The sequence below is a fragment of the Ruditapes philippinarum genome, unplaced genomic scaffold (assembly GCF_026571515.1).
Source record: "Ruditapes philippinarum isolate M1 unplaced genomic scaffold, ASM2657151v2 ctg219_1_1_1_1, whole genome shotgun sequence".
In the NCBI taxonomy this organism is placed as follows: Eukaryota; Metazoa; Mollusca; class Bivalvia; order Venerida; family Veneridae; genus Ruditapes; species Ruditapes philippinarum.
Window position 1 is genome coordinate 712,554 of NW_026859162.1, and position 72,089 is coordinate 784,642.

Consider the following 72,089-nt stretch of genomic DNA (forward strand, 5'->3'; position numbering starts at 1 on the left):
AATGACTTCAACACAAAATAAGGTTGATGGCACAATTGATTTTCTTTTCTGAAAATCCACGGGTGTTCTGGAATTGTAAATATTTAAGAACCTTTTTTCTTTAGCAATACCACATTCTCAAAAGAGAATCAGAAGATCACAGAAATAACACATTTCCCCGTTCCAAAGCATGGCAAAAATGGTTCGTAAAAACTGCCACGACATTTAGAATTCAGTACAACTAATTTGCACTAGATTGTGTGATTGTGTGAACAATCCAGTAAATTTGTATTAAATTCTCACACTTGGCCATAACAACATGTTTTATGTTTAATTATCACTGACTGCAAGAGATCACATACAGGTTTCGTTTACATTACATATTAACAAGCATTACTGTTAATTAAACTCCTAGAAAAAAATAGGGTCACCAGACACAATAACGTATTCTATCTTTGCAAAATTCGTTTATTACGAATCAAATTAAAAATGTATCACAGATATATTAAAGTTTATAACTATAGAAATGATTTACCACCATAACATCATTTCAAGTAATCATTCTAAATAATATAATATGGCTGCTTATCGTTCCAATAATTGAATTTTTATTTGTAAGTTCTGAAATTGTTGGTACTGAAAGCAATAGCTGGTTATAGCAGTTTCTGACGTAGATAGAATATTTTGGTTATAGCTGACACAAAGAGTTTCGGTCTGGCACAGATGGTCTAGGTTTTTCTTGGTTATAGCTGACACGAAGAGTTTCGGTCTGGCAAAGATGGTCTAGGTTTTTCTTGGTTATAGCTGACACAAAGAGTTTCGGTCTGGCACAGATGGTCTAGGTTTTCTTGGTTATAGCTGGCACAAAGAGTTTCGGTCTGGCACAGATGGTCTAGGTTTTTCTTGGTTATAGCTGACACCAAGAGTTTCGGTCTAGTACATTCTGTAATTACTAGTACCAGTAACAATTATTAGTATAAGCAATTTAAATAAATATATTATAAATATCCACGTCATAAAAATACTGCTTTTTCTAATTCATGCTATATACAATTCACAAAATCTCTTAAATTTTCTTACATTCTGAAACTAGAACAAAATAAATTATAAATCAGATCTGAAACAAATAAATAAATAAATAATTATATTAAGTAAATTACCTAAGTAAAACCCACGCAATCCTAGTCCCCACCACCTGTCCACCTCACCCATGCATTCGAAACCGAACCTTGTACCCGAAATTAGATTTTGTGCATATGCAGTCCGCTCTTTTTCAGGACATTCGAAAATCAAAGTACTTGATACAAAGCGATTTTCAAATTATGAAAATATAATCAATAGTTTTAGATCACAATCGAGCAACCATTGTCAGCGGGGTGAAGGGGATAGGGGCGGGGAAGGAGCGGATAAACTAATTTGATAATCTAGCATCACGGTAATTATGTAATACTACGCTACTGTACTGATCAGGGAGTAGTCGGCTGTATAGGAAAAACGCACTTGAACAAATTATAACGAGTGTTGTAGTATTTTCCCTTTAAAAACTCCCACACATTTGTTATTAAGTAAATAATGTTACTGAATTTAAGAAATTGATATCATTATATGTTAAATCGAAAGTTTTTTCTCTAATTTATGTAAACAACATCGAACTATATTCTGACGCGTATGCATAAATATTATACATGTAGTATATACAATTGGACCCGGCGCCATATTCATCGCCATCCAAAAACCTAAATTGAAAAACGTGAAATAACGACTTCTATGTTCTAATATGATTATATGCGTCGGGATCGAATAGAAAACTGGTTCAAGTCCTATATTTGCATTTTTGAAAAATAATTTTTTATGTGCTTTCATTCTTATGTTATGTGCCTACTTTATTATATTGTGTGTATTTCTTATTTTATTATTTGCCTAATTAATTGCCTTCTTTATTAAATGACGTGCCTAATTAATTACATTATGTGTCTACTTTAACATATTGTGTGCCATATTATTATATTACATGCATTTGCTGTTACAAAACGTGCATTTCTTATTTTATCATATGTTTTTTTATTATATTATGTGCCTTCTTTATTGCATTATGTGCCTTATTTATCATATTATAATATTATATAATGTGCCTTATTTATTATATTATGTGCCTAATTCATTATATTATGCGCTCGATATATTATGATATATGCCTACTTTATTATATAACAACCCATCATAACAGCGGAAAGTTTATATGAACATTTTTTTCTATTTGTACAAAGCCAAAGACCTTTATATTTTATATCTTATAACGTATTCACAATGCTACACCATTTCTTCCTTAAGGAAATATAAAATTTAATTTTTAGTTAGTAAAAGCCATATAGCTATATTATATATAAAATTAAAAAAATCACTTTAAATAACGTATATTATTATTAATTTAGCAAAAGCACGTTTTTATAAATTGCCAAGGTTGTTCCTTTCTTCATTTTAATAATATACACTTTATATCATTGTAAATTGTCGTAGAAAGACTTTAAATTTATACTGTAATTTATTTCATTTCTTGTATTGTAGTATAACAATTCACGGTTTAACGTTCATATGCTTTGTAATTAAACACACAGTCCTTTCGGCCTTCGTGATTATATTCCTACGCAATTGAACTTGAACTATTTTAATGAGATGTGTGTTTGTTATTTTTTAAATAACATCTACAGACTTAAAAAGATTATGTGTTCTTCTGCAAAATTTTATTTACGAACAAAATTGGAAGAACAGGCGAAAATGTTAACTTTTTTAGGAGAAAAAGTGTGATTTTGTAAAATTGTATGTCGATGGCTAATATGATTTTAAAGGCACATTTTCATGTTTTTTACTCTGTATATTGTACGAAGTTAGAATTTATTTATCAAAAGAAGCAATCAATACTACTAAAAACCTGTCTCCTTGAAAGTTTTCCCCCAAACATTATACATTGTATACATAAATACATTACAGTGGAAGTGGTGGATGGTTCCCCAACCCAACTCTCCACATTGACGGGGAAAATAAATGAGCAACTATGTTGCTGAATAACATGTCAAAGACTTATATTATGAAACTTCGAAAGTTTTATAGACTAATAAAGTGTTAGCATTGACGTTGTTACATTGCATCAGTAATCTAAACGCTATCTGGCCATGAAACTCAGCATGTATTTTTGATTATTAGGCGCTTCTAATCAATTAATACCAAAAACACTAGTTAGGTCTCCCCTTTGCTTACATTCACCTGGTCAGACCTACATGGAAGCCATTAATTATTTTGTATAACAAGTTTGTTGTTGTTTCATGTATCCACTGATTCACACCTGTTGTTTTAACGCTGGTTCCGCTACAAGTTAATATAGGTGTTTAATATACAATGGTGGTGGTCTTCTGATTACAATCACATTAACCGTCAGTTTATCGGTATTGCTGTAAGAAATATCACCAAAACAAATACAATGGGTGATTTGTAACGGAATCAGACAAATGGAGTTTTAATGTTAGGCTCAACAAGAATATACGAAAAGTGATACACTTAATCTAAATAAATAAATAAATAAATAAAAAAACGAGCTAAGAACACAGATCGTAGGTCTCTCGAGTTCATTATCCTTGGGTTAGAGCTCTAAGCCTTATATTGCCATAAAAAGACCTTAATACGCCAAGATATATACACTTAATATACTTAAAGAACGAGCTTTATATACTTAAAGAAAAAATCACCGTTTAAACAACGACCATGCCGAGCATCTTTCTCGAGGCCATTTTACTTGGGTTAAAGATTTTGGCCTTATGTTGCTGTAAACAAGAAACTCTAAACAAATGCAATGACGAATCTGTTACGGAATCAGACAATATTTTAACGATAAGAGAATATTTTAAAGAAAAATCATCACTTTTTTAAACTTAAAGAACACACCGCCGGCCCAAAAAGCGACCATAACCCGCTTGCATTACGTTATTAATTTATAGCTTTGAGCCTTTATTGCTGCAATTTAGAACCTCTAAACTTATTTAATCTACTGGATCACTATTTCATCTTTTTTTAAGAACGTAGCGTTTAATTTATTATGAGTCAATTAATTCTGATAAAAATGTGCTTTATTAACGCGCACGTTTATGTCACACATCATTTAATCACGCTTTGATTAAGTTGTATGACAAGTGTTTCGTACCATTTCGAAATAGTATAGACCACAGTTTCAGAAGATTTTGGTCTCTATGAAAATGGTTGCAAAAGTTTTAGTCGATCTATGGATATGCAGAAAGAACAAATCGTCGATCAAAAAACGACCATGCCATGCGGGTCTCTTGCAGTCATTTTCCTTTGGTTAAAGCTTTCCGCCTTATATTGCTATAAAGAAAAACCTCCAAACTAATACACTGGCTAATTCGCCATGGTATCAGATAAATAGTGTTTTTTTAATGTTGGCTATAAAAATTGTGTTTTATTGCAAAACATCATACATTTTATATGCAGAAAAAACAATGCGCCATTCCAAAAAGCGACCATGTCCAGCGGGTTTATTCGATTATAGCTTTGTGTCTGATTAGAACCTATTAACTAATGAAAGGGCAATTGCACAACCGAATCAGACAAATGGCGTTTTAATGGTTGGCATCAGAATATGGTGGTCTTTCTTTTTTACAACATTTCTTACTCTTTATCTTCAGAACATCCAAATCACTGCGGATGATCACGTGACCAAAATCGTACAATTGGCTCATAAAATGGCGGCTTAAACGCTCGGTAAAAGCAGTGAAATTGAGGTAAGCATACAGTTAACGTTAAATTTAAATTTAAAACTAGGCCGCACGGAACCCCTGTACAAAAGCCACGTACTGTTCTGTTATTGGTTTCTTTGTAATTCTCTCTGTTTAGGCCTGAAAGTCGAAAAAGTTGTTTTGGGTGATGAGTACAATAGCCTAACAGGTACTAAAATATGTTGTTGTCAGTAAAAGAAACACATTTTCAGCACAATTAGCAATGACATCTTGAACAATTTCCATCCTTTGTAATGTTGCGTAATGAAGTTGTATACTTTTTAAAAAACGAGTACAATGGTTGAACGATTTTATCGCCTGTCCTATTTTATCATTTTTTACATTGAACAGTATTTACAATACAAAAATAAAATACAAACATGTACATTATATATCATTTATTTCACCAGCAAAATATATGTTTTAATTACATACATAAAATGTCATACCATTTTGACAATTATTTTAAAATAAAGGCAGTTTTTTGTATTACAGGAATATATACATGTATTGTATATTTTAGATTTTAATATTGTGCTTATATTATCATTAAATACTTCATCACCATAATAAGTAATTAAATATCTTTACAGGAATCGGAAATTCTGATGTGTTTATTTGCCGGCATTATGGCAAATCGTATAGAAGACGATCAGCTTCATGTCGTCACGAGCAGGTACACAAGGGGAAGGTACCCCATACATGCTGTGGGACATGGTTCCTAAGTTTCGGCAAATTGCAAAGACATTGGTTTGTAAATTGCATATCATACATGAAGTACATAGCTGTCTGATATTTCTACATACGGCTTGAGTGTCTAAGATGGAAAGAACACAAAGAAATGGTTACATGTAAATAAAGAAAAGCTATTAAGAAAAAGAAATTAGATAACCCTGGAGCAATATATTGCCCCATTATTTGCTATAAGCAGCGACATACAATGTACCCTTTGTGTTGAGAAATGAACGCATTATATATGTTCCTAAATAGGTACAATTAAAGTACAAAATTTCTTATGAGGACAAATATTATGAAACGAGGTTATAATAGCTCCAACCCCGTTAAACACGACATTGAAGCTATATTTACTATATTAATAAACTGATAGAATTTCTAAATTTTAATTTGTTTCAGTTGTTTCAGAGCAAAAAACCATGGCGGAGCAAAATTGCACCAGTGCGAAGAATGTGACAGTTCGTTTGCGACAAAATCTGAACTTGAGCAACACAAGATATTCCATGCTAACCTACTCTAAACTGCAGTATCTGCCCAAAACTTTTCGAACTATGGCAATGCTGATTGATCACCTTTCTTCCCATTTCGACAAAAGGAAACACAATTGTACATGTGGAAGAGCCTTCATATATAGTCAGGGTTTGAGTAATTACTGATCAGTGTGTATAATATCAAAGATCAAAGCAAACTCATGATCAATGAAACTTTGTTTGTTTTAGCAATTGTCGCAAAAGTGCCTCTTAAAACTTTGTTTTGGCCATATCATGATATTTTTGTCACGTGCAGAAACGTCAATAAAGTTTATTGAGTGAATAACTTGTGTTGCTTAAGTTCAGACTTTGTCGCAAACTGAGTGCCTGAAACAGTGTTGAAATGCCATGGTTCCTTGCTCTGAAACAACTGAACACATTAGAATTTTTAGGAATACTATCAGATTATTGACGTAAATATGGCCTCCATGTTATGTTTAATGGTGTTGGAGCTATTATAACCGAGATTCATAATATTTGATCTCATAAGATTTTTTTTACTCTAACTGAATCCTTTTAGGAACATGTAATGCGTTCATTTCTCAACACACAAGGTACATTGAATAATAGGGCAATTACCATATTTTGTTTTCTTAATACTTTTCTTTTTGTCACCATTTCTTTGTGTTCTTTCCATCTTTGCAACACAAGCCGTTTGCAGCTATGTACTTCATGTATGACATGTAATTTAACAGACCCATGTTTTTGCAATTTGCCGAAACTACAAAATGTATATACATGAAATAATGTCCCACAGTCATTATGGGGTGCCTTCCCTTGTGTACCTGCTCGTAACGTGAAGCTGATCGTCATCTATACGATTTGCCATAATGACGGCAACACATAAGAAATTTCCGATTCCTGTAAAGATATTGAATAACTTAATATGGTGTGATGAAGTTTTTAACGATAATATATGCACAATTTTAAAATCTAAAATATACGTTACATGTATATATTCCATAGATATACGTGCACATGTTTTTCATTGAAACGAACAACTTTTCTGCGTCTGAAACACTCACAAAAAACAACAAAAAATCCTAACTTTATTTCGAAAATAATTGACAAGTTTATGTAATTATGTAATTAACATATTTTTTGCTGATGAAATAAATTATATATAATGTACATGTTTGTATTTTTTTGTATTGTAAATACTTTTACGCTGATGTACACGCGTGTTATCGAAGCAGAATACTATTAAGATGAGAATGTTTAGCAAGCAAACTGAATTCATTTCATTTAATACTTTATCCTACTTTTCACTTTCAAATATCATATTTGTATTATTTCAAAGACAGAAAGCGAGGAACAAGCATAATTCAATAAATCGTTCGGCCATTGTACTCATTAAATTTGGTTCGACCATTGTACTCGTTTTTTTTTAAAAAGGTGTCTAATTTCGTTATGCAACTTTACAAAGGATGGAAATTGTTCTTGACGGGCAAACTTTCAATTTTGCACAAGATGACATTGCTAATTTTGCTTAAAATGCGTTTCTTTTACTGAAAACAACATATTTTAGTATCTGTTGGGCCATTGCACTCATCACCCAAAACAATTATTTTGACTTTCAGGCCTAAACAGAGAAAGGTACAAAGTAACCAATAACATAACAGTACGTGGTTTTTATACAGGGGTTCCGTGCGGCCTAGTTTTTAATATAAATTTAAAGTTAAATGTATGCTTAAACCTCAATTTCACTGCTTTTACCGAGCGTTTAAGCCGCCATTTTTTATATATTTTTATATACATTATATATATATATAAAATGTATATAAAAATATATAAAAAATATTATATATGTTTAATTATTGCATGAAACAATCCAATTCTACTGTAAAAGTGTTGTACATCTTTATTATGTCCTATCGAAAAATATATAAAAAATTTAGTTGAAATCAATACATGTACTCCCATTGTGACATACGTTATATTTAACGTTCAGTGCCATAAACTATCAACACAAAGATAGTTTATTATTTTTTCTATGTATCTAATTAATACGATTCCGGACCCCTGCCGTCATACTGTTTTGGAAACCTTCGCGACGGAAACCGACGGAATATAACGAAATCAACTATTACCATTATATATTTCAATAAAATTATTTTGTGATGTTCAATCTCAACTAAACTATTGAACTTTAAAAAGGGCCAAGTTTAACCCTTTACCAAGAAAAAAGGAATAGGTTTGGAAATCTATTTTTATGTGTAAAATATGAGTAAACAGGTTTTTCTAATGATATAAAATATTAAACTGATTAATGAAAAATAACTTATGTAATTATCTTTACAAAATTACAATGATTTGCATCTTATTAGCTGCCATGCCTTTTGCCAACCATTTACAATTTACCTGTATGTCTTATCAGCAATCTGTTACTATTAATAGAATTCATAACGATACCATACAACATGTAGTCACGTGATTCTTACAAATGAACAGGGAGCATTTGTTTATAATTAGATAAAATTATGAAATATAATAGGTCTCATAAAATATAAACAACCAAATAATTTAAAAGTGCCATTTCAAGTATCATTCATGATTTATATATCATAAAATAGCAACGCTTGACACATAGGAAAAAGTAAAAGTATCCCTAATATTCACTGACTGATCCTCAGGGATACGTTATTGATTCATTTTATGAAAATTATTATGTTGCTTTTAAAGATGTCAATATGTGTATATTTCATTTCATTGAGCAAAGTTATCATATGTTTGAATTTTTGAGATTACTGAAAAATAATTGTGGTCTTTAATAACAAATCCGCATTAAACAAAGAAAAATAATGTATATAATTCTATAAAGAGTTGGTATAACACAAGAAAGAATGCACAAAACTTAATAAAATTGGCACATAATAAAAAATACTTTAATACGTTTAGTTATATGGGCATATCCTGTAATAAAGTAGGACATTATAGATGCATCGATGTGATTGTAAATGTGTTTCTGATAATAGAAAAACACCGAGTTAGGACTGACAACAAATAGGTATTCATATAGAAATGCAAAACTAGTAGTGTAAAGTTTTTTTACAAAACGGTACAGAACGAAACTCGAAAAACGTACTTATTGCCCTCTTCATTCGCATAACAAAAATCGATAAGTCATTCCAGTCCGAGATAATTAATATTGTATTAGATAACTGATAGAGTTGACCTCTGCTTACAGTATCTTTCTGACCACTACTTACAGTATCTTTCTAATTATTTGTTATACCTCATATACTTATTTAGAATAACGATGTGTAAGTCTCTGTGCATTGTACTATGTTTCAATGCATACCAAAAACATTATACAAAATGACAAGGTCAGGCCGTTTTGTACCAACAACAGTATACTATTACATGTGAACACATGCGAAAGGCTCTTTATGTTAATAGCATAAATCAGAATGGATTATATAACTTACCCGTGACATCAATATGAAAATACCTAAAATTGTGCTTACCAGCATATCTGTGTATAATGTTCTTGGTCATTAGAAAAATAGAAAAAATTAGAAAATATATAAGTTTATGAGAAGATAAGACTTCAGGATATGACGCAAAGTATTCAATAGCTTTGGTTTAGTTTGAATTTGTCACGAAAGGGCAGAGTTTGTTTTTTTGTTGTTGTATTGCGTTATATTTTCTCTGCGCCCCCTACACAAAGATTTCTACACAAATAAGGTTGATGGCACAATTGATTTTCTTTTCTGAAAATCCACTGGTGTTCTCGAATTGTAAGTATTTAAGAACCTTGAATTTAAATCGGAATTTTCTTAAGCAATACCACAATCTCAAAAGAGAAGCAGATGATCACAGAAATATCGCATTTTTCCAAAGCATGGCAAAAATGGTTCGTAAAAACTGCCAAGAATTCATTACAACTTATTTGCACTAGATTGTCTGATTGTGTGAACAACTCAGTACATTTGTATTAAATTCTCACCATAACAACATGTTTTATGTTTAATTATCACTGACTGCAAGAAATCACATGCAGGTTTCGTTTACATTACATATTAACAAGCATTACCGTTAATTAAATTCCTAGAAAAAAATAGGGTCACCAGACACAATAACGTATTCTATCTTTGCAAAATTCGTTTATTACGCATCAAAATAAAACTGTATCACAGATATGTTAAAGTTTAAACAAATAGAAATGATTTACTACCATAACATCATTTCAAGTAATCTTTCTAAATAATATAACATGGCTGATTATCGTTCCAATAATTGACATTTTATATGTAGTTTCTGAAATTGTTGGTACTGAAAGCAATAGCTGGTAATAGCAGTTTCTGATGTAGATAGAATATTTTGGTTATAGCTGACACCAAGAGTTTCGGTCTTGCACAGATGGTGTAGGTTTTTCTTGGTTATAGCTGACACCAAGAGTTTCGGTCTGGCACAGATGGTCAAGGTTTTTCTTGGTTATAGCTGACACCAAGAGTTTCGGTCTGGCACAGATGGTGAAGGTTTTTCTTGGTTATAGCTGACACCAAGAGGTTCGGTCTAGTATATTCGGTAATTACTAGTACCAGTAACAATTATTAGTATAAGCAATTTAAATAAATGTTTATAAACATCCACGTCATGAAAATACTGCTATTACTATTTCATGCTATATACAATTTACAAAATCTCTTACATTTTCTTAAATTCTGAAACTAGAACAAAATAAATTATAAATCAGATCTGAAACAAACAAATAAATAAATAAATAATAATATCAAGTAAAATACCTAAGTAAAACGATGTTCAACAAAAACGGGTAAATGAGACATACCAAAATATAAAAAAAAACATAAGATATTAAAAGTAAATTAAGCTGAAATATTCAAAATAAACAAAACTAAAACAAACAAATAAAATAACTAAAATCAATAACAAAAAGATAATTGTCTTAAAGCAACGTTATCAAAAGAAATTAACGCTATACAGTGAGAAACAACATTAACCGTTTCAATTGTTTCCAAGTTCATAATAAATTATATATTCAAGTTAAACTTATACATAGTATACTGACTGACAATAATAAATACATTAATACATATTAAATACATGTAAATATTGTAACTTACAATATGGCAAAAGATATGTATCTATATCTGAATAATACAACTTATTTCAAATAGCTTCTTTTTCAATCATAATAATTACATAAAGATAAGTGTATGCTTAAAGACATATTCATTTTTAAAATCGATCGAATTTATGAAAAAGAAAAATAGAAAGTATATAAAAAGAACGATTAAATATTAAAAAAAAATTGAAAGAAGATCTTTTTTGTCATTGAATAATGGCATTAATTTTTTTTTTACAAATATCAGTTCTCAAACTGTTAACAATGAACTCAACATTTTTTAAAATTTCTATTATACGCAAAATAAGTACATATAATTTATCAGAAGTACAGATAAATGTCAGATTCAAATGTCACATTTTTGCTATTGTTGAGTTGGAAATTAATTTTCAAAATGGAGAATGAAACCATCTGGCAACGGCAGCCAATGTCAAAAGCATTATAAAACAAAGGTGTTTCAAATTTCTTTACAGAAACAATAACTGACTTAATATCAACTGTTATTGTACCCTTAACCTACTGTTTTTGTGAAATGAATTTTCGCTCCATTTAATTCAGAAAAGTATATTCTAAGTTTAAGATATACCAGGACCAATATACAACAATATAGAGCCTGGTCGGACTTCACAGGCATCCATACTAGCCCGGCTCTATACTGTTGACAAAGGCTGATACAATTCAGTTTAACAAATAATTCTTTTCCGGTAAGACTTTGCATGTATTGCACATTTCCCTCATATACTTATATTTATATATGAAATCAACAAATACAACTCGTGGTTTAGTACTTTAAGCTATTAAACACAGCTGTACAGATGAATACTTTACTCCATTGTTTAAATACTGAAACCAAAAGAAAAGCATTGGCTGACAAGTTTCCTATCTTTGACAGAGGAAATTTATTTCCTTTTTTAGTCTTGTGAAAATTCTATTAAAATATGTTAACGTTGTAACAAGTTCGTGTAGGTTATTGTCAAAACATAACCTGTTTGATTTTAATTTAATTGTTAAAGTTTCATTCGACAAATGCAACCTTTTAATTAAATGAAGTCATACGATGTAAAGTTGGTAAAGATACCTTTAAAAGAAACTGCAGATATTATATCTGTTTCATAACCATTCGAAAAAATAAAAGCAACAAAACAACATACAACCACCAGAATGTCCTATGCTATATTGAAAATGTCTCACAGAACCTTTGAAAAGTCCAAATCATGATTGGTTTCAGTAATTTAATAGGTTTGGCATTGGCAAAGCTCTGCTGAATTTCATTAATTCTCATTTGGTGTAGATTTACGATGGACAAGACGGATTTGAACACCATTCTGTGGAAATATAGTTGCTCCTTCAACAATTTTAAGCTCACTATCGAGTTCAGTTCCAGGAAGCACCGTGAAATTTTTAAGTGTCCGAACAATAGTCATTTTACCCTCCAGCTGTGCAAGCCGTAACCCAACACATCTTCTTGGCCCATGTCCAAAAGGCATCCATGCACAAGGATGAAGTTTCGCTTTATTTTCTGCGCTAAATCTGAAGACAAAAGAAACAAATTACAATTAATTTTATACATTAAAATGAAACGAAATAACAAACAGATTGTCATAGACTTAATACGTTACTGACACATTTTGCATCGTTTGTACCCATTTAAAATGCTTTCAATGAAACATTATTACTCATTTGATCAAATTTGTAAATCATATTTGTACAGAAATACTTGATTGATAACATTTCTTTATGATTGTGCGATCAAAGATTAAGTACTTTTTTTGCATTTTCAATGTCTGTTTTTAAACATCACTGAGTGTGAAATTTGCAGTTATATATTTTACTTTGATTGTTTACATAACGAGTATCCTCTATTTTAGAATTAACAAATGACCACAATGTAAGCCCGTTTAACCTAATTCAATTTTATCGGTCTTTGTGTGCGTTTGATATAAAATATCTTTTACATTCTTTCTTTTCTGCTTTGATTTATTTTGAACAATTTTAATAGCCGATTAAAAAAATACTACATGAATTGTTAAGGTGTAAAAATTGGCACTTTGAATGTCTGGGTCAGTAGAATTACTGCAGCTTTGTAGAATGTAAATATTTATGTTAAACAACCAGGTATTTATCAATGGTATGTATTGCTTTATCATTTCTTATGATAGGATATCAATTGTAACAATTCTTCAAAAACTCTGTAAACGTTTAAGCAAATATTTACTTTACCAAACTAGTGTGCCGGTTAATACAAAATATAACGATAATACGTTACAGTTTAAAATGATTACTATTGTAATTTATTGTGTTTTTATTTTTCAAACAATATTTTATTACCCCCAGTGTAGTTTACATTAAAATCGAAATGGAATATTGTTACATACCAGAAATTGGCTATTAAAATTGTTATAATACCGTAGGTAATGCTTTTCTTTATTTCTTAAACAAAATATGTATTTCTATAATAATTGAGGTTATTATAGATATATCATAATGAAGGTCATCGCCAGTATTGTGTACGTATTGTGTACGCTATATGATATAGTGTGACCTTTATTCATAATTTCTCAATAAGGGACATTTTTACAGATTAATCTTTGAAGAAAACCATCAATTTAAACACAATATATCCATTGTATTTTGAACCAATGTTTAAATTTGACTGAAACATTGTATTAAAAGAAAATTGTAAATGTCAAATTGTCAACGTATACATACAGCGTCTTTATTTAAGCAAAAGAAAAATAAAACGAAAAAAAAAAATATTGCCAATTTTTTTATAATTTCATAAACAATCTTGAGAACGGCGACTGTAATAATGTCTTTTATTGTCAGTTAAATGAATTTGCCAAATTATTACGACCCTAATGTGAATATCGCATAAAGAATTAAAAAGCTATCACGAAGGTTTCTCGCGTCACGTTTTAGCAATTTAATGCACTATTTTGTATTTCAATACTATTTTAGTATTATAAGTAACTTAGTATATGTTTTGCTTTGTCATGAAAAGTGGATGCATTTAAAATAGAATTTTGCAATATCATGTATAATTGATTTGAATATCTAAGACAGAGAGTTAAGCATATATTGCTCACACGGGAGATCATTTAAGATCGGCAGACATCTCAACCTTACATATCAAATGTTTATAATTTTCTTAAACAAAAAAATATTCTTTCAGTTGTGCATAAAAAGGGATGAGCCAATATATATTTTTTTCATTCCTATGTTTTATTTATACATATAAACATATTTTAATATTAATGAGGCTCAAATAATTGAATAGAGGAACAGACCTTAATTAAGTAAGTCATTTCTATGCATGTATATAAATGAACGACAAATTGCAATTTCGATAACTTTGCCTTGTTAAAGGTTTAACTGTCACTATGTCAAAACACATATGAGTCACGTCATGACAAAACCAGCATAATGGGTTTGCGACCAGCATGGATCAAGACCAGCCTGCGCACCCGTGCAGTCTGATCAGGATCCGTGCTGTTTGCTATTAGTTTCTTTACTTGTTATAGGGTTTGTAAGCGAACAGCATGGGTCCTGATCGATTTGGGTGCCGGATGCGTAGGCTGGTCTGGATCCATGCTGGTCGCAAACGCACTATGTTGGTTTTGTCGTGACGCGGCTCATATGTTCTCAAACACCGGTATTAGCACTATTTAATATTTCAGAAGTTAAAGCGTACCTTAATGGGTCAAATGTTGTTGGATCTTCTCCCCATACACTTTTATCATAATGCAGATCCCAAACATTTGCTTGAACGATCATTCCGGGCTCTATTTGATAGTCACCAACTTGTGATGTCCTCATGCACTGTCGAGCTATTACACTGAAACAACATTATATTAAATATTATATATAGGTAAGTTTCTTTCATAGAGGACATGTTTCAAAAATAATCAAAACAATGTCTTAATTATACAAAACAAAAGAACAATTGTATAAACATTCACATTTTCAAATGACGTTATTAAGTTTCATGTTATTTACACATTATTTTTTTCTATTAAAAATTAAAGTTTTAACAAGAAAGCATAACATTTTAACAGAAGGTCTTCAAATGAAATGTTTGCTGAAATATTATTAATTGTCTTAGAAGAAGAAAAAAGACGCAAAATATTCCCTTACGTGCTGGCTAACGGATATTTCCGTAATGTTTCATTAAGGACCATATCTAAATATTCCATTTTCATAACATTGTCGTATTCAACTGTATCATCATCATCAGGATAATATTTGTCAATTTCTTCTTGAAGTGTTCGCTGTACGTCTTGATTCATCGCCATCTCATACATAACATAGGCCAACGTGGTACTTGTTGTTTCATAACCAGATAGCAGGAACAGTAAACACTGAGAACCCAATTCCTACAAGTAAAATAGTTCATATCTTGAACAAACATTCGACAAAACACACATATATAATTTCAGGGCTAGACCAAATAATTTAACGCTTCTAATACAAATCATTTACGGAATATAGGTGAGAATGAGCATGTACAAAGGAACGAGATATGTGAATCTCTGAAGGGAAATGTGTATTCATATAATAGACAAATCTCACTTGAACAGATAATAAGTAATTTGTATAAAAAAATTCAGCACCTATAAGGAAGTTATAAATGCGAATCAGATATAAATGACAATTACGGGTGAGGACATTAAACTAATTCAAAGTGTCACGCTATTTAAAGAATTATTGAAACATTTATTTATTGCTTTATTGTTAAAATAGCAAGATTATTTGGCTAATTGACATCACCACATTATCAAAACAGGTTATCTGTCGGTTTATACCTGTGTTGAGAGGAACCGGTGTTTAGCAATACTTTTTACATTATTCTCACAGTCAGGTAGTTGGTCCATTTCAGTTCTGTCTGGGTCATACTCTGAATTCAAAAATAACTCCAAGAGATCATACGTATCTCTCTGAAAGAAAAACAAAAAGACACTATGAAATTAAACATAATTAACATTTCGCATAATAATCTGGTAAATAGCCACGGAACAATGAATTTATTTACAGACCCCCGATTATGTTCTACCAATTTGTTACACTGTATTAGATCAGCATCAATTAGTACAATAAACAACCAGTTTCCAAATATAGAATGAAAGTTTATATAAATAATAAAGGCAATAATAGATCAGTTACCGCGGGCATAGAAAGTGAATGAATTGATTTATTTTTAATTATAAGAATAACAGTTTTGCTATTTTCATTTAGCAGTGTCTTCTTAACAATTTACTAGGTCTTCTATGAATGGATCCCAACAGATATGTGTTTTGATTATTAATAGATAAATCAAAAAACGCCTACGCTTTATCTGACTAAATGTCAACCGTTTACTATAATTTAAGATAGTATTAGAACTTTTATATGTAATATTTAGTCATCATCTTAGATCCCCGGGGTGAATGAGACCGCTATTGTGGAAAAGTTTATTGTTAGAAACAAAAAAGGAAATATTGCTGTCTGTAACATTTTTAATTGATTAAAAAAAAACAGTTTTGTATGATATGAATAAAGGCAGTCAGCCTCCACATAAATAAATCGTGCGTGTTTAATGCCTAGACTAATTTTATTTGGATCGTTCAGTTTGGTCAAAAGATTTTTTTCTTCAAGTCTTATTTTTACGATTGTACAACAAGACTGTGCTTTTGGTATCATCTAATGGACATACTAAATTATATCACAATATAACGTTTTTCTTACATATTGCTTAACATCAAAGAGTTCTAGCGGTCTCCTTATTTGATAATTTCAAATGAAGTTTTTAAATTACATGTATTTTCTTTTCTGTCAATTGTTATCCACATTTATCAACAATGACATAATGGTCTCCCTACTCTCTTCATGAACACTTTTTTTTATTTTTTACGATAAGCCAAATCTTTATTTACCCCTGGCAGGATATGTCGTAATTGAAATACCAAAAAATACCAGCATGATGTTTCTTCAGACAATGATCCTATATTGCAAAATTTCTGCATTTATGAATCCAAAAACATAATGTTTAAGTTCATTATACACATGATGATTCATTCTCCCAACCACTGATATTACAATATGGCTATATGTGTTGCCAAGCATTTACCTTATTTGATTTTTTTCTATTCTGTACGACCTGTTGAAGTTTACTCTCAAGCCAAATAACCGGATTAAACTTCAACTTTCCAATAAAGTAATAGATCAAGATCCAAAGGCGATGTAAAGTTGGGAAAATAACTGCAAAACAAAAATAAAAATATACTTGCTATATATAAAGCTATCGGCATTGTTTAAGTATTCATTATTAAAGTAATAAACTGTGCTTTATTGTTTAAAGTTATTATCTTTCACATATTCGCACTTATTATAAATAGAAATATATAATTTGAAAATCATGATCAACGCAAATAGTGAAATAAAGTTATTTTAAGCACACAATATTATTGAAATTAAGATATCAGCAATTAAAGGCTAGTACATCAGACGTTTAGTTTTATTAAGTACAAGTCAGATTCAAATCGAATACACACTTATCGAAAAGGATAAAAGACATGTGCCTAATAGAATATTTTATTTTTACAGGAGCAATTGCACTAACACACATTTCATTTAACTGTATGTAGGGGGTTATTTGTTTCACTTTTACTGAAACATATGAAATATAAAAGATTTCCATGCGTGTTAAATGAAACAGAAGTATTAAAATCTACACTGTTACGTGAGAGATTCTATACATACTCTTCATAAAGACAAAGCATTAAATGAACGAAAGGGCAGTATGGAATAAGACCCATTTATATATACTTACATCCAAACATAAACAGGATTGGTCTTTTAGTCGTATCATTTATTACACCACGGCAATTTTGTAAATATTCATCATCGTGTGTCCTTACTGAATCAGCTTCTAAACCAAAGCCACATTTAGCAATTGTGTCAAATGTCAGGCGTTGCAATAAACTGAAATAAAAATTGGATATTTCATGTTTATTATACAATTAAGGTTTGTTTCATCACCTCAATACTGAAATAAATGTCACACGGGGACTTTCCAGCTTTATTGGAAGAAACTTATATTAGAGTTAATCTAACATTACTATGATTAATATGAGTGTCAGTCGGATGAATGAATGAAAATATCTAACATTTACATTCAAGAATATATTTCATTTTTTTGTACAAAAATTTTTTAATATTGTTTTGATGTATCTATTTCCTTGTTTTTAATAAGAAATTGAGTTTCAGTCCAAAACAAAAACATGTACACGAGGGCACATTTTACCGTTCATGAATTTCATTCTGTATATATTCTGAAACATTGTTTCCTACCGATTTAGAAATAAAATACGTACTCATAAATGTCGAATTCTTTCTTTTCCAAACATTTTTTGTCCATAACATTTAGAAATTTATCAATCTGTTTATTAATCATTGGTGACATCTGAAAGAAAAGCAAATAAAATCATCATTTTAAAGCATTCAGATTGCTATCATGTTCAAGCATTCAAATTGCTTGCAAACATAATCATCATTTCAAAGCATTCATATTGCTTGCAATATAAATATCATGTTCAAGCATTCACATTGCTTGGCTTTAAGATTTAGATTAAATTACGCGGAAGATTTTTTTTGACGGTTTTCTTACAAAATTGTTATTTAACGTTTTGTATTTGCCACATCCTAATATTACACTTTACCAGATACGATACGAAGAGGTTTTTGAAATAGCTATAAGTAAGTAATTTACGAAATTAGAATAAGCGCAAAATGGGAAGTGCGAATGAAACACCACAAACAAATGATATGCTAAAGTTTATGTTATCTTGGTAAGGTAATTACTAGCAGCTGATAATTAGAACCATTGTAAAGGATGGCCACACAACTATGTAGTGGTATGAAACTAGGCCGGGCAATAATGCATCCTTAACAACAATTTGTAAAATAATATTCTTGTTATATATGTAACCTTTTTATATATGGTAATTAATAGTAAGGCCGTTATATAATAGTGTCATAGAACCGTGTCATAGGCTAAAGGTTACAGGTTTTTATGATAGGACATTTTTAACATATTAAGATAAAACATACTAGTCTCATTTTGCTGGTGTTGAAGGCAGGATTTGCAATACTTCTAAGACGCCGCCAACGTTCTCCGCGAGCAAAGAACATGTGGACCTCTTCATCTTTATCGGGGTCCACCTGAACTGGAAATATCTGAAGGGGAAAAAGAAATACACTGAAGAAAATAAAGGAGAAGTTAAAAGATTATTTTAAATAATTCATAATTGATTAAAAATAATAATGTTGAAATCAGTTAATGTTGTCAGTACAGCTTGTTTATTTATCTTTTCAATATTACTAAAAATGTTGATACTAGGTAAAGGAGTGTGGGATTGCTTTCACATTTTCATTTAATATTTGCTCGTTATTTCCTTTTATACATAAATATTCAAACAAGGCAGGACATTGTTGCTCATAACTAAACAAATGGGCTTAGAAATGAGCTTTCCCGCCAAGAAGGTTGTGCTTGTTAGTTCTGTTTGCTGTTTACGTTCTTAAAAAGTCTAAAAAAGTAGTCACTGGTGAAAATCAGAGATATTCTTTTTTAAAGATATTCTGTTTTAAACCACAGTCCCATTTACGCCATATATTAAAAAACACAAATTGTGGGAACATCAGCAGTGCACAAGAGGTAACACAAATAATTTCGAGAATATAAAAAAATTCTAATCAAAATATCATGGGAAGATAAAATATATTTAACACTGAATCACATCTGCATTGGGTATATGTAACTAACTTTTACTTAAAAATAATAACAAGATTAATGCAATTTTGGTGCAAGTGGCCTTTCGAATTGAAGTTAAACAAAAATGATATTACTTACAAGAAGTCAATTTTAGGGCACTAAACCAATTTAGCAAATTATAACTTTCTAATGAGACTGATTAAAAAGTCATAAATTACACTCTTATATGCATACCTTTCTTGCATGGAATGATTTGAATTGTTTTACGAACACCTCGCTGAGTAAAGTTTTATCTGAAGTTACGATCACCGGACTAGGCCCTTCAAAATACCCGTATGTCTTGCCAAACGTTTTTGCCCATTCTCCATATTGCTTAAACATTGGCTGAAATTAAATAAATAATAATACTGAACATTCATGAATTAGGGCACGTGCTAATTGAATACATAGTTGACAGTGAAATCTTATTGGTCGCATCTATTTTCTGGTTCACATTTATTATCAATTACGTAAGTAAGTGTACGGGCGGATTTACACGATTTCAAACATTTTTAAAAACTGAATGAGTAGCTAAGTTTAGCAATATGACGTCAGACGGAAGCGACATCTTGAAAGTTTTTGAGGCCAGCCTATAATCAATGTGAAACCGCAACGTGTTTGTCATATAAATGTCGATGAGTCATAAAAAAATGAACAAAAATATTGGGGATGAATGTGTATATCAAAGTAAAAATTGAATATCGAAACTTTCAAATTAAGGTATAGAAATACCCTCATTCAAATGTGTGGTTACTTACAATGATAAAAGAGAAAGGCGTATTGTTAAATTACTTTATATTGCATCATACATAGGGATTTAATGATTCAATTTAGTAGATTTATTAAATCAATATTAATCACAACCTTTTCAAAAGGTTATCGGAAGTATGAAATAATATCTTTGCAAATATTCAATTGTTTTATACACCACGAGATTTATCCCACTAGTTGATCAATGTTTTATTAATTTGTTTCCTGTTTAACTAAAACTATTAAACAAATACATATTTGTGACCATTATCTTAGAGCCTTAATACGGTGGTGACATCATTTCCTAGTTTGACTCAATCTTTGTTTAAAGGAAAGAATAAAAAAGTATCTTGTATCTTTACATAAAGGCACCTAAATTAACCTGTAATTTGTAAACTTATAAACCACTTCCACTGACTAATTCATAACCGGGTTTTCTTTATTGCACCGATATTTAATCTGTTATCATTTTTCAATGTTACACTGTGGTATATTCTTTTACTGTCAAGTCAGCTATTTAATTATACCATTAAAGTATAACAATTACAGAGCTATATTTAGAAATTACGTTTATTTTTCCGTAAGATAGGAAAAGGTAGTAGTAATACAGTAAAATATAATGTGTTCTATAAAATAATATAGCGATACCAAATGGAGATCAGTTAAAGCAGTAATGGATCTACACGAATATTACATTAAACTCCATTTATCACATACACAAAATAAGAACTAATAACTGTAAGATTGATGTGCCAAGAATGTAACGATAATTTTAGCGCGCGTTTCCGCTGTTTGTATAACTCAAATCATTTTTTTTATCAAAAAGCTTTATTACACTCCTGCACGATAAATATATATGTTTTATACTTATAAATGATATATTGAGAAATATTGATAAAATAAAATGCATGTTTTCATTTTCCGTATTTTCACTGTAAAAATATTTTTCTCTGCAATGAAACATAATTTCCGTATTTACACTGTTGTCTCTTCGGACTATTCGGTCATTACACACAATTAAAGCGTAAGACTTTCAAACTGTCAAGTCAAATCAGGATAAAAGATATAATAAACAGGAAATAAATTCAAGTTTTTCCCCATAAATACAAGATTTATTTTCATCTCATGCTATGAAAAAATTAACATATTTCACTTGTGGCTGCCGCTACTCTTGAAATATTTATTTTCATACCACTCGATGAAAAAAAATAGGAAAAAAAAACTTAATCGCTCCTCTATATATTTTATATCTGGTTAGGTTGAGCATAAACGACGCATTGTTGTTAGCGTTTCAAGAAATGAAATTTGCTTACTGTTTTCCAGAAGGTAAGTAGATTTCCAAATAAGAAATTTGGGGATGGACCAGGGATTCCCATTCTTTTAAAAACGACCATTTGTTGTCTTCTTTGCCTGTAAAAGAATAAATTAATAAAATACAGTAAAATAATTGTTTTATTCAGCACGAAGTAGATTGGGATGGCCACCACTTAAAGTAATACATTTTATGACTAAGATATGCATTCCTAATACAAGTATTCTAATTAATGACCTTGAATTGTATGAGAGATGATCAGACAGAAACATGAAGAAAAAACTCATAAGTTATCAAAATCTTTTAACCACCAAATAACAATAATTATATTTATTATTTACATTAGACGCACATACATCTGACATATAATTTTAAATGAAATTTTTTAAAAAAGTGTTGTTGTTTTGTTTTTTTTTTTCGTTTTTTTTTTCTTAATTAATTTTTTCAATATCTTTTTTTTTGTCTTTTTCATGATCATATTTAAGGTGTTTTGCCTATCGGTTCTAACAGATTTATCATTGCACGACATTTAATGCAGCAAGACACGTATGATCAGCAAAAATTAAAGGCACGTCAAAACAAACACAAATATTGGTTTTTACGTGATAATTGTATACCATGTTGTAGGTGTAGAGCAAATAGTTTTTCGATTGGCGAACAGCTATTTATTCAAGTATGTAAACACTATTACAAATGAGCGATTGTTTTAATAGTGATTTTTACATCCCGTGGAAATAGTTCAGTCATATAGTCAGTAGGTGTGTGCTGACGTAACATGTTTGATTGATAATATTGTAAAAGTTGCGATTTACAACAAATACTAAAATAGTTTGATTGTAATTAGTTAAAAACGTAGTTATGATTTTATTGAATACAATATGTTTATCCCACGAGTTGGCATTTATTAGATACAAATAAACACCTCTAGATGCAATCAATGAATTTTAAAACATATAAAACCCATACAAATGGATGTATTACATTACCCGAGGAACACATGCAATATCTCATAGCTATAAATAAAAATATTTTTACTATTATTACAATACAACTGCAAATTATCTTTGAAATACTTTATCCCCTTCCATCGAAATCTTATTAAATATTGCAATGACTATTTCATTTCTTCAGACAATGTCTAACTTGTCTCATCAACTGCTGCCAACAGATTTTATCCAATCAGATTTCAAACTTTTACAATTTCACCTAAATGTTCACATTTTACAATTGCAGTATCATTTTAATTATGTGACCTATCTATTATGAAACAATGATACGATAATTAATATTTGCCTACAAACTAATGAATTACGGTTATCAATTACATATTGAAAAAATATTAGAAAATTATTATAAAACCAAAAATCACCATTTCCCACGCCTTCAATAGTCTATTAACATATCTACTGGTACAATTTTCACGTTTTTTCGTAAATGTGAAAATGCTGTTGCTGCGAGCCGATATTAATTGTGATGCGGAATTCGTTTGCTTTGGTTTGTTTAATTTTAAGGCGTAACAACACAGTATGGGTCATATGGCACCGAAAAATGATATATCATTTTGGCTAATCTGGGGTTAACAAACTTCAAAGCAACAGCAAGGGTCAAAACCACTTCACCTGCTGGAACTAAGAGATCCATAGACTCCAGTTATTCGAACCCATTTAGTCACGAAGGGATAAAATGCGGCTGCAATTCTTATGCCTCACCACAAAAGAAAGTGCGTTTTTAATAAAAAAAATGGTTATTTTTTGTTAAATAATTTCAGAGTCGTCTACGTACATAGTTAAGATATATTTTTAAAATAATGACATTATTACCTATATCGATGCAAAATTGGTAGTAAAGCTATCGTGGTCAAAACTCTAACGTATTGTGAACATACCACAAACGTCAATTTGACCAGATGGTTCAATCCAATATGTAAGCTATTTACCTTATACCTTTTAAATAATTTAATGGGTTGTCCAAACTAACAGATGAACTGGTGAGTTAGAAAAAGAAAAAAATGTAATCCCCAAGAAACGCCAAATTAAAGCAAAATGTTGCTTTTCGAGACTTATAATGGACGGTACTGAAAGGCTGCGGTCCACGCCCCCCTAGCACCGGCTTAAGCATAAAATGTTAAACTTTGAATTTGAATACATTCGCAGATGTGTTATAACATCTATAATTGAATGTGACTTTTTAGACCAATAGTTAATTTTTTATTACATAAAATATTCCCTATCATTTCTGAAACTTCTAAGAAAAGGGATGTTAGTACACCGTTGGGTGCACGGAGATTTCATTCAAAATTTGTACAGAATCTACAAAATTCATGAGCACGATGTTTACTCATAATCGTGACTTCAACGGAAATTATATGATATCATAACATGAAAATTAACTCATTAACAAATTATTCTAAAACACTCAAGGCTGTTATGAAGTTATATATTTATAATAAACTGCTTATAATAAAATACATAATTTATATTAATTACCCCAAAACCCATCGGCAATCAAGTATTGAAAACATATGATAACATGTTTTAAGAGGAAACAAGATTAAAGTTTATGCTCAACTTGTAAAAAAAAACGAATCTTAACTGTTTGCGAGTGACCCTTTTAAAAAAAAGTCATATATTAATCAAATTGAATTGTCCTATTTATAGAATGCCTTTCTATAAATTTCTGGGTTTAGAAGCACATCCCGTCAATACATATATATTTTTTTCAATGTATGTGTCCTTCCTACAACACTTCCTTTAAATTTCAAAATATTACATTATTTACTTATTTCATTTGCAACATAAAAATCAAATCCTCAAACTTAAATATTTGAGGTTTATAGCAGTAATTTCATTTGTCACCTTTGTGTAATGGTATAATTGAACATTTTAATAATAATCAAATTGATTCACTCTGACTTAAACTCTTTAAATTGAGTGCATAATAATTATTTATTTTACCTTTACTATAATTTGTTATGTTTATTCCAATGCATGAAATATCCATTCTTTCGAAAGTTAAATCTCAACAATATAAATCCTTTTATATTTACTTGCTTTATAATACATTATGGAAAATAGAAATAAATTAAATATTTGCAATACACTTAACGAGCATCTGGCACGTATATAAACCACACTTAATGTAAAGAATGTAATAAGAGAGCGCAATCTTTATCTATAAAATATTTTTAAAAAACAAGTAAAACTATTTTTTTCAATATTTAAACACTTACCAATAAAATATACCCATAAGAATTCCTAAACACACAAGCAGTGCAACAGTCCACATTATTATTGTTAAAGAATATTTTCATAGAAAAGTCTCGTTGCTCTAAAATGTATTAATTGACACTTCCAGGCGAAACGTCCACTCTTTATCCATACGCGCGTAATAGTCTTGACCAATGAAATAACCCGATCGACTATTGTCTAGGAACACAATATATTATATATAAATATAAATACAATATAAATATTTCAGCGTGACAATTTAACCTCTCCTACTCACTTCACTCATTGATGATTTGATTTTACACTATCTGATTACAGTCTTATTATTTCGAAAACGGTATTAAGCCTAAGTTATTAGTTTTACGATAATAAATATGCTTAATTGGAATACAACCTTAGTCTTAATTCTGAATAGATCACTGTCAAATGACAAGTGATTTTGTAAAAATGTATTTAAGGGAAATGTAGGATATTTGTATTGAAGGAAAAACACAATAAATCATTTGTTGGTCAAATTTTGAATAAATTTTAATTCAAATGATAATGGGATAAATAGGGCTTTATATCAGTGCGCTCGAGATTCGAAAATTTTAAGAAAACTATTAAATGGATTAAAATGTGTGAAATCATTGATTGAAATTATACAATAGAGATTAAGATTTGCTGGAGGTATCGTTATGTTATCAATATATATCCAGTTGTAGATTATCATAATGAAGAGCGTATCTGATATTGTGTGACCTTAAAACACACCTGTAATAATTATATGTTTTTGTTAATAAAGTATGATTTACTTGTATAAATGGATATATATTTAACATGAAAACACGCGATATATCTAACTTTTATACAATTATAGTAAAATCAATGGAAATCTAAAATGGAGCGGCTGAACCTACATCCATTAATAACATTTGTTTATTACAATAAATCATTTACTGTAAAATGGATAAGAGATTTTTTTTAGAAATATTTAATGTTAAATTAAAAGAGTATAACAGCGACTTCTTAAATTAGGTCGATGTTATTACAAGTATTATCGTCTACATAAAAAAAACCATTATAAACATTTTATAATATTAAAAATTTGAACAGGAGATAAACTTTTTTATATTGATTAATTGTCCTTGAGCAGTAATATACTTTGTCGCTGTCATATTGTTTTACAACATGAAACAATGGATCTATAGGATTATCGTGAACATTTATTTGACGATGCCCACGCAAGCAAATAGTCACGATGATATGGCATTTATTTTTTCGATTTGTCTAAATATCAAACTGAAACGGTAACAAATATATTCAATCGCTTGCTTTGAAAATCAAATTTAATACTATTATTGAATCACGTGCATGCCATGCTCGCTTTTGTACGATGAGCATTTAATCCAACAAAAATGGAAAGAAGATGAAAACAAATTCACCGAATAATACTTTATCACATTAATGGAAAAATGATAAGTACAATGTACTTGAGATATTAAATGTAGTATATGATGATAGATTGGCCGACATCTATGACTGTATATGGTATATATCTTATACTCGTATTAGATAATTATATTCATTTATTTTCTATTCATTATATTCGTTTGTATTTGTGTGTAATTAGGTTATTGAACATGCTAAAAACTTAACGTGCATGCATTTATTACTAAAAAAAATCTGGAAAACGCGTGATCCCTCAGAAGCAATAAAAGAGAACCCTACAATATGGTAACTATAGACTCGGTTTGATTGAGTCTGTACATAGGAGACACTGTAAAAGTACAACACCTCTCACGTCCTCTAGGTACATGTATATCCAATATTCAACACTAACGTGCAACCTAACCAGCCAAAATAATAGAAAAAATATGTAATAACACGAGCGGATATTTCAAGCGTATGATTTGATACAAAGCAGAAATGGAATGCATATAAAACTTATTAAAGAAACGTAAAGTTTCCTTTAGGGTGAATTAAAAAAAACAACAACACCTTTAATACTCTAAATAGTCTTTCTAGTTGTTATATATGGTTCTCCCGACCTCATAGTTTGCCAAGTTCCTGTTTGGCCACAAGAATTCCCTGTGCAACAGGATGTTATGGAGTATTCATTAGATCAAAATTATAAGATACTCAATTACTCGTATATTTTTCTGTAAAAATCTTGATTTTTTACCATCTACCAATAGAAATAGTCTTGACATTTAAGAAATGTTTCTTTATCTCTCTAAAAAAATATGTTTTATATTTTATCATTTTTTACTGAATGAAAGATTACGATTTATATACTTTTTATAGTGACATTTTTCTGCGATAATTCTAAAAGAAATAATGATAATAAAAGGCCTATGTTCAGTGCAAAGATATGGTAAGTTTATGCAGAATTTATTTTAGTAAGATTGTGTAGGAAGCTTATCTTACAGACACACTCTTTAGTCCGTGCCTTGAACCAAACCAGTCCTGCGAAATGAATGTCAATTTTCTTGCTAAATAAAAAAACGGCTTGTCTCTGCCACATGCCATTAGATTCCTTACGTTTTGGTTGTGCGCATTATTTTATGTTTAAAGGTAAAATTCTGCATAAACCGGTGCTTGGACAGTGGACAATATATTGGAACAACCTCTTTCGTCCATAAACAGACTCTATCAAACCGAGTCTGCAACAATTTCAATAATGCTACTTCGTCGTTTTTAGGGCTTCCGTTTTCCCCCTCTAATCAAATGACTAACAAAGAAAAACAGTCCACAACCCCTTAAAGACACGAAGCAAAAGGTTAACATGCATGTAGGTCGACAAAATTAAAAAATAAATCATTGTGTCATAGTCTATGTCATCTGGCTTTTAAAATTAAAATGCATTACATATTGTTTAGAAGGTCTAAGTTGTAAAACTATGTAGGTAATTCTGCGTCTGAAACTATGCACTTAATCCAATTTTCATGGTCAAAGAAAGTCACTTGGTCAAAATGTAGATTAACTGATATGTTATATAAAATAATTCATTGCTATTGCGAAATGTGTATAAACTGTGTTATTTCTAAGACTCAAAGCTATAGTCCCCCCAAAAAAACAAGAAAGAAATTTACAGTATATATATCAGAATCTCATAGAGTCCAAATTTCAAAGCCTAGCTCCAACTGGGTCAAAGTCAGGGTTTACTTATAGCATGTACAAACGGCATATATTGTAAATTTCAAGGTTGGACCTTCAATAAAAGATGTCACAAGCCCAGAATCTTGATCAAATGATTTCAAATTTCATATCTGCATTCAAAACTTTGAACATAGTCTTAAGTCTTAGCTCAGGCTCTAAATACAAAACACGTAGGTCACTGGGCCAAATTCTGGATCAAAGGTAAAGAATAATTTTGATATATTATTATCATCATTATTGTTTATTTGTCATATAAAAAATATATACTTGTATTTAAAATACAAACAAGGAAAACCAATGACCCCAAGGTTACAGTCAATTTTGACAGCAACGCCAAAGTAAAATCAGACGGCGTTCAAATTGCATAAAAAAACACCTGTGAGCGCTGTGCTCAGGTGGATCTAAAAAGTAATAAACTAAAAATCAGAAATGTTAAAGGTCCGTGAAAATACAAATTAGCTAAAAAGATTGAAGAATGGTGTCTGCTTCTTTGAAAAGATAGTATATGCTTTATCAAAATAACAAAACGTTCATAGAAATCGGCAATAGAAATAGATATAATTTTGTCATTAAGTTATTTATGCTTTTTCATGCATTTTTTAATTGATATTAACTTAAATTCAATCTAAAAGAATACTGTAAGCTATGTTAGTTTAGAATTCATGTATGATAACACGCTGCAGCTTCTGCTCTCGTTCGTGGATGTATTAGCGTACTCTTCTTTCTTTTCTTTTTTACATTATTTTAACTTTATTAGAAACACAACACCAGGGATCATCTTGTTTGTCATGCTGTTTAGTGACCCCAGCACATACATAATTAAAGTTTTCAATTTGAAATATCTTTCCGCATGGAAAAGAAAAAATAAATCCAAACGACTCTACTATTTAGGTTATAAAAAGTTGCCAGAAATATTGCTATAGCTTAAACGACTAAGTACCTCGAACATTTTCACTATTACATCGTGTTTACATTATATTATAAAATACAAGGTTATAATTAGGAAATGATTGTGTTACTTTACTATCTGATGTATGAGCTTCCCCATACAATAATATGTCAAGTATTGGATTAATCCCCTAGTAATGTAAATTTCCGGAAAAATATACAACTTGCCGAAAGTTTGTTTGTTGTGGTCATTTTATGGTGTCCTAATTACCAACAAATACATGTTTTCTTTCATAGATACAACCGCCTACTAATTGGAACACATGGCTTAGAATAATGTACTTTGTATAAAACAAAGCGGCACTTCTCCGAAAATTAAAGTAATGGAAGGATGGTCAAACTGGCACAAGGTGGCCTTCTGCATTATACTTTGTTTTCTTTCGAGGGATGAAAATCGGAAGTTGATTTGAATGATTTTATGTGTTTTCAATGTAGGTATTACGTGTTTTGTGGAAGCTGTAAAACGCTTTCTATTTCATTATAGTGTAAGTTCTTATACGTGTCTTGTCATTTATAACTCATCATTGTTCTGCCTATACCTTATCTGTAACTTTTGCTTACCAAAATGGTAATGCTTTTTCAGAACTTTTAAGAACTTATGAACCTAGCAAAATATGGTACTTTTTAAGATTATGTAATTCGTTTTGCTGTAACTCGTTTGTTAATTATTCTTGGCCAGAATCGTGTGTTTGTTTAGTAAAGCCGGTTTAGGTGCATTAAATCATTAAAATTGATCCTATGGGACAAATACATATATAAACTAGTAATAGATTTCAACCAGCAACAATTTAATTTAATACTATAATGGTTTAGGTATGTATCATTTACTGTAAGATATGTATTACATTTTTGTTTACATTTTTTTTTGTTCAATGTCCGGCTGAGTTCCTTGTCGGTGGTCCTGTGTTACTTGATCTGAAGGGGTGCGTTCATTGAATGTCTGCCTTCCTTTTTATCTTTGTTCTTATATTGGTCCTCTAAATTTATAAATGGTAGTTTTGAGATTAATAGTTGTTATCTCTTATGTTATCTCTCATGAACAGAACAAAGCAAACCGAAATTGCATTTTTCATATTATAGTGTTGTTTTTATTTTTTTCCGAGAGATCACCAATTTTGTGTGACTACAGTGCTCAATACTTTCATTGACCTGTCATTCACTTTTATCATCATTTAGTAATTGCTTTCTTTTAGTTCTTCATCTTATAATAAATTAGTGCAAGCATAAACGGGTACAAGTACGCTACATTTGTTCAGAATTCGGGGGTTGGTTATCAAGTGCTTTTTGGAAGCGGATAATGGTGTTGAACATTAAATACCAATACATGTACTTTCAATATTAGAATATCAATACAGCCATTATTACAAGCCTTACAACATCTTAACGTTGTCTCTCATAGATTGACTCTTCTTTCGTTCCTCTCTAAGGATCTCCCTGCTTTAGAAAATAAATCTCAAACACAGGGCGTCTCCAGTAAATCGCAATGCAATATAGACTAAACTGGTTTAATTATTATTACCATATGCAAATAGAAAGTAGTACTTTTCCATGTGTGAAAAATACATTCGTAAATAGATACTGATCGTTTTCATTAAATGATTTGCAAAAAACAAGAAGAGAACGTCCTTTAAAAATAGATCAAATTGTAATAAATAACATTTAAGCAACACAAATGATCATAAAAAAATCATTATCAGGTTTGGACACCTTACTAATATTTCATATTCTTTTTATAGTATCTATTATCACGTACTTTTTTATAACAATGGTGTCAGTCTACAGCGAATATAGATATTCTCAAAGCTTACTATAAAACAAATGGTTGGTATTGGAAGGTTTTCATATTAATGGGTAGCCTTTAACCTTTTACTTGATGGACAAAGATTTAAATCGCACTTGGCACCAGTATAGAGCTAGTCCAGTCTGCAGTCAGACTTGTCAGAAGCTCAATGTTCGTTATTTGTTCCTTTATTATCCCTGAAAAGGGGAATCCATTGGGAGTTTTTGACATGACGGGATAGTAAATTACTTTTGCGATACATGTTTCATTTCAAGCAGGTCTAACTTGAGTAATAACTAGTGGCCATTCGCCCAATCCTTTGTTCTAGAATAACTATTCTTATTGTAAAAAACATTTTTTTTTAAAGCGTTGTTTAATCTGAAAATGTTTCTTAATTATGTTTTGCATCACTTTCTGTTATAAATTTTTATGTTTTTTGAACCTCAGTGGAGCTTCGTCGAATTTCCAAGGGACTTATCAAATTAAAATCAGCACAAATGTCTGACACAAATTCGGCAGGGCAGGGTCGTAGTGCTAGTGGTTGCTTTTCTCTCCCTCCACCCTCTCCTACTTTCTAATTTTCCGATTATCACGAATTTCTAAATTTAACCTCAGAATTCATCCCTTTTATGTACCCTTCCCCCTTTTCATGCCCTGTTTGAAATACGTTTTTTGGGGCTGTGTTTCGTGAATGCTTCTCGTCCGGGTCTTAAATGATCTTGAATAGCATTCATGACTTACTGCGGAATGACAAGATTTATTCCTATTTCGCGAATTCTCAATACTCACATTTATCACTTTGACACCTCGCGACCCAATTTTAATTTTCTTTCTTAAAAAAAGTCTTTATTTACATTTCTTTTTTAAATGGAAATACATTTATTTTCTTCTCTCCTTAAATGGACTGTAAAATTGTCTTATTTCATGTAATGAAGGTTGTTAACTGAGACTTAATATCGTGGAACCAGGTTTACATTAACGCCTCCGTGAAACATGTTGTATCCATCTAAAGAGGCACTGTTGTACAGAACGCATCAGTGCAAGAGCCGCCGTAATATTGCATTGTCATTAAACATCATTTTCTATCCGTCTATTTACCTTTATAAACTACAAAACATACTCGTTTTGAGGAAATCTATTATCATAAAGCATAAGACATTGTGGCTAAGGAGTTGTAGGAAGACCACATACATTTAAAAGAATTATCTGTATTGACCCTTGTAACTGAAAGACACACGTTTTACCAATATGACAATTTAATTTGATTGATATAAAACATATTATAAACAGGTCACTCAAAAGAAGGGTTAAGATTTGCGTTTTTCTAATAATAGTTCAGCATAAGCTTTAATCCTGGTTCAATACTTAATTGCCGATGGGTTGTAACATAATTGAATTATGTATTTTATTATAAGCAGTTTATTATGAATATATAACTTCATTATAGCCTTGAGTGTTCTAGAATAATTGTTAATGAGTAACTTTTCATGTAATGATTTTCGTTGAAGTCACGATTACATGTAAACATCGTGCTCATGAATTTTGTAGATTCTGAACTAATTTGGAATGAAATCTCCGTGCACAAAATGTTGCACTTACATCCCCTTTTTTAGAAGTTTTGGAAATATTATGGAATATTCTTATGTAATTAGCAATTAAAAGCCTTCTGGTCTGAAAGGTCACTCAATCATAGATGTTTTTATACATACATCTGCGGATGTTTCTAAATTAAAAGTTTAACATTTTAAGCTTTAGCCGGTGCTAGAAGGAGTTGATCGCAGCATTTTAGTACCGTCCATTATTAGGTTCGCGTTTATTTGGTGTTTTTATAGGGATTACGTTTTTTCTCTACTCTAACTCATGAGCTAACCAGTTTATCTGTTAATCTGGACAAGCCGAAAAATTATTTGAAAAGTATTAGGGGAATAGCTTACATATTAGAATTTAACCACGTGGTCAAACTGACGTTTGTGGTATGTTTATAATACCATATAGATTTGACCATGATAGCTGTACTACCACTTTTGCATCGATAGAGGAAATAATGTAATGTATTTCAACAATATATCTTAACTATGTACGTAGACGACTATGAAATTACTTAAAATAAAATAACCATTTTTGCCTCTTCCCCATGTGGCTAAGGGGTTGTCTTTAATGGTTAAGGCATCAAAATTGCAGGCAACGTTTATCCCTGCACGGTGATCGTAAGGGGCGACTTAATGGGTTTGAATTACTGGAATCTATGCATATTTTCTCTTAGCTCCAGCAGGTGACGTGTTTTTGATCCCTGGTGTTGCTTTAAATTTGTAACACCAAAAATTAGCGAATGTCCTGTTTTGGTACTATATGACCTAAATTGTGTTGGTGTGTCGTAAAACCAACCAACTTAACATACAAGCATCAGTTAAAAAAGTCAAATGCGACTTCTCTAAACTTCACCAATTAATAAATCTGTTTACAGTATTGATAAATACAGGAAGAATTTGAATATTATTATATACCACTGAAATAATTAAAATAATGATAAAGCAATCTTCTTTGCCTTTGTCTCTGCAATACGGTAGTAAAAACGGCCTTTTCAGCCACAACACCAATAAACCTCGCAGCATTACGCGAACCATATAGAAAATTGAACATGTAAACTTCTGTACCGTCCATGAACAGGCTCAATCTAACCGATCCTGCAACATTTTCAATTTTGTCGTGTTGGACATTCTTTAGGGATTCTGTTTTTCTCTATTTTTCTGGTTCATTTTCTTTGCATATTTGAATATAAAATAGAAAATTAAAAAAAAAAGAATTTTCAACTGTTTGTGCTTATAAATTAATAATTAAAGACGAAGTTTTTAGCCATTTTGTCAAGATTGTGTCGATATGTTTATATTTCAAAAATGTAGAAAACTTTGAAGTTTATTTTTAATCTCAAATTTAGGGCTTTATTGTTGAATCAAGATATTTTAATTAATATTTTTTTTCCATTAATATGCTTTCCCTATAAGTATTGACTTAAAAGAAGTACTAGTACGGATGTCACAGGTTAAGAAATATGTGCAGCCTGACCGGGACTCGAACCCCGGACCCTCGGAATAACGTTCTGCGGCTCTACCGACTGAGCTATCCGGCCGCTTACACATCTTCTCCCCTAAATAGTGAACAGTTCTGAACCGTGACATACTCCCCTGCTATTTTGAAATTCGTCCTCGAATTTCACAGAGTTACAGAGCAATGTAAATTAAACTCTGAGCTATTTCAGTCACGGTCCCCCGTTGGGCGCCAAATGTCACAGGGTGAGAAAAATGTGCAGTCTAACCGGGACTCGAACCCGGGACCCTCGGAATACCGTTCCGCGGCTCTACCAACTGAGCTATCCGGCCGCTTACACATCTTCTCCCCTAAATAGTGAACAGTTCTGAACCGTGACAAGGGCATAAATGAATTTTCGTGTCGTAATGCTTACGTTCACAAATCCAGATCTAAATAGACATGTGTCGATACCACGGGGAAGAACTGTTACCACGGGGGAAGAACTGTAATCACGCCGTTCGTTAGGCGGATGCAGCCGAAAAGTAAGTTTTTCCCTTTTTTCTCTGTAATTCGTAATGTTCCAGTGTAAAGGTACATATAAAAAAACAAGAATAAAGATCAACAAGGAAAGGCAACCTTCTCCACAATTTTCCGGGCACAACGAATTTTATTTCATGATCTTTTGTCCCGTACTTCATCTTAAATGCACGTCACCAGATTCGAACCGAGGGAATTTTCCACCGGTTTGATCGTGGTAACGTACGGATTCTTCTCTAAAATTCACAGTTTCGTTTACATATATGTATATTAACTGAATCCACTGACTTTAAAAAGTTGTAATATGTCGTCATCTAAGCATTCATGCCCATTCTGACTAGAATAACCGCTGTAAATATTCATATCGGTGCATTTCCAGGAAATGATAACGTATTGCGCACAAATATCAATTATAACGTACGGCGCATTTCTGCTTAATAGATTTTCTATATATCAGTCAGTTTTGGATAGAAAAGTTATGTTTCTTGCTCGAGTCTTTCCAAACATAAAAGGATGTGTAGAACCAAATAAAGAAACTGAATATTATTTAGTGTTTGCATAAAAATATCTGTCCGGATAGAAGTATCTAAATACGATGTGTTATCACGATTGATATGTTTTCTTGCATTTCATACTCGAAATAGAGCAGCTATCCTACTTTTTGTGGTTTGTAAAGTGTCGTCAAAAGTTAAACTTGATCCCAAGTTTCAATTATCTATGTATATGTTAGTGTTCATCCGTGCTGTTCTACAGAAATTAGAAACTTCGACGGGAGCGACCGGAGAATGTTTCTAATTTCTGTAGAACACTAGCATACTTAGTGTCAACCTTTATTTGGCTTCATAAATGGAAATACAGCGTTTCCATTGGATGCCAATAAAAGTTGGACACTAATTATATTTAGACTTATTTGCCATGCAATGGAAACGCTGTATTTCTTCAAAATTATGTTTGTTAATTTTCATAGAAGAACAAAAGTCTAACTTTCTAATTTCTATAGAACAGCACGGATGCTTCGTAAATACTATTTTCATAGTAGCGTAGTAATTTTTATAACCGTTCTTTCATAAAGATAATGACGTCATCTGCGCGCATTACCACTAGAAATTAATAAGCAAATTTCAATGTCACTCTTTTATTGCCGGTACCTACAATACTTTTATTTTTTAAAGAAATTGATTGCTTTTGTTGGGGCATTTGTGGAAAAACGCCAGAATTAGGCAAATTCATGAATTGCATGTAACTGTTTTGATCAAATTATAACGTTCCTTTAATTAAAAACAAGAGCGATCAGTAATCACATGTGTTGCCTCATGATGGCCAATTTCATGTTGGGGACAGGTTTTGTGACAGACGGACATACAGACGGACAGTGCACAACTAGACTTGGTACTGATCATTCCTGTAAAGTTTGGATAAAATTGCACCAGTAGTTTATGAGGAGTAGTCCGGAAAGCTTTTGTGTATCTGGCAACACACAGAAAAAACCACCTTTTTATCAAAGGTCCATAACTCGGCCAAAAATCATTCAACCGGAAAACCCATGAATATGCGCAAGGACTTGAGCTACAGATCAATCCTGTAAAGTTTCATTGAAATTACATAAGTGGTATAAGAGAAGTAGTCCGGACAAACTTTAAAAATAAAAATTATTAAAGGGCCATAACTCTGACAAAAATCATTGAACCGGAAAATGCTGACAATATGCACAACTAGACTTAGTACTGATCATTCCTGTATAGTTTGGATGAAATTGCACCAGTAGTTTATGAGGGGTAGTCCGGACAAGTTTTGTGACGGACGGACAGACGGACGTTCTTACCAGTGCTACATTATGGGGTTTTCTTTTGTTATTTCTTTTGTTCTTTTTAACCCCACAATGCGGAAAATAACCACACAAGAGAAACGGAATGAATGACATCAAAGACATCTATTGTTATGAGAACAATAGACCAAACCCCATAATGTAGCTCTGGTTTGTACGGACAGACAGACAGACGGACAGACAGACGACGTAGAAGTGATCCCTATATGTCGCCACTACTCCGTAGAGGCGACACAAAAAACTGTATGGCTACGTCGTGCAAATATCTGGGTCAAAGTAGCTCAACGTCCACTAAATGGCAGCGTTTCAATATTGACCGCCCCTCAAATAAATAGGAAATTTCTTATTTACTAAATTAATTGAACTTTTTCGCATAGCATTATTTTTTAACTCATTCAATAAATTCAATAAAGAACCTACACTCATTCATTATTTTCTGGTATGTTTTTTCTTTTAATGAGCGACCAGATTGAATAAACACAGAATGTATGCTAGTCGCAATCACTATTAATATAATTGTATCATAGTTTGGGGACCTTTCTGTTGAAAATCTGTCAAATTGTATACATGTACATGCAAAGTACGTTAACTGGACTGTGAACGTTGCCTTTGCCTTGTTGATCTTTATTCTTGTTTTTTTTAGTTACCCGCACTCCAGAGCATGCCAATTCATTTTTGCTGGGGTTTACTTATTGTGACGGCACAGAAAGGGCAAGCGACAGATATATCATATTCAGATGCTCGTTCTTGGTTATTTTTTCAGGGGTTTTATATTGTGACAACAGGAAACAGGTTTTTGTGTTTGAATATGATACAAAAGAGAAAGAACATCAAAACACTCGGCAATCCGATTAATACTCGGGGGCTACACCCCCTCGTACAAATCAGATAGCCTCGTGTTTCGATGCTCTTTCTATTACTGTGAAGACAACAATACACAAATATTTCCTGAAAGTGGAGGCTTTTCTTTACATTCTGCATTTTATAAAAAAAAAATCTCAAAATATACATGTGTGTTTAAATTTGTTGATAAAGGTTGGTATATGTATATTAACAACGAATATATATTACGCCACCTTCATACCCGATGGGCAGCATTGTTCAATTATTTATTTCTGAACTGAAAAACTTTTTTCAGATATATATCATTTCCTACATACAAATTATTCATTATCAGCTGACTGAACAAATGGAAATCCACCACGTAGAAAAATGCGCGCCGTACGTTATCATTGATATTTTGTGCGCCATACGTTATCATTTCCGGAAAATGGCCCGATATTAATATTTACAGCAGTAAATCCAGCCAGGGACATGGATGCTAAGATGAGGACCTACTTCAACTTTTTAAAGTCAATTAAAGTCAGTGGTTTCAGTTAATATACGTATTTGTAAAAGAAACTGTAAATTTGAGAGAAGAAGCCGTACGTTATCACGATCAAACCGATGGAAAATTCTCTGCTTCGATTCTATTCACGCGCATTTCAAAAGAAGTACGGGACGAAACATCATGAAATAAAATCCTGTGTGCCCGAAAAATTGTGGAGTAGGTTATTATATATACCTTTACACAGGAACATCACAAATTTCAGAGAAAAAAGGGAAAAACTTACTTTTCGGCTTCATTTGCCATCTTTTTTGTTTGCGTAAAGAACGGCGTGATTCTCCCCCTTGGTTACACGAGGGATAGAGTTCTTATGATAACTTGTCATGAGTCCTTGTGATAACTGTCACAGAGTTCATCGGAAAACTTTTGTATATACTACAAATTTAAAAAGTGAGTTTTGAGTGCTAAATTAAACTTAAATGATTACATCTTGTATTATGTGTCAAACTAATTCATAGACTTTTTTTCAACACCCCTTGCTTAAAATATGATAAACAAGATCAACAAGGAGAGGCTGCGTTCAATGAACGCAACCCCTATACGACCCAGCAACAAGAACCAGTGCCAAGGAGCCAAGGCGGACCCAAAACAAAAACAGGACAGGGCACGAGAAAGAGCAAAGTAAAATAAAGAAGTTTTCAGAATATTTTCCAAATTATTTGCATTCGCACGTATTGACCTATTAACAAATTTATACCCGATTTTTCAAATGTCCCGGAGTTCTTGTGATTACTCTGAAAATGTCCTAGACATAGAGTTCTTTTGATAATTTTTGTTAATGATTAATTCTTGCGCTACATCAGTATACGGGGCCTGCAAAATTTTCAATGTTGTCAAATCAGCGTTGTTTGTGCAAGAAAGAAGTCACTCCGTATATTCAATCAGGTATGTTATATATCCAGTCCTTGAAGATCATTCTGCACAACATTATAGTTATATGAATGTGGTATTTTAAGTTTCTTCTATTTATGAATGACCTTAGTCCTGTTTTCACACTTGAATATTGTATGCTCACCACGTTGCTTACTTTCCAAAGGCAGGTCAGTGATATTCATGCGCCATAACTTTTGATCCCCATTCAAAGTTCCATATAATCAAGTGTAATTAAATAGAGAAAAGGCAAAATTGACATTATTTTTGTGTATGTGTATACATTTTAGATGGTATTTGTAGTTTCTTGTATTTGGCCTTTTTCAAATTGGGTGGTTCCAGTATTCCTACTTGAATACTGTATAATCACCCTTATGATATGTTGCCTGCTTTTTGTCTTTTGACGTCTTGTCTCTGATATGCAGGCTTCATAACCTCGGATCCCCTTTCAAAATTCCATTTTATTTAGAGTTCCGCCCATTGTTTTCTCGTTAAAGGCACACGTTTTTTTTTACTTTGGGACCTTCGCCGCTTTTCATGGAAAGACACTACTGTGTCACATTGAAGGTCCATGATAACCGCCGTATGAACACATGTGAGGATGTTTCTAAATTTCACCATTTTTGAGTTTAAATGTTAAATTCTGCTTAACCCGGTGCTAGGGGCGTGATCGGTAATTTGCATTTTCCAGTACCGTCTAGAACAGGCTCAATAAAACCCGAGCCTGCAATAATTTACAATTTTGCCGTGTTGGGCTTTCTTTAGGGATTCTGTTTTTCTCTATTTCGGTTTGAATAAGGCTGTTCATGGACGGTACTGGAAAGTGCAAGTGGAAGTGTCACGTTGAAGGTTCCATGATAACCGCCGTATGAACACATTATAACATTTTCATCGTCTAATGAACACATGTGTGGGTATTTCTAAATTCTATTTGACACCATTTTCATCTATAAATGATGAGTAATGTATAACCCGGTGCTGAAGCCGGGAGGGCGTGGACGGTGATTTGACTTTCCTGTGATATTCACGAACGTGCTCAATCAAAACGAGTCTGCATGTTGTTTTTTTCCTTTTTGGACGACCCTGAGGATTTTATACTTTTCCTTGCAAATCTCCATATACTAGTATTTTGCCATATATGTGACAAATTACGTTGTCTTAAACATATAATTGGCTAACGGTATGTAGAATATATTATAATCGGGATAATAAACTTGCCTTCTTGCCTTGAAGGTTGTTCTTTTAGTTAATCCAAACAGAAGTTCTGGGCTTAAAATGCGGAGTAGAAGAAAACATAAAGCTACATACTGTGCCGAAATAATTAAAATGGTCTACAATTTCTATTTCTTATTAAACCATTTGTCATTGTATAAATATTTCCCCTTTTTCTAAATATCATTATCTTGGTTTATTCACTATTATTTTCTAATCCATATTCTATACAATAAGTATACAATAAATCATGGCTACTTTGTGAATCATCCGGGCTTGTGCCTATAGTAGCCATATCATCAGCAAAAAGTAACAAGATCAAAATAATATCGTTAATTAACAAACCAAAACTTATGTTCCTTTGTAAATGTAACTCTTAGTCCTCTACAATACGTTTACAATACGTTTGAATACGTTTACAATACGTTTGTCCTGTTTTGATAGCAAAGGTAAATAATCCCGATATCATAATACATGTAAACAATGCCTTATATGAGTATTGTTTGGCAATATTGACCTGAGACTCATTAATTTCCTGAAGCTTTTTCGTTAGTTTCCGTAAAGTTCTTGATATTAAATTTTATATAAACGTCCCGATGGCCTGGTGGTAAGTATGATAGCATTGCAATCCTGAAGTTGTAAGTTCGAATCCTCAACAAACTTCTTTTCAGATTTCGTTAATTTCTTTTGTTCAAATATATGCAGCATAAGTGAATGAATCATTTCTTTAAATGAGTGTGTCTTTTCTTTATATAATTTTTTTTAATATATAGATGTATATGTACATTTTTATAATTCTAATTTGTACAGACGTACCATGGGTGATTGACATGCACAAAAACTTAGTTGGCACATTCCGCAAAATAAAATATTAAAAAGAAAACATTTAAAAAATGTTTCATTAAGATTGAACCTACAATCTTCAATTTGAAAATAAAAGTGTCAAATCCTTATCACCGAGGGTAATTGTGCAAGTGTTATGCTGTATAACGTTAGGCCATACTTTTAAATCCGTATGATTTACTTCGGAATCCGACAATAACCGGTCAAAGGTCATGTCTCAAGTCAATACTATCAAACAATATTTGTAATCATTATTCTCTGCTTGATCTAAACAAATCTAGAAGTATTGTCGAAAAAAAAATCAAAATCACAGTCAAATTATTAAGCAATTGTATTTATAACACATTCCAATCTAACTTGCTATTTGAGTATTACGGGTATTTCGCTGTATGGTAGATAATGTACTTTTAGAACAGTCATTGCCCTTAATAAACTAATTATAGATATTACATTTTAACAGTTTAACAGCCAGAGTTCTATGTTTGTCTATCAGTTAGGCAGGAATAACCACTGATTGATAATGAATTTTCACGGGCTATTGATGCTTTAATTACCAAAGGTAATAATGTATAACAAATTATGTGAACGTGTATAACAGAATAAACAACACGAAAACGACAAAACTGATAATGTTTTAGACTCAGTTTTACTGAATCGGTTCATGGTCGTTCGTGGTAAGCGCAAACTTTTCTATGTAAGAAAGTTTTGGGGTTTCAAGATGAAAGATATCAGTTGGCAGTTGGGCAACTAATTGTCTTAAATCTTTTCAAACTGAATTAATGTGTTGTTATATTGGTGACAAAGTTTTATCACTTCGTCACTTCCGGTTAAAGCAGATTAAGGATTTATACCCTTAATAATATCACTATTTTCGTTGTCAAATGGCATAAACCAAACGCCAACCTACAAAAAATTGCCAACAACAAAGCACGCTTTCTTGTTTGACTCAAATGATAACCTTTCACTTAATTAAATAAATGAAAAAGAAAGAAACAAAGCCATTTTTTTTTTCATTCAATAGGCCATTTCAAAGCTGCACGTCTCCAGATGGCATATAATGTAAATAGAAGTCCAAGGTTTTACAACGAAAGTTATATTACTTTTTATTGAGTTTTCATTAAATTTTGCATAAATCTGGTAATGTGTTTTTATAGCTAAAAGGTATAATGTGATATCTGAAAGATGTGTAATGAGTCAATCATTCTACACTTGTCACTTCATATAAAAAATACTAGAACCATAAATAATATATATCACGATATTTTATCTGAGTGGATTAATATTTTGAAACTGAATTTATTACAACATCTCGGTCGAAAGGAAATGACTCATAAATATCTCATTCTTATTTAGATGTTACGTCAATTAATATCATCGGACACCGATATATGTGTTTGAAAATGAAAAAAAAAATATTAATAACTTTCAAGAAAATGATGTGTTCTCTATAATTGTGTTTCTGGCGGATAACAGTACTGACCATTGACACAGCAATAAATAGAAGTGATTGCATACCATTTCGTGACTATAAACGAATAATAATAGAGTAAAATGACTAAGGGATAAGTATTTCTTGGACTTAATTAGCTCGTGTGAAACTGTTTGACGTGTCATACATTTTTACTCATTTAGTTTCTCACAGTAAGACCACTCAAGTTTATTGTACTCCACAGCTCGTCAAATATATCAAATAGGCCAAGTGCGTTATCATGTGTTTATGTTACAAATATGTCTATAGATGCAATTGAAATGTCTTTGTTTCATTGTCCCGAAAGTTTTTTTTAATGATTTGGATGTTTCCAAAAAGTTAATCATTTGCTATTTCCCAGAAGCCTTTTATTCTTCAGTTATCATTGGAAGAAATTTGTTCTATTAAAGTGATTTATTACTTTGTAAGGATGTCAAAACACATCTGTTTACACTTTGCTATTTTAATGACAAACAATTTTACATTCTACGCTACTTTATATAGGTGAAAATCATCTTCATTGCTCTAAGTTAAATGAGAACCATTTGGAAAGAACAATTAACCTTTTCTCTCTTAAATACGAATGTATCTAAATGAGATCGATATAAGATGAATATGCCAGTAAGCATAAAGGTAAATCAAACTGTACAATAAATGATTCATCACGAATTCTTCAACATAAAGAAATTAATCGGAGACAGTATATTTGATTTAAATAACTGTACAATGTATATGCTAGAATATAAATACTTTCGCAAGAAATCTACCTGTACAGAATACTTGGTTCCTATTAGTATGTCAAATCAAATCCACTAGACACATTTGTAGATGATTCTTAGTTCTAATTTAAACACCATTTCCAACGTTGATTGCGGTCCTGTTTGTCATTGACGTTTATGGGCAAGATAATTAAAGGAATCTTGCAACACGTTTTAAATTTGCCGCGTTGAATAACCTTTAAAAATTAAAAATTATATGTTTTGTGGATACTTGTCAATATAAAAAATGTAAACTTAACTTTGGATCTCATTTCTCGTGTTCAACAACTAAATCATAGCGTGATTTTCTAGAGCAATTTTATCTCCTCGGAAGGATGCTTTAAGAGAATTATTTAAAATATGGCTTTTTTATAATAAATTATTTACCAAAGATCGACTAAATCGGTCTGAGCGTTTTTTATCGACTATTTGACACAGGCTGTTCTATTTCACACTACTCTCGAACTGGTATCAAAAGTATTAAATATAAGAAATAATGGGAAAAATGCTTCACTATATTCAAGAATCATTTTATCAATTTTTCAACAATTTAAACTTACGTGTCACGCTGGGGTGAGTAACTCGAAGCTTTCGTTAAAAGCACGCTAACGAAGGCGTTAGCGATCGCGTAACGAACACGTTAGTCATTTTTACGATTGTTTTTGTTGCATAACCAGAAAGCATCGTTATGTAATCGCTAAGCAATCGTTAGTTAAAATTCATAACGAAATCGTTGTGTAATCGATAAGGGTATACACAGCATTTCGCGCCATCTGTCATAGACACATAGAGTACATTGCACCACAAATAATAATGGAAGAAAAAGGTAAAAGGCGACCACGCTTTGAAAAAGATGAACTTGAAATACTTTGTCATGAGGTAGGTCTGAGAAAAATTACATTATTTGGTAAATTTAGTGATACTCTATCTCTTGAGAAAAAGAAAAAGTCGTGGGGCGAAGTGACAAACAAGATCAATGCTGTCTCTCAGGTTACTCGTACGGTTGACGAAATACGGCGAAAATGGAATGATTGGTCAAGCACTGTCAAGGTCAAAGCATCTAAAAAGAAAAAAAGCCAAACCAAAACTGGTGGCGGTGTTGACACTTTGCCTGATTTAAGTCTGTTGGAAGAGAAGGTATTAGTTATTCTGGGAAAAGTTGTAGTTTCTGGTTTACCTGAAGGGATGGACACGCTGGGCAGTCCAAGTTCAGTGAGCCCGAGTCAGAATTTTTCTGACATATACAATGAAGAACCAAAAGAAAATCCAAACTCGGACGACAGTGAAACAGCTTTTGCTGTCAGCACATTAGAGACTTATGATACGCCAGGGAATTCTGATAGTGGTGATACGGTTATAATCGACCAAGAACCTGAAGTGCAATCTCTTAAGAGGTGCTTAGAAAAAACACCTTCACTTGACAAAAAGCGAAAGAAGACGGGAAGTCAACTAGTTTCAGACGACATTTTATCCATTGAAAAGGAAAGACTTCGCATTGAGGGAGAAAGGTTAAACATTGAAAAGTCACGTCTTGATATAGAAAAGTCGAGAGCTGAGAAAGAAGAAAAAGTTATTGAACTTTTGACTAGATTAGTTAGCCAGAGGGACGGTTCTCTAAACAACCATTTTGCTGACCAATTCACTGAAGCACAGACATATACGTCTTTGTAAAGGTATTTGTTAATCCAATAACACAAGAAGTGTTTTTTATAAAAAATAGTTTTGATTTGACCAAATGTTCAATATTTAAATACTGTAGGATATACATATTATGGTGTTTCATTCTATGATCTAAAATAATGTCAAAGTCAGTATTTTATTTTGACAGAACGTCGTCTTAAAATTCATTTTCAAACTGATTATTTATTAAGTCCTATGACCGTGACCGCTGATACAAACTTGACCCACAATGCACAAGCTTTACCAATTATTCAAACTGTCATATTTCTTTTGTTGTTGTTGTTTAATAAGTATAAAATGTATTCAGCATTGTCCCTACCTTAGTTTTATTATATACATGATAACTCTTTTTCGAATAAACAAAAAACAAGAAAGGATAAGAACAAAACGTAAGTTAGAGCAAACAGATAATGTAATTTGAACTATATTCATACACCCTAGAATAATATAATTTGAACTATATTCATACATCCTTAAAATCTAGGTATGCTATTTACATAGATGTGATTACATGTCTGCCATAATGTTAAAAATATAGAGGATATTTATGTTTTTTCTATAAATGCACGATTTATTTTCATCGTGTGGTATGAAAATAAATATTTCATGAGTGGCGGAATCTTAAATTTTCTTTTTATTATATACATTTTTCTCATTATTGACATTATAACTTTCCCGTTAATTTTATGCATTGGCTGAATTTAGAAGAAAGTAGTCCGGGGAGACCCCAGTGAAAATACGGAAGTTATGGTTCACTGCAGTGAAAAACTATTTTTTGACAGTGAATATGCGGGAATTGATATTATATACATTTAATTCCAAATTTCATTTACAAGTCGCTAAATATCAGTAAAATGTAAATCTAAAATCATTAACAGAAAATTTGTTCTTTTTACAAAATGAAATTATATTCCCCCCGTGAACACCAACTTTTATATTTTCAATCGTGACTATGCCATTTGAGAAAACAATTGCAACTTGTAATTAGTCTGTGAAATATTTATCAGTCAAAAGTATCATCTATACTAGTATGCAATAGCTTTGTATAGTAAAACATAATATATTGAGCCGCGTCACGACAAAACCAACATGGTGCGTTTGTGACCAGCATTGATCCAGACCAGTCTGCGCATCTGCAAAGTCTGATCATGATCCATTATGTTCGCTATCAGTTTCTGTACTTGTTAAAATGTTTAAAAGCGAACAGTATGGATCCTGATCAGACTGCGCCGATGCGCAGGCTTGTCTGGATCCATGCTGGTCGCAAAACCCATTATGTTGGTTTTGTCGTGACACGGCTCATATATACTAACTGCTAAACGGTAAATTTTCAACTTTAACTTTTAAGATTGAAGCAGTTTTACGTTTAGTGATATATTTCTATTATTTTACAGGTAAGAACCGAGCTGCCGCCAGAAGTTTTAGGAATGATTTTTGTCATGATTCCAGTTGACGAAATTTTAAGTACCATTCCAGCGGTGTGTAAAAAATGGCAGAAAATTACAAATGCAACTTGGTTTTGGGCACTTTTTAGAAATGTCACACTTGTAAAGCCTTTGTCAGTTCCTGATTTCTCCACCGTAATACCGCATATGAGGAAGTTGGTGATTTTGCGGTTGGATGTTGATCTAATCAACATTAATAGATGTACTTTTGCCAATCTTAGACAATTGCGACAGCTAACTATTTCGGTGTTCGGAAGATCTCCTATGGATGTTATTGAACTTTTACTTCCGGTACTGTCACATTTGAAATATATTGAAATTAAAGGTGCCTCATTTAATATTGAACAGCAGTGTTTTCTTGCTGAGAAACTGAATTCGGTCGAAACTTTTATCATTACGTACGCAGCACCTGTCGGTCCAGATGATTTTCTGTATATGATCTCAAAAATGCAAAACTTAAAAATGTATCAATTTAAGCATTAAAGATTTTAAACAGAAGTGGGCTAATATTGTTAACAAATACTGCGGCAAGATTCGATTTGGACATAATATGATAGATCAAATTCCTTCAAATCTACTTTCTTACACACGACACATGTACCACATTTAGACACATTTCAGATGGAATATTCAAATATGTGTGAAATCGTATCTTTGTAATCTTTTTTTTTCGTATTTTTGATTTTGTTTATCTTTTTATTGTAAGTACGAATGTTCAAGCATATATCTGTGAAACACACAAGAAACAGTTGACAGTCTTTATTTATCTTTTGATTTGTATATCATATGTTCGGCATAAAACGCATCTAAAGAAAACAAATCCATGCAAGTTGTTGGATATATGTATTGTATTAATATTTGGCGTATTTTTTATTTGGTGTTAGGTTAAAATGTTTCTTAAACGTTTATTTGCATATAATAAAAAGAAAATTTGTTTAGTTTAGTGTAAGATCGAAATATATTTCACCTCGTGATCATCAAAAGTTAAAATTTCACTCGTGGCTGCGCCACTCGTGAAATATACCTTTTGGTGCTCACTCGGTGAAATATATTCCGATCTTACACATCATTTCTATATTTTTAAGTACAATATATACGGTCATGCTTGCAAATTTGTTGTAGCAAGATAATTTTTGTTATGATTTTAATGATGCTAGTCAAGGAATGAGTTTCAATTTCTCTAAAACTTCGATTACAATACTTTTGTTACACACTGGTGAAAATATTTAAAATGTTCGTCTGTTGTTAACATGAAAATACTTTGAGATACAAAGCAAGTTTCGATTTATATTTTTTCATTCCATGAAAATAGTGGTAAGCCATTTATTCAAAGTATATGGAACATATAAAATGGTTTTCTTAAATATACTACGCTGAATTTAATTATAACATTTATCAATATACTGTGTTGCGCTAATTCAGTGTACATGTATGTGTTTATGATGAACTCTTTTTATTTTACTTTGTATATAGAACTAGTATAAGTTTCTACGTTTTTTTTAAATATTAAAAGTTTAAAACAGCAATGAAGTGCATGTATTATATTCTTTTGATTTCATATATGAAAGAATACACGTGATGTATTGTTAAACATGCAACACAGATAGTGTTGACTTGCGAGGCAAAAACACAAATAACCATAAGATAACAGAGCTCTCAACAAGTCGCTTTGTTTTCCCTATGTTTATTGATTAAGCATTCTAATATATATGAATTTCAGTCAGTTATCTAAATACTCTGTTGATCAAATCTGCCCGTGCCTGCCGTCCGTCCTGAAACACTTCCTGTTCCTGTTCTTCTTGTTCATTTTCATTTTCAGTCTCAGCTTGCTGGTTGCTATCGTCCTCGTCTGTATCGTCAGGCAGAGGTATGTGTTTTCTTGTACAAATATTGTGCAATATCCCTGTTGCCATTATTACGTTTACACATCTTGCTGGTGAAAAACTGAGATATCCTCCTGATTTATGTAACATCGGAATCTCATTATCCAGATACCAAATGTTCTTTTCAACCGTGCATCTTGTCCTCTTATGAGCAAAATTGTAACGCTTTTCAGCTGCATCACATGGGGCAGAAAGGTGTCAGCACCTGTTTTCGGGGATAGCGCTGTCACCAGAACCACCCATGTTAATACGCCCAATTCAAACCCTCAAAAATCCACTGTTAGCGAGAAAAATGACAGGGGTTCAACCGGCCAACAACCACAAATTTAAAAACAATTTTTTGAGTAAATTTTCCCTAAATATTCATCGCATAAACCCCTTACGCAAAGTAAATGTTCACATCATGGGAGCTCTTTTTGGAACAATGCCCCCACCCACTTTTACGAGAACATGGGGGGAACTGGCAATTCGAAAAAACCCTTTTTGTTTTACCAGTCGTTGTTTTCATCAAGTAAAAATTTTGATTTTCATTTTTTTAACGCCGTTTAAAAATAGAAACTCGCTAAACAACGCGATACTGCCATACTGCTTACACTATAACCATCACCAACTACAGATTGAAAACTTTCAGTTGCATAATATCTCAATGCCATCAGTACTTTAAAGAGATACCCGGAAGTGCATTGCTTCTTTTGGTTGGACGGCTTAGATCATTGTTGAGCGCCTCGCAGAGATCGTACATGGCATTCCTGTTCAATTCTATACTTTTTTATCAAATAACATCATCCATGAAGTCGAGAGGATTTTCTCTATATTCGAAAAAAACGCGTACCTGCGGAATAGTCCCTCTCCTACGGCGCTCTAATGCAACTGCTAACAGCAAGGCGGCCATTGTCTGGAGTGAAAAACGCACCACTTATAAATAAATAATTTTTATACAAATATTTGGAAATATTTTAAAAATCATTTACGAAAGAAATGCTCTCACTAAAAGTTTATTGAGTACAGTTGCGCGATTATTATTTTTTTATTATTTTCATTATAAAAATTAAACAGTATATATTTTGAAAACGTATGCAGTATGAAAAGTCGGTAAGGTCCCCGGTAACATGTATCTATTTATGGCATTTAAGCTTGAATCATGCCATGTGGACATAAATAATATGGGTATTTTTTTATATAAGACTTGACCATAGCCAAGCGCGTTTGAAGTTTTGAATGAAAAAATCACATCGCTGCAAATCCTATCTTTGTGACTAGAACATACTAAGTACTTATTACCTGTAAAATACGAAAGAAATACAAAATAAAGAAATAATCCATACTCATTTGTTGAAATAGCTTCTCACGTTGTTTTTCTTTTTCTTCAACGAAGGTCTAACGTGTACTCCGAGGTGTTCGTTATTTTACGACAGTTTCGTTAGCATTTTTGGTATAACGAACGCTTTGAGTTAGAGGGTAAATAACTAACTAGAGCTTAACCAAGGCTTAACGATGATCGTAACTCTAACGAAAGCTTCGAGTTACTCACCCCAGGATTGTATTATATTTACATCTGTACTCGAGTTTGTTTCTCTAGCTTAGGTTGACTTTTGATATTAACGTTACTCATAACATGGAGATATATTATAATTTCAATATATCTGACCATATTCATTTCATAACCTTGGTATATTAAAACAATTTTCTTGTTGTCTACTGTTCATACGAAGACCTTTTTTCGTCTGCTCGCCAAATTCAACGAAAATATTGAAAGCCAAATTCACTTGTTTTCGTCTTGTGTCACGCGGTGTATTTTTGTTAGTGGAAATATGAAGAGCCTAATGTACTTGTTTCGTCTTTTCACGCGATGTGTTGTTGCTAGTTGTAGGATGAAGAGCCAAATTCACTTGTTTTCGCTTTGTCTAGCGATGTGTTGTCGCTAGTGAAAAGATGATAAGCCAAATTCACTTGTTTTTGCCTTCTCACGCGATTTGTTGTCGCTAGTGAAAAGAAGATAAGCCAAATTCACTTGTTTTCGTCTTGTTGGGTTTTTGGTGTCGTACAGCGATCTTTATGTTAAAGAAATACCTGGCCACAATTTTCATGAAACAATTCGAGCGCTACGCTGAAATATTCAGAAACAACTTGTATTCGGTCGATATCCTATTAATACCCCGGTATCATGGAATCTGTTAAGTGCGAACTTGAAACTTCTTGCTTACGTAACTTGAATTATTCACGTTATTTTAAGCTTTCTTTTGTAAACATGAATGAATTTTTTCTCAAAGCAAATGTGTTTCTCCCTGCTGGTGATTAATTGTTTCAGATGAAATTGTAACATTTTACAGATTTTTATTTTGTAATTACGACCTTGGTATTTAGCTCTCTCAGCACGATAACTAATTTACAACTTTGAACTTTACATTCACCTACTAAACGTTTTCCCTACATGTTATGATAACAGTCAGTGCATAAGCATAACTGTTGCATGACATCCTACATCCCGTCTGAAAATGTCAATGGTACAGATATTTTATTATTGCTCAATTTGCATTTCAATAAGACATGTTTCAGATTCCGGAAACCCACATAGCAAATACAATTAGCACCTGCAATTGTGTTAATCCGGAAACCCCATGTTAACATTTTTATTAATAATATGTTGTACGGAAATAAGGAAGTATATTAAATCATTTCGATTACAATCGTCTACACAATGTTCATTTTAAAAAACCCAGTCAAATTCAATTAATTTTTTGCAATTTTAAAATTGACAAAAGAGATTTATACTTAAAAAAAACGAGCCCCTCCCGGTTTGCCAATAGGTAGAAGGGGAAAATTTCAAAATTGATTCCCGGGAAAATTTTGTTGACCATGAACTTTTCTACGGCATTTGACTGTACCCGTGCCCCTTTGGGATGTTAGAAGTTTTTGGGTCTTGCGAAAATGGAACATCAACAATTATAACAATCATAACGTCCCCTTTTTTTTAATATTTTAAAATGTTTAAAAAAATTTTAATTTTTTTTAAATTTAATTTTTTTTTTTAAAATTTAAAATTTTTCCCTTAAAAAAAAAGTTCTTTTTTACATTGTACAACATTTTTTTATATTTAAAATAATTCATAACATCTCCCCCTTGGATAAAAAAGGGTTTAAATTGTAGACCCAAAGTAGAAAAAAAGGGTACAACACACAATTGTTTTAAAAACATACAATCTTTTAAAATTAAACCCACATTTAAATAAATTACTTTCATTTATCTGCCAAAAGTTAATACATTTTACAAGGTCTTTTGTTTAAGTGCAGAAAAATGGGCAATATTTTTAAAACATTCATAGATGATATCACGCGTTTTATTTATGGGATTTTTTTATATCTGTATTGTTAATTATGAGGTTTTTATTGTCGTTTTAAAAAAGTTTGTTCTTAAATAGAAAAAATTTTCTAGGTATTCGTTATTAAAATTTTTCAAAAGGTTAAAAAAACATGTTTTAAAAAATTTTAAAAATTTAAAAAAAGGGCATTTGTTTGTTGCAGTGTAAAAAACGAAAGGGGGAAAAAAAAGAAAAAGTCTTCCAATGAAAAATTAACGCTAAATGTTCCTAGAGAATTTAAAAAATTTTTCAACTTTTCCGTGCACCTTTTTATTTATTTTTACTTCCAGTATTTATATAACGGCACGTCTCTCTTGCATCGTGCCGTTATCAAATGTTTGCCTCATAAAGTCCATGCTGAAATTTAAACTAAATTATTTGAAATTTAAAACAAAGTTTTTAACAGTTTACTTTTTAAAATTCAAACAAAAAATCTTCTGGAGATTTTTTTTCTTTCTAATAAATCATTCAACATTTTTAAAATTTAAAAAAAGGTTTATTATTTTTAGAGTGAATGTGATATTGAAGACCTGTATCTACTAAGTGAGTTAAAGTTTATAATAATTCCAAGTAATATCTAATATCCCTTGTCAGTATGAATAACAGGTTTACTTTTGGCAACTTATACAAACATTATCTGTCTTATCAGTATTTTCTTGTTTTTCCAAAGTGTTGGTCATGTGTATATAAGAAATAAACAGATAATACATGTAAACAATAGGATCATACTTACTAATAAAAGATAAATTCTATTCACTTTGTATTTCAGTGTCAAAAATTCTTGAAGGCTGTCTAGTAAATTGTGGTGAATTTTACAGATTAAAAGAAAAATGAACAGTCTCATCAAACAGAGGTAATATTATCCACTGTTACATTTAAAATACGTCAAGGAAATTTCAGGATTTTATCACACACAGTGTTGTTCATAGTTATGTCATAAAACATTCATTTTCAAATTTTTAGAAGAAGCCGAGGTATAACTAGCTTATTGTCCAGTTGGTTACACCTGATTATGTGGCCATGTTGTTGAAACCCTGAACCAGATGGTCAATAACAAATCATTGACCTACATGACAGTGGATTGTGGCCTGGACAAGCCAATCCCAGACATTCCAGTGAGAACAAAATATGGCATACTAGTGACAGCTGTACAAAATATGTAACAAAGAACAATGTTAAAAACAAATAGATTATTCATTTTCAACTATTTATTTTAATTTATAACGCCAATGACTTAACATGTAGTCCTTATAAATTTGCTGAAAAACATGAACATTTCATCAACTTATTGTGTCCTTTTGTTTATACCAATCAAGTTTATTGTTTTGCTTGTATAATACTGAGTAACACTCTTCATGATTTTTGCTAATGCTTTTATAACATTGAAACATGATGAAAAATAAATATGTTTAAAATCCTGTATAAAAAGATATACAGCTGCCATCATTTGAAAATCTGTTTGTACCAGACGTTCAATATCTCATTAATGTTTTATTTTTTTTGTTTTCCTTTTTTAGTTTTCTTATATGCTGCTTTTAACTGTTTAACTGATATTTTCGTTTTCAACTGTTATGCCATAGCTATTAAGACGTGTTGCAGTTTAAGGCGATTCATATTCCAATTGTCAATTTGTGTTCATGATATGATTATTACAAATGGAATCACTGAAACATATAAACATTTAATTTAAAAATGGAAAATTTGAAGAATGATTGCTTTCCAGAATATATTCATATGAATATCAGTTGCACAAATAATGTGTTTCTTTACAATGGCTACACTAAATATATGGGTTAAGTATGAAATAAAGTTCAAGTTTGAAAATGTTAATTAAAAGATTGTTGCCGGCAAGGACGGCATTATGTTTTAATAATTCTATATAAAGGAAAGTTTTAAAAAGTTTCGACAATATATGTAATCTCTTCCTGACGAGTGTTGTTTTGAGCAGGAGGATGCAATTGAGACAACGTGCTCCACAAAGCTCCTGATTCTTTGTCAACACACAGTGTCTTTGTTGAAATGTAGAGTTCTTCAAGAAAATAGAGAAAAACAGAATCCCTAAAGAAAGTTCAACACAAAAAAATGAAAATGTTGCAGGCTCGGTTTGATTGAGCCTGTTCATGGACGGTACTGTCAAGTGCAAACTACCGTCCACCCCCCCCCCCCTAGCACCGGCTTAAGCAGAATTCAACATTTAACACGAAAATGGTGAAATTTTGAATTTAGAAACATCCACAGATGTGTTCATACGGCGGTTATCATGGAACCTTCAATGTGACACAGTAATGCCATTCCATGAAAGGCGGCATATTGTCCCCAAGTAAAAGAATGATTTTGCCTTAAACGAGAAAACAATGGGATAACTAAATGAAATGGAATTTTTAAAGGGGATCTGAGGTTATGAAGCCTGCATATCACAGATAAGACGTCAAAAGACAAATTTAAAAAGCAGGCAACATATCCTAAGGGTGATTATACAGTATTCAAGTAGGAATACTGGAACCACCAAAGTTGAAATGGCCACATTTATTTTGATAGGAAGCATAAGGAGCTGCCATCGATTACCTAAAGATTATAAAGAAGCGCACAATGTGACGAAGACCTTTTAAGTGACATTTTAATAACAATATATCAGTCAATTTTTGTGTTTTTATTATTGGTAGGCTTTTGTGATTTTTTCCCAATTATTATTTTGCAGTTTTCATATGTTTGACAAGACATTCGAGTATCACAAGTTAAGTTAGGTTGATGTACCATATACATCTGTACAGTATGAAACATAATTATGACAATGGAATAAAATCTAAAATTCTTAAAGTGAATAGGTCTACAATTGGCAATTTTTTCATCAGTACGTGTATTTCAAATGTCGAAAAATAAATAGAAATTCATGATTTGGGTATTCTTATAAAATGTTGCTTGAAAAACATGTTGACGAAGTTCGTACTAAGTTAGAATGAACATTTATATGATTAAATAAAAATATGATGTAAAACCAACTAACAAAATTTAAAACAAAACAAATCTTAAAATCATCACCATTATGATCTGCATGCACTGCAGATATAAATATATTTTTTAGATATTATATCTAACTCGTCTTCACTGCTTTGGTGTAATACACTAACCTTGGCATATTCATTTAAATGGTATATGGTGTTCAGGCGTCTTTTTTGCCACAGGCTTTAATCTTTTACATTGGTTTGGGATTGTTTTTGAATCTTTTTAATAACTGTTCATTTCTGAAAAATTTCTGCTTATTTTTATCATTACTCCTCCTTTTTTGTTGCAATATACAGTTTATACATTTAATTTCCTCCATATTTTACCTGAAACGTAAAAAAATGAATGAATAAAAATATCAAAATATTATGTTTCAAAATACATGTACGTTTTGAACTCGATAAAAAAACTCACAAATTGAATCCGTAATTTCTCTAGATTTGATAAATATGATTCTATCGATTCGCATCAAACGACTAATGGAATGAGAGCAAAACATCATAAATAATCAAACTGTCAGAATTAATTTTCCAGTTGCATTTACCACTGCCTTCAATGAAACAATTTTTAATTATGCAATAGTTTGGGTGTTTTAAGGAGGTGTGCTTTCGCTATTCTGTTGTTACATCAGCATGGCGTTCACGGTAGCTTGCAGTTGTTATCACTTCTGTCGATGAAAAGGCTCAATCAAACAAAGCCTGCAACATTTGAAATTTTGCAGTTTTATGTTCTTTAGGGTTTCTGTATTTTACTATTTATTTGTTATTTGAAAGGGTATCAAAGGTTACGAAGACTGCATGTCACTGGAAACATGTCAAAAGAGAAGGTAAGAAAAGGAGGCGTACTATATCTGAAGGTTATTAAAAAGTTTTCAAGTTCGAAAATTGGAACAACCCACTAGAAAAATGTCAAGTAGAACTTTTCCTATCACAGCGATAAATTATTGCAAAATGATCAAAGATATAAATTTTTTATTGCATGTACGTGTAGATTTTTACGACCATAACACAACACATACCCAGTGATGTAACAATAAATCAGAGAAAAATGAGCTCCTGAAGAACGCCTAACACATGCAACAATTTTAACATTATTGGACGTTCTTTAGTAAATGCTCTATTTTTATGCATTGCACACCAAGAATTACTGTGATTGAAACGATTCAAATAAGTGATGCTAATGCAATGCCTTGATGACTTTGTATCTACACAAGATACTTTTGGTTTGTAAGGCTTAAAAGATACTGTAACTCATTATTTTATTTTTGTAAGGATATTACCGAATTTACATTTCATGTAAATAAAGGGGGTAATTAGAAATTTATTTTCGATAAAGTCTAAGTCAAATTTTTCAATAAGAAATAAATGCATTTAATTCAATGACTACTTATAATGCGCATAAAAATTTGCAGTACATATTTAACATATTCTTGGATGTTTAGAAATTGTTTTAGAAGAATAAACATATATGAAATTTCACTTAAGTGTTGTTGCACTCGTTATTACAACATACAGGATCTTTAACATATCAATTTTCGAAAATAAGACTTAACCTGTACCTTTTAAACTAATCTAAATTCAAAGCAATTGGCGAATTAATCAATAAACCTAATAGTGTTTCCTCATTGTTTTCAACCTTCAGACGAATAAACAAATGTTCACTAAATATCACTGTCATAGAGGTAGAGCTATTGATTGGCACGAAAATGATCAAGTGTATAACAAAGTATTTTCAAAATATAACAAAACATAATTGAAAACTACAAGGTCACTGATAACAAATTTGCAAGACTAAGTAATAAGTTCTGCTAAGAATACATATCCAATCATGGTACTACGAAGATATCAACGCTTGATATATTTAAGACTGAAACAAGGAAGTGTTTTTGTTTACTCGTACTATCGCTTTCATCAGCACTGTCATTTAACTAGAAACGACCTACCAAGAACTATGTTTAGTTCCGCCCGTTGTTTTCTCATTTAGGACACACGCTTTTTATTATTTGAGGACCATATTCCTCTTTCCATGGAATGGCACTTAGTGTCACATTGCAGGTTCCATAATAACCGCTGTATGAATACATCTGCGGATGTTTCCAAATATTAAAATTTCACCGTTTTAATGTTTAAATGTTGAATTCTGCTTAAGCCGGTGCTAGGTGGTGTGGACGGAAGTTTGCACTTGACAATACCGTCAATGAACAGGCTCAGTCAAACCGAGCCAGCAACATTTTTCAATTGTGCCGTTTTGGACTTTCTTTAGGGATTTCTCTTTTCTTGTCAGTAGAAAGAACGAGAGTTATTAGAGTACATCGTCACGTCAACGTCTAAAGCGCATTGTAAACCGTTCCGCTACCAGTAAAAACGGACAAAACCTTAACCACCCATACATTCGATGCTTTTGTCGTAATCCAAAGTGAAATTTGTGGATTTACATTTTTTTAAATATTTAAAATTGATAACTTTATTCTATCTAAAGTAGATATATAATATACTTTTGATGGAATCCTTCCAGAATCGTTATCGTGCAATAAAATTAACAATTATACAGGCATGAGCTTTCAAAGTCACTTAGTATGCAAATAGTAATAAAGATATTTTATTACTATAAGAAGCGTTACATTCTTATAATTTGTTAAGACAAAATGAACGGTTTCAGAAATTGACATCATCGAAAATATCAAATTATTGTATTTCTTCAATGTATTTTCTTCAAATTCAAGGGATATGTAATTCTTTTCTTTCGATGAAAAGAAATCTTATACAACTATAAATGACAACAGTACGACTAAAATTTATCCGCGTGAACCATGATTTACATCATGACATTGACGCAACGAAATTGTAATCATTTCAGTTCTCGATTGATACTACAAACACCATTTTGAAAAACCCTGAAAAAATACATTGTGTAATATTGTGAGTATTTTTATTTTTTAATATCTTATATTCTTGAATATTATTGCGGTTGTTCAAAATGTTATTTATGTTAAAGCCTTACTTGTATTTGTATTTTTTGTATCGAAAGTATATTGACACTGGACATCAAATGCAAAATATTTAGGTCTTGTATCATAGTTTGGGGACCTTTCTGTTGAAAATGTGTCAGAGTTTAAGCGCAAAGTGCATTAACTGGAGTGCTGATATTAGTTTCCCGCACTCCAGAACATGCCCATTGTGATTGGCTTATTTTTTCTGGGGTTTACTTATTGTGACGACAGACAAAGGAATAGCGATAGAAATATCATGTTCAGATGCTCGTTCATTGGTTACGTTTTTGGTGTTTCATATTGTGACACGGACCACGTTTTTGTGCCTATTATACAAAAGCATCAAAACACGAGGAAATCTGATTTGTACTCGAGGGGGGAGGGCTATACTCGTACAAATTAGATAGCCTCGTGTTTTGATGTTCTTTCTATTACTTATTAACGCCAAGTGCGGAAACTAGAGTGCGGGTAACTAATACCTGCACGCCAGAGAATATACTGTGCATTTACTTGGTATACGATTTAACTCGAACACAGATTCAATGAAAAGTCTTCGAACTATGATACAGCTATTTCTAAGGTATCTTGTAAATCTGCAATAAAACATATGGGTTATTATACAATGTCTTTCTTTGCCCTACATTTTACGTCAATTGAGATAACCTCAACCTGAAAATTCCAGACAATTCGTTTTCAATAAATGCCGTCAGAAGTTTTTAACGTGAATAAACATTTTATGCGCCTACGAACATTAGATCAACGAAACAGTTCGTTATACGTTAATAAAACATTTTAAGAACTGCAGTCGGCCTCCGTTTAGCTTTTTTAATTGGTTATTTTTAAGCTCTCCGTATGTAAAGCATTAAGTCGGCGCCTTGTCCGTCCGTTTGTTCGTCACACTCTTGACCGGAGAATAACTTGAAATGTATTAAAAGAATGTGATTGAAACCAGAAACATGAAATCATAATTCTACCTTGCTTTATTGATATAGTCCGGAGTATAACATCCGACCTATCAGTTGCATGCAAAGAATACCAAAGAAATCTATTTTCAGATAGCTTTTTAGTGGCCTACATTTTTTAAACTTAATGGATTTTATTTTAAATAAAGTACATAAACATTTTACAAGTACACACACCTTTTTACTTTTACCGGCTCTGTATGAATTTCCTTTTCTGATTTTCCACTATTAAACACCATTTGCAGCACAATGAACAAAAGTTAAGATTTTTGGAGAATAGTGCAAAATACAAATGTAGAAAGATGTCTCAATTCCAGAAGCTTCTCCTGTTTTTATAGCGTGCCAAAGGTTCGAGCGCTTATACACGGGACATGGTTTTATACGTCTCATCCGAAAGACCTTTTTAGTTGGCTAGCCTGGGAATCTAACCGACATTGTTCAGATTACATGTCTTGTGCTCTAACCTAGCTTTGCGGGCTGGCTCAATCATATAGTGTCAAAATCTACACTAGTGTTATGAATATGAGAACTGCGAATTCCTATATAGCAAAAACTGGTCTTTTTGAAAACTCAATATTTGGTTTCATAGAGGAAAGGTCACAATGAAACTGACGTAATTAACTGACGTGTATTTAGATAAGTATATAGAGGATTATAAGAGATTTGATGTTATATTTGTCACAGATTTATATTAATGAATCTTCTTTTTTGGATATGTTTGCCGGTTTAAAATGTCTAAATATGGAAAAAAGGGTAAATTAAAAATTGTTTGTGATCTTAACTAGCGTTAGATGACTAATGTTATGATAATTATTACTTCAGAGTGTCTGTATTTAGGGTTTATGTTTTTAGAAAATATTCAAATTGCGAAAATGTTGGCATGTCATTTGAGTTTTGTACGTTTGTTTTTCTGTATTTTAACACATGTTTTTGATTATATCTTGGGGGTCGATCCAATAATCGGCTTTCCCGGATAACTAACCAGTAATGACCAATTTCTCCTCATTGACCGCCTTACAGTTGAAAACAAAATAAAAATAATAGCTCTTGTAGTGTTTTCTCCGTTTTCTGCTGCCTAAACTTGACGTCATCTGTTATGGTTACACTAATATAAGAGAATACAAGAAAAGACTGTACATGTAGCATTATTTCGTTCAATGGTTTTTTAAGATAAAACTTAAATAGAATGGAAATTTATTTGTGATCAGATAAAACATTTTTGTAAAACAAACACATCTTGAATATACCAATAACAGAACTATTTTATTAATCTAATCCAATGTTTTACAATTTTATTGAAAAGCGTTATGTTCATTTATGAAAATTTATTTCCATTCTAAACCGGAATAAATCAAATATATTTAATGAAAATAAATAAATAATGGTTAATATTTATTTAAGATATTACTGGATAATTTTAATTAAGTCTGTAAATAGAGTTTCATGATTGATAAAAATGTATTAAATCAAATTATTTGCCGCTCTTGGTTTTTAATAAACACTTCTTTTTATTACCCATATATACTGTAGACTTATAAATAGATATTGTTGAAAAAACTAAAATTATCTAAAAGTTTTTTAGATAGATTTAACAATGAATAAGCGTTTGTGTTTGTTTCTTTTAATGAATTCATAAATTTAGTCAATATGCCATCACTATGAAATTTCAGACATAACAATATAGACAGACTGTAGACATTTAGCAAAGTCTGGGGACGTTTTTCATTATTTTCTCTGTACTCTGAGTTTGCCTAGCTAATGAGGTCTAGTCATAATCACTGTACCTAACAGGCAACCCAGGACTAATAAATTCATGGTCTATTTACCACCACTGTCTCGAACATGTTTCCCCGGTCTGTATTTAAAGAGTAACAAAACGAAATTAAGCAACCAACAGCATAATGACTAGACTAAGTAAGAGAATTGAGAACCGCTCAAGCCGGTGCTAGTGGGCGTAATGTATGTTGCACTTTTTTTTATTATTCCTAATGTACAGACTCAATCAAACCGAGTCTGCAATTTTCATGTAATTTTGCTTTGTTTAATGCTTCCGAGCAGATATTTACAGCCAAATTTTAAAGATGTGTAAACAGGTCATGCTCTGTCCTTGCGGGACTGGCATAAGTACGTTTGAATTTTATATAGTAATTAATATGAATTTTAATATCATTTATTGTATTGTTATTACAATGTTTTGTCGCATTTTAAATAAAATACTTTCTTTTCTCGTCTAAATTTGTCGTATGCTCATCATTCATGTATACAGCATTTTAATTTACAATCGACGATAACGTGCATTTGTACTAAAATATAAATATAACTTTGTACTTCTCTGTCCGCTCTCATCAAATATATAACATATGGCATAAAAGAATTGTAAAAACAAACTTACGTAATATATCTATAGTATTATAGTCTTATTTCATGTGAACATATTGATACTATCTGAAAAACAGTAAACGTGTTTTAATCTTTGTTTGCATAATTAGCAATATCAAACGGAACAATGTAATATATCATTTCAATACTTAGATACATGTTTGCATAATGCTGTAATCTTGCAATACTTATTTGTATGTCTGAAACATGTCTGATTTTAACGATCAAGATGCACATTATTCTAAGAACGATGAGCGATGCCAGTTCGGAGGATATTATTGTAAGTGAATCAGATTTGCAAAAATAATTTTCACCGTGTTATACATTACATAGATAAAATTGGAAAAAAAAAACACACACACGTTTTTGGTTTTTTTTTTGCTTGTTAATTCATGATGTAAAGCCGGTGTATAGCTATAATTGATTCTTTCCTTTCGTAAGGAGATTTTAATAACATATTCATGCTTAATGCAAACGTTTGAACTTTTCATGGAATTAAGAAAATGATAAATGAAATGATGAAAGAAATCAATTTTAATATGAACGACGTAAAAAGCATAATTATGAGTAACAGGGACCAAAACCTACAATTTATTGAATAATATTAACGCACAATCAACAAGTAAGGTAGTCTGGATGCAACTGGCAAAAGCAAATGTAAAGAAATATACCAAATGCTATTACAAATAACAAATGATTCTAGGATACATAGAGGATATTGAATGAGTGTAGTTAAATACTAAATTTATTGATCGAGTTGAATAAAATCATATTATGCGAGCCTCTGGCGAGCATAATATTGTTTTATTCAACGAGTTCAATAAATTTAGTATTGAATCTACACGATTATAATATTCTTTTTATCACATATATAATATATGAACAGTAAACTGTTAAAATGAGTAATTTTTCAATGTCGCGTTTATAGTGTAACGCTAACATTAGCGCGCTTTAACGAAAGCTATGTTTCTATATAGCGCAAATGACATCACGTCAAAGTGTTATTACACTAGTGTAATATCGTTTTTATTAAATAGCTTTATTACACTCCTGCGCCGTGGTTTATGTGATAAAGTGCTTTTAAATGATGATTCTTTATAGAATTATTGGCACCAACTATTATTACATAAAATTGATTATAATGATAATCCTCTTTGTACCTTTTGTAAAAATGAAACTGTTGAACATTTGTTTTGGCAATGTAGTTTAGTAAAGAACATCACTGATATCTATTTCAAAGCAAATTAGAACATTTTTTCCATCATTAACTGCAGGTGAAATTATTTTTGGTTTTACATATCAGAAACCCTATCTAATCTCATCTTAATATACTATAAGATGTATATTTATCAATGTAAAATGCAAAAGAGCTAAAAAATATATAACATATTGTAACAAAATTGAAAAACAGACTGCCTTTATAAATAACAATTTTGAAAAAAAAACTTTTTATACTATATCTGTTCATAAGCTGTTTATTTATATCTAACCCATACCTGTGTCGATTTTGCGACTCCGTAAAAATGGTATTGCACGGTCGTCATATATTTTGACATGACGTCATTTGCGTTACATAAACATAGCGGTAAATGTTAGTGTCGTACTATAGGCGCTTCAATGAAAAAAGTTTCTTTGTCACTTCAAACGGTCTTTGTTTTTGGTTTGTGATAAATAGAATATTAAATTCGTGTAACTAAATTTATTGAACTCATTGAATAAGATATTATGCTCGCCAGAGCCTCGCATAATATATTTTTTTTCAACTCGTATTCAACTTACACTCATTCAATATCCGCTATATCCATACTCTACATGCATACATATATGATAAATAAATGTGGTAACCTTTAAAAATGGGGCCTCATTAAAAGAGCGAATTCTTATTATTTGAATAGCTTTTATTTTCATTTTTCTATTTTGATTATATGAATTAATTCAGTTTTCGTATAATTTGCGTAAGTTTATTATCTTTTTTATTTCGTATCATATAAAAGACTTAAAAAGTCTTCTAGTTACTATATAAATCTAAATTATGAATTGCTAGAATTGCGTTATGTTCGAAAATTTTATTGTATTATAGATAATATACACTATACAAAATTAAAAACAGCACCTGTCCTTTCTTTTTTCTCTTTTTTTGTGAGAAGTGATAAGTAAATTTATCGAAATAATGAATGTACAATAACAAAAATGTTAGTTGCTTCCTTTAACAGGCGCACTATAAAAACAGCGCACTATAAAAACACGTAAATGAACAATATTTCTGATGTATTATAACAATTGTTCGTTTATGTTAACCAGACAAAAACAATAAAAAACGTATTTTTAGTAGCGAGGTGAGAACAGACATTTCATACACATGTTTGCCGGTAAATCAAATAAATGTTCAAGAAAAAAAAATGTTTACAAAAGTGGACAAAGCGTAAAATGAACCCGAAGTTTCTGTAGGATTTTCATATCCTAAAAGTAGACTTTCAACAAAAATCCTGTAGCAATGTGAATAGTTTAGTTATAATAAAACAATAAATAAACAATTTTCTTCAGCCCCCGATTGATTGTTTAGGAAGTGTTTGAGTACATACTCGGGTGTACGTCATGTTAACATTATTATAGTGGTTACTGGTGTTTTAGAGGGCAGATTTAGATATTAAAAGATTAACAATGAGAAATAACTGTTATTTGTAGATACTATTCTTAGAAGATAGTCTGTGCGCCTTATATTACAGCTGTAAATGAGAGAAAATAACGTCAAACCATCCTATTAAATCATTTCTATTTTTCCATTTAGTCATTTGATGAAAGAGAAATCCTGACGCTTATCCTTCATAAAAGTTTGATGAAATATACCAAAGACACTAGAAAACAATTTTGTCACATTCCTTCAGGCTATGTCCGTAAAATCATTCAAATGGACCTTATCTTTCACCTTTAACAAAATAAAGAAAAAGGAAATGTAAGCGTGATCCATTTATAGATTCCGAATGAATGAAACCTTTGAATGAATCAAAAATAGAACTAAAGTCCTAAAAAGGGGGTCTTTTTTATCTTTGCGCAAACACAATCATCATATTCAAAATTGAGACAATTCTAGATAATTGAGTATTATCATCAAAGTTTTCAACATCTTCAAAATGAAAGAAAATTCAGAAAAATGAGAAGAAATTGAGAGTTTGCCATAATTGAAGCAATGAGAGAAGTCACTTGGGAATTAATAATGTTTCTTTTGAAATACAACCTTTTCATTATTTTATTGTTGAATATATAATCAAATTCCATCACACAAAAACATTGTTTGAAATGTCTTATTTTGAATGCGGTTACCTTTTTGTTTTAGGACACACATTTGTTTATATATTATGTTAACATTTAACCTGCTGAAATTCTTAATTGACCTTTGTTGTTTACTTTTGTGCAACTGTCCAATATAGTTATTTTCAATACAAAAGAGGAAACTTTAAGCATATTAACCAACCGGTTAGAACTTGGCCAGGTGGCTGTTCTGTCTCCTTACTGGTACCACAGACAAATCACTTTAAGTTCCAGCGAGTAAAGCGGTACGTTTAACGGCCAGTCATTAAAGTGCTATATTAACAAGAAGCATCTCATAAAAAATACCCTAGTATTAGTTTACAGTTTTTAAAGTTCATTTACGCCTTAAATTCTTTTATATAACCTATTTTTAAGAATGAGATTCCCAGATTTCAGCGTGAACGTTTGCTTTGCGCAGCCTTTAATAAAGGAAGAATATTTTAATATATATATTAACTTTTATGTGTGTATTGTTATATTTCCTTTCCAAAACTAAAGTTTAAATTTTTTCATTATTGAAAATGGAGTCCAACTGTGATGCTTGTTATACTAAATATATCTTTTTGCAGTGTCAGTCAAACCGAGCCTGCAACATTTTCAATTTTGCCGTTTTGGACTTTCTTTTGGGATTCTTATTTTCTCTATTTAGTCGGCAATTTCAAGGAGCTGTAAACCATTTATCGTCTCAATACTACATTGATAGCTTCCTATACAGCAATATGTCTCCAGATTTGTGCTTATTTTCATTAAAATCTTAAAAATGTAATTAAACATGTAATTAAAAGTAAAATGTTATCAAGTAAACAAAGAAAATAATTCACACATTGCAAACCCCACTTGCAATCCACATAAATTACAAAAATGAGGTAAAAAATAAGCAAATATAGCCTTTACTGCGTAGTAAAGCAGTAGAAATATGGTTATAAATCCTGCAAAAATCTGTCGCATGTGAATTACTACACTTTCCTCAAGATTATTTATTTATTTATTTATTTATTTATTTATTTATTTACTTGTTTATTTATTTATCTATTAAGATATTTTGACATGCATCTTTAATAAAAGCATATGGCAGCGGAGGCTCCTTAGCACAGAATAAAGCAGCGCTGTGTGCAATTCATCAATGAGGTGTCGCTACCCGGCCTTTATAGTTCGGAATCTGGAGAGCAGCAAGTGGTTGACTTTTTATACTTATACTCTACATAAAATTAATTATTTCTTCTAACAAATTCCAGTTCAACAACCTTGGTTTTATATTGGTTTGAAAACCGAGGGATTGTATTTTCCAAGACGTTTCATTCTTGTTATGAGTAGAGTGGGTGGAATATATTTGTTGCTACACCAGTAATATTAAGAACTTATGAAGTAGACTGTGTGTACAAACTTGTTGACACTTGATAATGTCATGGTGGATAATCTAGTATCTCATATCTTTATTTCTACATTTTCAAATTTCTTTTGAACTGTTTTATCAAATTATTTCAATTACGATAGTCTTCTATCAGGTATATTGTCAGTTCTTATTGTCAATCAGCGCTATATTTGCTACAAAGATTGCTAATTTGTACCATTCTAAATATGGATACATAACATCCTTATACCAAACGGATTATTAAATCATTCCAAATAAGATCAAACATTAATACGAATAAATAATTGCTAATACATATCCCAAGATCACAGCAATATCGTCTATAACCATATTTTAATAGACTTTCCTTTCTTGCTCTTTTACGAAAAAGCAACAAATCGGGATTGGTGTCCAGACATTTCCCGCAGTCAACAATTATACTCTCTTGCTTTAACCTTTTGTGTCCAGCTTATCCATTCATATTGTCATAAGGAGTGTTGTTGCCTTGCCGCAATGTAATTACAGCCAATAAAACAAATAAATATCACATCTCAAAGGGAGAATTTTAATCTGACTTGATTGACATAAGCCGTCTTAAGAAAATACAAGCAATTTGAAGTTTCATCAATGAATGAGAAGACCTTTGATGGTTATTTTCTGTAATCATAGTATAATTCGTAAACGGAAAAAAATTGCGCTATTTATACATTGCGTTGGCGTGTCCGATAATTACTCAATTTGAAATCACTGCACGACGCATCTTAAGATAAATCAGAAATGTACAACAACATTATTGCTGCATAAATAGATTTTTTTTTCTCCATTCTCGTTACACAGTTATTTGTAACGACAATCTCATTTTCAGGCTAAAGCAAAATAAGTTTGCTTTGAAAACATTAAAAGATGTATGCATACACGTTTTTCTAATAAAATATATTACTTTGAATAAAGTCAAACCAACACTTTGGCAATTTTTATTACAATTTATTATTTAACGTTATGTGTTGTATTATGTGTGTGTAACACATACGTGGTTTCATAATATAGAATTATATAATTTGGATATAAATATTTTAAGACCTTTCGGTCCATTTATTCTGTTTAGCGTATTTTATTATTAATCATTTTACATTATTACTACCATTTTATCTCGCGAACGCAATAATACATTACATGATGTACAATAGTTGTTCGGTTTTTTTTAAATAAAGAGTTGTAGAAATAAGTATGAGTCTTTAATTGCATGTTTATAAAATACTGTATCATATGAGCTGTGGGGAAAAGGTTTTACTTAGATATATACGAAATCATTATTGCAGAAATATAGACTCCACAGATGAACTGCAGTTATTACAGTTATATTGTCTGTATAACTTGGTTGGTAGATAATTGATGCTTTAATTAGCAAGAGCTGAACATTATTACATCAAGTTACATGTTTACGTGTAGCAGTGTTACTATAACAAAAGGAACATAACAACATAGTGAAAAGTGTTGATGGACATATAATAGATGCTATATTGACCTATATATAATGAACTCCACGAAATAGATACATCCACGGAAAGCAATAATAAAATGTGATCAACGAAAATTGCTGATTCAATTAAATTGTTAAGAGGCGGTCATTGAAAGTGCAACAAATTCCGTATATTTATTAGGTCTTCGTTAATGACAAACGATATTCTATCTTATACATTACCTTGATTTTATCAAATGTAATTCTATTTTTTATGCTAAATATTTTTATTTTATCTGAAAAGAAGAAATAAAATCTATAGAACACAAAACAATTGTCTTATAATCGACCAATATTATTAAATCTATAAGAGACATTTAAAAGAATTATTCTGATACAACAATCATCTTTGATTAAAAATATATATTATCAACAAATTATCCTATAACCACTTATTTGTAATGATCTGAGTTCTGCAGTTGTCAGCACGAAGCTGAACAGGGTGTGTGATAGGTGAGTTCATAATTCTACTAAGTGTATGGATGAGAAGATAAGTGTACGTATAAGATGTAATTGAGGAGTAAGGAAATTACTAAATAATGTGTTTGAATGGGGGAACATGTGAATGGCAAGATGTAAGACATAGTCGGCACATGATTGTGTAAGGCGGAGAACCGGTATATATATTCTAAATTCTAAATTTCTGATAATGAAGAGATAATTCAATGCGAAATTTTACATATAGGAACATACTTATCACAACAGACTAAAATATACAAAAATAAAATAATTTACTCTTGAGATAAAGATATTCTATATTAAGTACTCCGGTTGCATTAAAAGCAGCAAAGTTAATGAAAACTGCAGACTCGGTTTGATTGAGTCGCTACATGAGGGAAAATGAAAAAGTGCAACATTACACACGCCCGTTTGCACCGGCTTGAGCGGTACCCAATTTTCAACATTCATAAGTGCTAGACTCAATGATCCCGAAGGACCAGAAAAATATAATAATACTGAAGAATCCCGAGTATAAGAGAGAGAGAGATGAAGTAACATAAAGGATCGACACTTCATCAAAGCAAACCCCTCTAGCAGATTTAGAATATTATAGATAAAATCTTGCATTAAACACCGCTAAAATTATTTGACATGACGTGACTAGAAATATTTTTTCGATGTTTTTATTTTTTAAATGATGTTCCGTTGAAAACATTTGCTACAAAAAGTGTTTCCCCCTCTCTCTCTCTCCCTCTCTCTCTCTCTCCCTCTCTCTCTCCCTCTCTCTCTCTCTCTCTCTCTCCCCCTCTCCCTCTCTCTCTCTCTCTCTCTCTCTCTCTCTCTCCCCCTCTCTCCCTCTCTCTCTCTCTGTGTTAAAATGAATATAATTATTATCATCATTTTCTTTTTTTCTTTTTTGAAATTCCTTACTTTATATTCGTCAATGAATATTCAAGTTCAGTTACAAAGAGCTATATAACGTCATTGATAAAATAGTTCAGAGAATCTAAATGATAAATTCAGCAGTTTAGAAATATTAATAATTCACTTTTCTAAGTGATTTATTATAATATGTTTATAGAATCACAAAACTAAAATAATATATCTATACGTTTCCCGTATGCAAACGTTATATTATGATATACGTTAAATTCAGTGAAATATATCAGCTGTATTAACTATGGGTATCTTAAATAATATAAAGGAAAAGATGAAAGTAATATGTACATGTATAATTAGGTTTTAAAATATTATCTTATTTCTCATTATTTTATCATTTAACTGCCTTAATATAAAATGTACATGTGTGGTCAGTTCTGTTTAATTTCGTTTGATGACTTTTAAGGTAAAATAGTAGTCAGAATATGATTAAATAGTGTAAATATACATTTCTAAAATGTACGTAAGATCCTTGATTAAACAAATTGGAATTGTGTCTATACATAAAGTTACAGATCATCCATTATGAAAAGGTAATCTGTAATTCAAACTTAATATGATTTCTAAATTTAAAAGACCTATGGCTTAGACATAAGTTAAAAAATACACTGGAAATTGAGATTTTGAGCTTTAAGTTACACAATAAGTCACAATGCTAAGCAGAAACACGATCAATGACACCAAAAGACGTTATTTATTTAATCCCTTATCAATTTTTCTCAGATGGTTTTGGTTTAAACAACATTTGTTTTCAATAAATAAAAAAAAATTATTGCTAACATAATGTATTATACAAACAAATGGTTTAAGATAATTTTAAATATTATATTTCCCTTGCCATGTACAATTATCAAAAGTGACATTTATAACTAGGCGAGATCATTTGTTATCTCAAAAGTCACCATGTTTGGCCTCAGGATGATCATAATCTTTAGAACTTGCGAAACATGCACTAGGCAATGTAACATGATTAAGGCAATGTAACATGATAAATACACAAGGAGTTTAGTTGTCAGCTAGGAAATTGTTCTAAAATTGCCGAAAACGACAGGTAATCATTATATCAAGGAGGTTAAACGGATATCTTGATAAAAAACAGTAACACTATAAACTTTTTGCATTCCATATTTAATAATTCAGTTTATGTTTATAGGATAAATATATGTGATGAATTTTAAATAGTGAGTTATTTAATTGGTTGATAAAATAAATCAGTACATGAATACGTTTATATTTGTATTAGGAGTCTTCACCGATCCTACGATTCTCTTTTAAAATAACTTTGCTTTCTTCTAGATACATGCATGCAAAGAGAAGTCTTACAAAGGCATACACACTCTATTTGAAAATATGTAGAATCACGCAAAGAAATATGGAAACAAAAAATAGCTGACTCAAAATGACCGTAGAATTAACATCCTATAAAAGTATTGTTCACACGTTTTCGAAATCGCAGTGTCTATTTATCAGTTGTTTAACAATCAGCTACGTCGATATTTTAATCATTTTTGTACTTTTCCTGGAGCTGACACTGGTCGCAGACCACCTTAATCAGACCTATACCGAGTGTGGTTACTATCTTACCTACATGCTCATTTGTTTTTCTAACAAAAACTAAGTTTTTTATTCAGTATTTATTAATATTTTCACAAGAAATCTATGATTTGTGTACTTCATTTCCAAGCCACTCAAAGGTACAAACCGTTCTTGTATTTATTAGAGCATCCAAGCAGGTATATTTGAAAATTCTCGTGCTTTTCGTGGGGTTTCATTATCTAATACGGTCAGGTTGATGTACTTGTTGAACTGTCACAGAAAATGGAAACAGAACTTGACAAGATCCTATTTCAATCCTTGATATAATCGGGGAAAATATAACATCATTATTTTGTAATATATATAAATAAGATAATAATTGAAAACACTGAGGCTGACATTTTGTTGACATATGTGAACCTAAAAATAAAAAAGTTTGATTTCTTGTCCTAAATATGGAATCTTTATAAAAGGTTAATTTCACGGGAAGTAGATGATAAGGGCATATTCTTAAATATAAAATATACGATTATATTTTTTAACAAGCTTCGATGGAATGAATACTAGTTAAGGTAACTTGTCTGACAGACGTTGCTGACCTTGACATTTTTCACCACAAAAATTCAAACATTAAAATATCAGAAATTAGCCATCATTGAATCTCATTATAATATATTTTGATGCATGGCAGTACTAGTTCAATGTTAAACCATTTCCAAGGCATTGGTAAGTAACGTTTTGAAGTTAATCAGAAATAAAAATCGAATATTCACTACGTTTTTTATGTCTGTTTTTTCAAGTTATCTAACTCTGTAAAATAAGTTAAGCACAAGAATTGATCAAACAATTATGCTGTTTAAGTGCTCCACTTGTTTACGAATGGAAATTAACAATGAAATAAATGCTTAATCCTCCAGTATTATGACACTTGAAAGATTTTGGACGCCATTTTGTATTTTTTCAGTACGAAAATCGGGTTTGTTTATGAAATTGAACATAAGAAAGATGTCGTTATTTGCAGGGATCGTTTTATTTTTTGCAACAAAACTCTAAATATTACCTTCCTCTATATATTGACCAATACTTGCTCTGAATTATAGCACATTTCTCTGATTTTATTGCACATAAATAATAACTTCACATTGTTTACGTTGTTGGTTTCGGCTAAAAATTACCGGGAACAAATTAATCCGCAACAAAAGTTTTTACAGAAAAGAGTTATTAAAATATTAAATATTACTTTTAACATATTAACGTTAATTGATTGAAATTCTACATGTTTAAATAAAAAAGTTTACCTTTCGGTTTACTTTGAAAGGAACTTATTTTTATATTTTCCGGCAATAGAGGTTATTTATTTTGTACAGAATTGGTACCCGTTCTGCATTTGATAAAGATCGGATAAAAACGGAAGCAGTAATGGCGGCTGAAATGATGGCAGAGAAATATGTTTCTATTGAATTTTAGATAAAGGTATGGATATTTACTCATGATCACGTACATTTTTAGTATTTTTTGATAAAACAAATGAATATTTATAATATGATCATGTACGATTGGGGTCACTATGAGATATTACTGTGCAAATGGTGTATTTACCGATTTGCATTCTAGCAGTCGAAAACATTTTTGTCAACAAATGACGAAAGGTTTGTTTACATATTTTTTATATTTAATTTCAGCATTATATTGTATGTTTTGAACTTCATTACAGAGAGGATCTATATATATATATAGATTTGTAAATAGTATAGAAATAAAAGTAAAAAAATACAAGTTGTTTATTTTGTTTTTGAAACACATGACTTACTTTTATAAATAAGTGAAGTATGGTGTAAAAGAAGGGGCAAATTTGACATTTATTATTATAAGTTTTGGATTACTTTAGTTAGTGCTTTCATATCTATATATATATAGATAGATAGATTGGATTTATTGTGAGTGTTTGCAATGGGTAATAAGAGATTAAAAACCAAGAAAATATACAGTAGATTTGGTGTAGCATGTGGAAAATATGGATTGATTGGAAGGAGGAAAGAACGTTTTGCTCAGAAAAAGTTAGAGGAAAGTATAAAAACTATTAAAAGAACCAGACAACCTTTGCTAATGTGTGTTAAGAAAATAAAATGAATGACCTTAAATTAACATTATCCCGACTAAGTATTAAGAAAACAGGAAGGTATATTATTAACAAGAATTCTGATAATTTGAAATGAACATTTAATTACTTCTACTGCTGAATTTGATTTTCCGAGAAATCGCATCATTAATTGAGATGGTCTTAAAAGTCATGTTGGTGAGATAACAATGC

General features: G+C 31.2%; 2 protein-coding genes across 3 annotated transcripts; one reads left to right on the plus strand and one right to left on the minus strand.

Annotated features, from left to right (window-relative positions):
• Positions 1-10,117: 10,117 nt before the first annotated feature.
• LOC132755487 (putative cytochrome P450 CYP13A4) lies at positions 10,118-25,526 on the minus strand. 2 transcript variants are annotated; one of them, XM_060746368.1, is made up of 11 exons: positions 25,191-25,526; positions 21,963-22,059; positions 20,095-20,244; positions 19,200-19,325; positions 18,464-18,552; positions 17,920-18,071; positions 17,218-17,348; positions 15,917-16,048; positions 15,249-15,487; positions 14,806-14,949; positions 10,118-12,644 (listed from the first exon to the last, which is right to left on the minus strand). In XM_060746368.1, the coding sequence occupies exons 1-11, from the start codon at positions 25,244-25,246 to the stop codon at positions 12,386-12,388; spliced, it is 1,575 nt and encodes a 524-aa protein (XP_060602351.1). In that variant the 5' UTR covers positions 25,247-25,526; the 3' UTR covers positions 10,118-12,385. The 2 variants fall into 2 exon arrangements, with proteins under 2 accessions (XP_060602351.1, XP_060602352.1); XM_060746369.1 differs by lacking the exon at positions 25,191-25,526 and adding an exon at positions 24,916-25,095.
• Positions 25,527-43,600: 18,074 nt separating this feature from the next.
• LOC132755491 (myb/SANT-like DNA-binding domain-containing protein 4) lies at positions 43,601-46,325 on the plus strand. The gene is made up of 2 exons (XM_060746372.1): positions 43,601-44,657; positions 46,059-46,325. The coding sequence occupies exon 1, from the start codon at positions 43,798-43,800 to the stop codon at positions 44,653-44,655; it is 858 nt and encodes a 285-aa protein (XP_060602355.1). The 5' UTR covers positions 43,601-43,797; the 3' UTR covers positions 44,656-44,657; positions 46,059-46,325.
• Positions 46,326-72,089: the final 25,764 nt, after the last annotated feature.

Bases quoted from the DNA above. Each gene is read 5' to 3' on its own strand.
- LOC132755487 (XM_060746368.1), bottom strand. From the start codon at position 25,246: ATGTGGACTGTTGCACTGCTTGTGTGTTTAGGAATTCTTATGGGTATA. The intron at 18,553-19,199 runs GTATGTTTTATC...CTTTTCTTTCAG, and splicing joins ACACCAGCAAAATGAGACTA to ATGTCACCAATGATTAATAA. The intron at 18,072-18,463 runs GTACGTATTTTA...TTTTTATTTCAG, and splicing joins AAAGAATTCGACATTTATGA to TTTATTGCAACGCCTGACAT.
- LOC132755491 (XM_060746372.1), top strand. From the start codon at position 43,798: ATGGAAGAAAAAGGTAAAAGGCGACCACGCTTTGAAAAAGATGAACTT.